Source organism: Amblyomma mixtum, chromosome 7 (assembly GCF_055824585.1).
Source record: "Amblyomma mixtum isolate Tamu chromosome 7, ASM5582458v1, whole genome shotgun sequence".
Classification (NCBI taxonomy): Eukaryota; Metazoa; Arthropoda; class Arachnida; order Ixodida; family Ixodidae; genus Amblyomma; species Amblyomma mixtum.
This window is the reverse complement of record NC_143018.1, coordinates 85979959-86051737: the sequence shown is the minus strand read 5'-3', so window position 1 is coordinate 86051737 and position 71779 is coordinate 85979959. Positions and strand designations below refer to the sequence as shown.

Sequence of the window (71779 nt, the reverse complement as noted above, 5' to 3'; positions counted from 1 at the left end):
ACTTGTTATGTGTGAACTTCCATTTTGTCACACATGACCCTCGTACCTGGCCCATGTATATTGTCACGTTGTAGTGACGCAGTCCAGCGGTCAGGAAGACACCAAACAGTCTTGGAAACGAAGCTCTTTATTTGGGCTGACTTGCGCCCGCAAAAGAACTGAATCACTCGGCGGCAGCGTAAGCAACAAACGTGCTCGTCGGTCGTCGAACTACGAATGCCCGCTGCTCGCGGCATCGTTCAATTTAAAGCCGGCAAGGAAACTTCGAGATAACAGGTAGAGATCATCTAGAGTAATCTGGAAACACGTAGATGCAGCTGTTCATGGCTGTGAACAATCGAGATTAGACCGGTCGCTTCTCGCGTCACGAACAAAAATGATAACACCCCTTTTCTGCGGCCTTGCGCGAATGAACGGACGCAACAATGATACGTGGCAATATGCATGGTCTGTAGTATCTACAAATCAATAAAAAAATCACAGCCCTGTAACTTCAGAACTTCGCAATACATTAATTCTGCCTCACTTTATTAATCCCTGCCATTTTCCCCATGTCGAAGAATGCTAAGTAGAGAAGACGCCAAAACAACTCTTGTATTATTTTGTACATAAAAAAGGTATCATACTTCGCATTCCGCATTTTTTCCCCAGTCCCCTTGGATTCGTCTTGTGGGTTTGATCTTTTGTGCATTTTCTACCGATTTTTATACGCCTTACGGCACCGATCGCTCAAAACGCTTTTGGAACATGGAAGGCCTTAGAATAAGAGAACGCTTCTGAAGTTTTCAAGCCGTGTGCAGCAGTGAATAATTCTACAGTATTTATGACAAAAGCGTATGCATTGTCCTTTCGTTTTCTTCAGGCAGTCATAGATACCGTGAAAGATTCTCTGATCCTATCGCCGACTTTGGGCATCTTGATTGACGTAAGTACACGCAGTCAAACTGAATGCATGATGGTTCTCAGCAGCCCCAGCTTTGACTCGCACAGCACTCGCTTCGGAAGGTTTGTTTACGTGGGGCCACAGGCCTTCAGGTAGTTACCGCCTGTATGGCTGACCGTTAGCGCCCGTGGTATTGAAGCTGTTTCGTCCTAGTGTCGGCACAGAAGTACAAGAAAAGCAACTGCGTCCAAGCGCGGAGTCGAATCGGGGAACACGCTTGTCCAACATCTTTGGACAAAATTTTTTCAATATTGAAATACTGTAAGGCATTGTTGTGAAAATATCGAAGGTACTGGTCCGCTGCTCCGATGTGTATCAAAAATCTTTTAGAGTGTTCCCATTACTCGGATCGAGCAGCTAAGACGGCCATAGAAAAAACCAAGGGCGAACTCTTTTGGCGATGGCAAGAACATTAATAGCAAAAAAATGCAAGCCTTACGAGGGGAGATTTGCGGATATATTCACTTTTGTAGTGAAATCTTACAATATATGAAAAATTGCGTCCATAAAATGGTTCCCGTTCGAAAATAATTTTGTGCAGAATTGTTGCGTATGCCCTTTTATCCCTTTTATTCCCCTCTCAGATCCGGATCATGAGAGAGGAATAACTAGAAGAATAAGAATGGGGTGGAGCGCATATTGCAGGTTCTCTCAGATCATGAATGGTAGCTTACCAATATCCCTGAAGAGAAAAGTATACAACAGCTGTATCCTGCCGGTACTCACCTATGGAGCCACCGCGGTGGCTCAGCGGTTATGGTGCTCGGCTGTTGACCCAAAAGACGCGGGTTCGATCCCGGCCGCGGCGGCTAGAATTTCTTTGGAGGAGAAATTCTAGAGGCCCGTGTACTGTGCGATGTCAGTGCACGTTAAAGAACCCCAGGGGGTCGAAATTTCCGGAGCCCTCCACTACGGCGTCTCTCATAGCCTCAGACGCTTTGGGACGTTAAACCCCATAAACCATAAACCAAACCAGAAACGTGGAGGCTAACAAAAAGGATTCAGCTTAAGTTAAGAACAACGCAGCGAGCTATGGAAAGGAAAATGATAGGTGTAACGTTAAGAGATCGGGAGAGTGCGGAGTGGGTGAGGGAACAAACGCGAGTTAATGACATTGTAGTCGAAATCAAGAGGAAGAAATGGGCTTAGGCAGGGCATGTAATGCGAAGGCAAGATAACCGCTGGTCCTTAAGGGTAACGGAGTGGATTCCAAGAGAAAGCAAACGTAGCAGGGGACGGCAGAAAGTTAGGTGGGCGGATGATATTAAGAAGTTTGCGGGGATACAGTGGCGGCAACTGACAAAGGACAGGGTTAATTGGAGAGACATGGGAGAGGCCTTTGCCCTGCAGTGGGTGTAGTCAGGCTGATGATGATGATGATGATGATGATGAGCATAAGAGGTGAGAGAACGTGCGCCGGCTTTTGCTCCGCAGTTGCTAGATTTGAGGTCCCGCAGTCTTGCTTAACACCAACACCGGGATGTTTTCGGTGCACCCAGGCTGAAAAATGTCCCACTACTCAAATCCAGTGGTGCTTTTTGGCGGGCTGGTTGGTGCATGAAGTAACGAGAAGAAAACAGGGCCAAAGACAGCGACGGGGCACAAATACACAGGCGCTGGACCGTGGCCTAAAGAGGGCTAGTTAGGCCGGGACAGCAAGGCGACGTCCGGTGGAAGGTACCGTTTTTGCCAAAAGTGACCGGGAACAGGTGATTCGTTTCCTAGCCGCGTAGCGAAGCAGTTATGGCAGCCCTTAAACTCTGAATCTGTGTAAAGTAAGGTGAGCCCTTGTCCTCACGTTTCGACACCTTTCGGTCTTTAGGATTGCCGCAACGGCTCCGTTAAACGGTAGGATTGGAAAAACTTGTTGCTCGATTACTTTTGGCAAAGGGGGTAGGGCCCGACAAGTGGCAGCGACAGTTAGGGTAATACACAAAGAGGGGCCTCGAAGTAAAAAATGGAACGACCGGCCCAATGTAGAAGAACTGTTCTTCAATAGGGCTTTTTGGTGCGAAAGCAACACTACGCTAGGTGTGAGCGTTTTCGCGGAGCCCCGGAGAGCCCCAACTGCGCATGCGCGAGGAGCGAGTGACGTCAGAGCAGCGCGGAGCCGCCGCCGACTCCTCCTCTCCGCGGGGTGGCTCAGAGGTGCCGTCGCCGCTTCGCCAGCAGTGCATTCTCCACGAGGAGTGACGTCACGTCACTCTGGGGACTCCGCCGACTCCTCCGCTAAGCGGATGAGTCAGAGGTGCCGCCGCTGCTGCGATTGCCGCGCCGTTGCTTCCGCAATTCTACTCGGGATGGCCATTGGTCAAACCACAGCCAATTTTCGGCGGCCAAGTTGGTGCATGAAGTCATGAGACGCAAACAAAGCAAAGCATTTCTAAGCCCCTCTCTGTGCGTTACCACAAATGAGGCTGCCACTTTTTGCGCCCGTCTTTACACTTTCTCGATCAGCCACTCGTACCTTGCACCGGACGTCGTCTTGCTGTTCAGACCTATCCTGCCCTCTTTCGGCCAAGGTTCAGAGAGCCAGTGTAGCCGTGTCCCTTCCCTGTATTTAGGCGCTGTTTCCTACCCGTGACCACCATTGTCCAGGATACAGTTCGAGGAGCTCCGGGAGTTGAGCATTTTTATGCCTTTCGAGAGGTAGCAAAGAACTATATTTCGTTTGTTTTACTCTTTCTCGCACTGAATCATACCTGAATCACTGATTACTGACCGAACAGTGGGCGTCATGAACGACATGAACTGGACGATGGCACTGTTCTTTACTTATACATATACCCGGAGTGTTAGGATGACTCGTGTAACCGCTGCGATGAAATATGAAGTTGCATAAGGCTATAATAATACTAATATTGGTAATATTAATATCTGTCCAGAGGTACTGTTCTTTATCATGTAATCACATTCTTTCTTTTCACAATCCACTGAATCCTTCTTGTAAAGGATAATTCTACTGAGTGTACTCCTTCTCGTGGACACACAGGCGTGCACAACGTTATAATATGAACTACCAGTCTCAATATTAACGCAATATTTAGGAAAACCTTGTGCTGCATTTTAATGCACCCCACATGTTAACCACACGGTCCGGTCTGTCACCAAATTTTACGTCATAGAGTTTTGAGCCTCGTAATTGCGAAGTGCCGATATTGTATGAAATTATGCCCCGCCGAAAGGCTTCTTCTCTGAAGACTCTTTACAGCTCGTCTTCAACAACGCCCAAAGTGTGGAGAACACTTGAAGGCAACATTTGAGAGCATGGTTTCACTCTGCAGCTGGCACACTATCACAGCTTCTATACTCCATCTCAACCGTTCCTTGCAGTACTACAAAAGCTTCGATCAGCGCAGAGGCGACACTGCGATGCTGCGGAACGTCGTGTCGGCACAAAATGAGCATATGGGCGTATAAGTTAGCGTGCTTTATAGTGCGCACTCGCCAAACGCTATTTCAGTTCGAGTCTTAACGCACTGACGCATTACGTACGCTAATTCCAGATTTTGGCGGGTGCCACTCTTGCGTGCGCTAAAAAAGCGTGCCCAATACGGCGGCGAGCTTCGAAGCAGGACCCACCGCTTACGAGTGATTTCATCGTTGTTACTGGGCTTTTCTCAGCACGTTCACTTTGGTTAAAAATGGAGCATCGGGCTTTCGCGTTGTCTCATCTCACCTCCAGCAAAATGCAGAAGCTAAAAATTTGCTTTATTTTTTATTTCGAGATATGATTCTGCTGGTCCTGGCCCTAAAGAAGGACGGCAGTTTGCTGACGAAAATAGTTGCAATTCACAAAACCAGATGGCGCCACTAGGCTATACTAGGCTGAACCCAGATGGAATCACTAGGCCTGGTCAAATGCCTTGTAAAACAGGCACGCGAACAACTCGCCGAACTCTTCACCGGCAACATATCGGGCGACGCTATACCCGGCGAGTGGTCTCCAAAGGCGCATGTGTCTTGTGCCAAAGAGCGTAGGTGACCAAGGCCTTCTACAAGCCGATAAGGGTAACCATTGTGCTGCACCGCTTCTTCGCCATACATTGTGAAGAGATGAATGGTCGGTTGGACCCATCCAAATGGACATCTCAAGGAATTACAGCCTGGATTCTGAAACGGCCGACGGCTCAAGGAAACCCTCTTCACCTTGACCCAGTGCATTGAGACTTCACGCCGCGTGCCACATGGACCCTCGGATGTTTCCTAGACGTGGACAAGGCCTATGATAACGACCTGCATGAGCCGCTGCTACATCGTATGAGGTCGGCCGACAATGCCACAGGAGTGGACAGACTTTCTGGGTCGCCTGTACGCCGGCAACACCATGGCGGCCAGCCTCAACGGTAACAGCTCAGAACCAGTCGCTGTTCAACGAGAACAAAAGCAAGGATGTCCTCTGCCTCCAATCCGGTACATTCTGTACACCTCGGAAATAGAGTAGCTGCTCATAGCCTGGGGATAGGCTTCAAGGACAGCTTCTCATGGGCAGGCTTTCCGGAATCATGGACGCTCCAAGGGCTTACATTTGCGTATCACATTCTGCTGGTGAACGACAGCCAGACACCACTACAAATGATATTAACGCCATGCCTCTGATTACACTGGGGCTGACCTTCAACCCCGGCAAATCTGCTGTGTTGCGGTTCTCGGTCTCGTCAGACCTGTGGTGCTGCTGCCCAGGGAAGACTCCGTACCTCGAGCCACAGAATACAGATACCTTGAAGTGCTCCTGACCACGGAAGGTGCCCTACACGCGGCTTACAAAAAACACCTGAATATGGCATCGGCCTGTGCATGCAACATCGTTCGACAATAACGCTTTTGGGGCTGCAACCATTATTAGCTTCTGCGCAAACTGTGGAAGCCAGTTGATGTGCCGGGGCCGACTTTCGTAACCGTCACCCTGTGCCTCTCCGCCCCACAAGAGAGTGACACGAACGTAGGCAGCGCGAGGAGGGCCGGCTAGCGCATGGCTGCCGCGATCTAGTTGCTGTCGAGGCGATTTAGGGAGACATGGTGTCGTCGATATTTGAAGCCTGCGAAGCCCACAGCAGAATCACATATGAAGCGCGCCTCCGCTCCTTGGACGACACCAGGTGACCTCGAAGGCTGCTCCGGTATGCATATATGACTGTCATTCGGATTCAGTGGTGCGCCCTTGCGCAATCCCTGCCAAGAAAGTTTCGCTTCTCGAAGCACCTCGGAGATGTTCCCGCTGAACACAAGAATGCTATACGAATTCAAGTCCATCAGAGAACGCCGAATGGTGTACGGCTGCGCAAAAAATGTTGACCCTGACGCTGTACCAAGCACGCAAGGGGCAATCTCTTTTAAGTCTCTATACCAGAACAACGTCGGCAGCAGGCTGCTGTTCGAGGCACTGGCGGGAGCGCTCCGCACACTGGTATACTAGATTGTATACAAGAGCCGCTTCGACCCCGCTCCCGAGGTTCAGGCGGCAATGTGCTGATCCTGTTGAAGCGAGGAGGAAACAGCGCCCACTTTCTGCTGCGGTGCGAGCAACTGTCGCCTCAACCGAGAGAGGGCACCACGCGGATGTTGATACTGGGATTTTCCGCCTGCAGAAGACGATCAACGCAACGGCACCATCTCCGCTAAGAAAGCACCGCTCCGTACTTGGTAGATACTCGTCCGACACTAACAGCAGCTTACCTCCCCCTTTTCTCAAATTTCCCGCTTTTTTTACGCCTTTGTTTTCTTAAGTTCTCCCGGCTCGGGCGCAGTCCAGCACCCCTCCGAAGCAAAGAGAATAGCCGCGTATCGTCATCATCATCTTTATCGTTGCGCCGCTTTGCATACCTGACCAACAGCGCAACCTGGCGCAAAATTCTTGTGTTTACCGTAGTTAACTGTGCATACGCAATTGTTAAGAAGCGTAATATAACTTCCGTGTCCGTTCTCTAGACAGCATTTATTTATACTTTGTTCTAACTGTACCTGAATACGACACAAGCAGACGACAAGCAGATGACGAGGCACTGAAGAACGCCTTAAGAATGCGTCTTAGGAGATCTCAAGCTTTATAGTGGTGCAAGGAGCTTGTGAGATGGCGTATAGGCCCTGTATGACGCAAGTTCTGGCGGCCGCATTTTTAAATCCTGCTTAGATGCATGTCGACGCTACTTTTGATTGTAAATGCACATCAAACGACCCATACTTTCGGAAAAAGTCTCTAAAAAGTTAAATAAGATTTCCATATTCTATCCAAAAGGCCTTATCCAGCGTTTTCTGATCACCTGATATTTGCAGGACTTTTCACAAAGATTAGGGAGTCACGGCGCTCCGTGTCCCCTCTATCTGATGCAAAGTGATTCGTTTTATCACTGGGTGTTAGCCGTCATTTTTGTTCTCACCTCTAGGCTACCGCAACTGTTGATTCATTCCTAAAGACATGTTAGGCAATTCGGCACCATTGCAAATTCTTGCGGCTGAGGCGGTGGTTGGGGGGGGGGAGTAGAATGCAATGTCAAGATATTCCGGGAGGATGAAAGCAAAAGCAGCTGAACACACACCGAAAGAGCAGACTCAGAGAAAATATGGCGCCAACTAGAGCGTCCCCTGTCAGCTATTCAACGCTCGTTTGCATTCTCTTTGGTCTTCCACACATCGCCAATGACTTCAACCTGGTTTAGGACCAATACCTTGTGGCTTGGTGAACGAAGTGTGAACGAAGCGGAATTCATTAAAATAGCCCGGAAAATTGATTACCAGAGCCGTACAAGTACGGTGATGATACTATGTCATCTAAAAGCGTTAATATCGTTCGCGCTCACTCTTTCCTGCTCGTTACACAGCTTTTCCTGTGTAATTTTCTGCGCAGGTGGTCGTCATATGGCGCATAGGATTGTACGTGGGCAAGATGGCCGATTAGAGACGCCGCTGTAAAGACACCAGCCCCAGTCCTTCTCCATGCCTTCAATGCTCCACGTGTTTTCAGCCTCTCCTGTGCTTACCAGATGCTCATTGGGCTGCCAGCGCGAATAAATCTCTGAGGCTGAGAAAGGTGCATGAAGGTTATGCGTTTGATCGATATTTAAGTATATAGGTTTGTGCAGTTTGTTGGGCCAGTTCTTGCATGTTATTGGGGAGAGCAACCAGCAGAACAGGACGCGAGCACAAAATAAGGAATTCACACCGACGACGCTGGAGTTCACGGACGGCGCTGGAGTTCACGGACGACGCTGGAGTTCACGAACGACGCTGGAGTTCACGGACGGCGCTGGAGTTCACGGACAACGCTGGAGTTCACGAACGACGCTGGAGTTCACGGACGGCGCTGCAGTTCACGGACGACGCTGGAGTTCACGGACGACGCTGGAGTTCACGGACAGCGCTGGAGTTCACGGACGGCGCTGGAGTTCGCGGACGGTGCTGGAGTTCACGGACGGCGCTGGAGTTCACGGACGACGCTGGAGTTCACGGACGGCGCTGCAGTTCACGGACGACGCTGGAGTTCACGGACGGCGCTGGAGTTCACGGACGACGCTGGAGTTCACGGACGACGCTGGAGTTCACGGACGGCGCTGGAGTTCACGGACGACGCTGGAGTTCACGGACGGCGCTGGAGTTCACGGACGACGCTGGAGTTCACGGACGACGCTGGAGTGCACGGACGACGCTGGAGTTCACGGACAGCGCTGGAGTTCACGGACGGCGCTGGAGTTCACGGACGGCGCTGGAGTTCACGCACGGCGCTGGAGTTCACGCACGGCGCTGGAGTTCAGGGACGACGCTGGAGTTCAGGGACGACGCTGGAGTTCACGGATGACGCTGGAGTTCACAGACGGCGCTGGAGTTCCCACGGACGGCTCCGCAGTTCACACGGACGGCGCTGGAGTTCACACGCACAGCGCTGGAGTTCACACGGAGGGCGCTGGAGTTCAGGGACGACGCTGGAGTTCACGGACGACGCTGGAGTTCAAGGACGACGCTGGCGTTCACCGACCACGCTGGAGTTCACGGACGGCGCTGGAGTTCACGGACGGCGCTGGAGTTCACGGACGACGTTGGAGTTCACGGACGACGCTGGAGTTCACGGACGGCGCTGGAGTTCACGGACGACGCTGGAGTTCATGGACGACGCTGGAGTTTTGGAACGACGCTGGAGTTCAGGGACGCCGCTGGAGTTCACGGACGACGCTGGAGTTCACGGACGGCACTGGAGTTCACGGACGGCTCTGGAGTTCACACGGACGGTGCTGGAGTTCACACGGATGGTGCTGGTGTTCACACGGACGGCGCTGGAGTTCACACGGACGGTGCTGGAGTTCGCACGGACGGCGCTGGAGTTCACGGACGGCGCTGGAGTTTACGGACGGCTCTGGAGTTCACACGGACGGTGCTGGAGTTCACACGGACGGTGCTGGTGTTCACACGGACGGTGCTGGTGCTCACACGGACGGCGCTGGAGTTCACGGACGGCGCTGGAGTTCACGGACGGCGCTGGAGTTCACGGACGGCTCTGGAGTTCACACGGACGGCTCTGGAGTTCACACGGACGGCTCTGAAGTTCACACGGACGGCGCTGGAGTTCACACGGACTGTGCTGGAGTTCACGGACGGCGCTGGAGTTCACAGACGGTGCTGGAGTTCACGGACGGTGCTGGAGTTCACGGACGGCGCTGGAGTTCACGGACGACGCTGGAGTTCACGGACGACGCTGGAGTTCACGGACGACGCTGGAGTTCACGGACGGCGCTGGAGTTCACGGACGACGCTGGAGTGCACGGACGACGCTGGAGTTCACGGACGGCGCTGGAGTTCACGGACGGCGCTGGAGTTCACGGACGGCTCTGGAGTTCACACGGACGGTGCTGGAGTTCACACGGATGGTGCTGGTGTTCACACGGACGGCGCTGGAGTTCACACGGACGGTGCTGGAGTTCGCACGGACGGCGCTGGAGTTCACGGACGGCGCTGGAGTTCACGGACGGCTCTGGAGTTCACACGGACGGTGCTGGAGTTCACACGGACGGTGCTGGTGTTCACACGGACGGTGCTGGTGTTCACACGGACGGCGCTGGAGTTCACGGACGACGCTGGAGTTCACGGACGACGCTGGAGTTCACGAACGGCGCTGGAGTTCACGGACGGCGCTGGAGTTCACGGACGACGCTGGAGTTCACGGACGACGCTGGAGTTCACGGACGGCGCTGGAGTTCACGGACGACACTGGAGTCCACGGACGGCGCTGGAGTTCACGGACGACGCTGGAGTTCACGGACGACGCTGGAGTGCACGGACGACGCTGGAGTTCACGGACAGCGCTGGAGTTCACGGACGGCGCTGGAGTTCACGGACGGCGCTGGAGTTCACCGACGCCGCTGGAGTTCACGGACGGCGCTGGAGTTCACGCACGGCGCTGGAGTTCAGGGACGACGCTGGAGTTCAGGGACGACGCTGGAGTTCACGGATGACGCTGGAGTTCACGGACGGCGCTGGAGTTCACGGACGGCGCTGGAGTTCCCACGGACGGCTCCGGAGTTCACACGGACGACGCTGGAGTTCACGGACGGCGCTGGAGTTCACGGACGACGCTGGAGTGCACGGACGACGCTGGAGTTCACGGACGGCGCTGGAGTTCACGGACGGCGCTGGAGTTCACGGACGGCTCTGGAGTTCACACGGACGGTGCTGGAGTTCACACGGATGGTGCTGGTGTTCACACGGACGGCGCTGGAGTTCACACGGACGGCGCTGGAGTTCACGGACGGCGCTGGAGTTCACGGACGACGTTGGAGTTCACGGACGACGCTGGAGTTCACGGACGGCGCTGGAGTTCACGGACGACGCTGGAGTTCACGGACGACGCTGGAGTTTTGGAACGACGCTGGAGTTCAGGGACGGCGCTGGAGTTCACGGACGACGCTGGAGTTCACGGACGGCACTGGAGTTCACGGACGGCTCTGGAGTTCACACGGACGGTGCTGGAGTTCACACGGATGGTGCTGGTGTTCACACGGACGGCGCTGGAGTTCACACGGACGGTGCTGGAGTTCGCACGGACGGCGCTGGAGTTCACGGACGGCGCTGGAGTTCACGGACGACGCTGGAGTTCACGGACGACGCTGGAGTTCACGGACGACGCTGGAGTTCACGGACGGCGCTGGAGTTCACGGACGACGCTGGAGTGCACGGACGACGCTGGAGTTCACGGACGGCGCTGGAGTTCACGGACGACGCAGGATTTCACGGACGGCGCTGGAGTTCAGGGACGACGCTGGAGTTCACGGACGGCGCTGGAGTTCACGGACGACGCTGGAGTTCACGAACGACGCTGGAGTTCACGGACGGCGCTGCAGTTCACGGACGGCGCTGCAGTTCACGGACGACGCTGGAGTTCACGGACGGCGCTGGAGTTCACGGACGGCGCTGGAGTTCACGGACGGCGCTGGAGTTCACGGACGACGCAGGATTTCACGGACGGCGCTGGAGTTCAGGGACGACGCTGGAGTTCACGGACGGCGCTGGAGTTCACGGACGACGCTGGAGTTCACGAACGACGCTGGAGTTCACGGACGGCGCTGCAGTTCACGGACGGCGCTGCAGTTCACGGACGACGCTGGAGTTCACGGACGACGCTGGAGTTCACGAACGGCGCTGGAGTTCACGGACGGCGCTGGAGTTCACGGACGGCGCTGGAGTTCACGGACGACGCAGGATCTCACGGACGGCGCTGGAGTTCACGGACGACGCTGGAATTCACGGACGGCGCTGGAGTTCACGGACGACGCTGGAGTTCACGAACGACGCTGGAGTTCACGGACGGCGCTGCAGTTCACGGACGGCGCTGCAGTTCACGGACGACGCTGGAGTTCACGGACGACGCTGGAGCTCACGAACGGCGCTGGAGTTCACGGACGGCGCTGGAGTTCACGGACGGCGCTGGAGTTCACGGACGGCGCTGGAGTTCACACGGACGGCGCTGGAGTTCACACGGACGGCGCTGGAGTTCACACGGACGGCGCTGGAGTTCACACGGACGGCGCTGGAGTTCACACGGACGGCGCTGGAGTTCACGGACGGCGCTGGAGTTCACGGACGGCGCTGGAGTTCACGGACGGCGTTGGAGTTCACGGACGACGCTGGAATTCACGGACGACACTGTAGTTCACACGGATGGCGCTGGAGTTCACGGACGGCGCTGGAGTTCACGGACGGCGCTGGAGTTCACGGACGGCGCTGGAGTTCACGGACGGCGCTGGAGTTCACGGACGACGCTGGAGTTCACGGACGACGCTGGAGTTCACGGACGGCGCTGGAGTTCACACAGGCGGCGCTGGAGTTCACACGGACGGCGCTGGAGTTCACGGACGACGCTGGAGTTCACGGACGGCGCTTGAGTTCACGGACGGGGCTGGAGTTCACGGACGGCGCTGGAGTTCACGGACGGCGCTGGAGTTCACACGGACGACAGCATCGTCCGTGAAATGCTCTGTTCTGCGGGTTTCTCTCGCCAGTACTATATAAGTTTGGTTTTGAAACCATTAGCGCACTTTTATCAAACGAGGAAGACGAAAAAAAAACAACCTGAATGTTGGAAGCCAAATAAAAACTGCAACAGGCGGCCATCGCAGTTTCAGCTTGTTTTGGGGTGCCTCGCAGCTATGCGCCTTGCATGCCCACGTGGTTTCGTTTTTGAAGCCACTAGATTTACAAGGGCGGAGCAGCAGAGGACCTCCAAGTGCCTCTCTAAGTGCTTCTCGAACGAAGTTTATGCAAGTGCACAAACCTGCGACAAGGAAAGCAGTTGTGGATAGCTAAAGTTGGACGCGCCTCCATGTTAGCAAATTCACCGCTCGGTGTGTTTGCTGCGTAGACGTAAGAAGACGCTGGGCTTCATAACCAGCCCTACGAGGACGATTATAAGACAATTTAAACATGCCCGCACGCAGCACTCTCTAGGAATCAGTCGTGATGGTGGCTGGGCGGTGACAGCGACGCTGCCGACTCCTCGGCGCTCGGACTATCTTCCCAGACCGGCCGCAACAACCCACGAAAGCATCCCACACTGTGTGCGGTTGAGGTGGTTGAAGGGCAGGCAGCAGTTCTTTGCGAGAACTTCACAGCCGGAATCGGGAACGGCATCTATTGTAACGTTGGTGCAAACGCAAACGAAGCGACGATGGCTTAGAGACCTTAAACGTCCGGCCGGCGGTAGTTTCGATCTCGGCTGCTGTTGGGCGGCAGCGCAGCGCTCGCTATCAGCAATCACGGAGTCCGCGTTTCCGCCAGTTTAGACGTTTTTCTCCTATTTCGTCACTATGAAGTCGCTAGTTTGAATCAGAGTGGCGGGAAAAAGTTTTGCAACATCGAATCTAAATCTCTTAGCAATAAATGCACATTTCGCTGCCGGACGAGCACCAACATAGCCCCAACTATCACCTAACTATCGCGATTTACTAAGAAAAAAATGTATGTTAGCATTGTCCTCAGCGTCCCTTCAGGCGTCCTCCCATTTTTCTACGTGATGTCTTTCGATGTAGGCAACCTTCAAAACGGTTAAAGAGAGTACGTTAGAAAGAACTATTTACCCCTGAGGTTGATGTCACTGTTTGACACTAGTCGGAATTGGCCTTGCTCTGTCCGACTGGAGTTGCTTCCCCGTGATGCCTCCTCCCTAGTTACCGTAACTAACAAGCAAGAGTGCCTGCGTCGCAGCAACACTAGGGCCAAAAATGGCGCGATTGTTGCTGACGCGAGAGAGAGGGGAGGGGGGGGGGGGGGTGATAGCTCTCTTCTCCTAGGGTCTAAGGAACTCCTCGAGTGGGAATAGCTGGGAGCGACGCTCCGCTCGCCGCCAGCGGGGCGAGGCCTTACGGGAACGGTTTCCGCGAGCTCGTCCCGTCCTGGCTCAGAGTTTCTCCATTGCTCTAGAGTGAGCGAACCTTCGCTCACAACCTTTGCTGGCGAGTCAAAGAACTTCGATTCCTTAGAGTGTTTTGTCGCTAGCCAGCGTTATTGGTTCTACAACAATAAATGCCATTTTGTGTCAGCCACTGTCGTCGTTCCTTTGTTCTGACAAGACGTGCTGGGTAGCGCTCGTGATCACGGGATGAGGTCGGCGGTTTGAATTCTGACCCTCGAATGCGCGAGGACAACATATATATCTCCTTATTTTAACCTCTTATCTGATAGCCCAGCATGGGGCCTGCTCTTGGAAGACTGGACGACTGTCCGGTTTAAGGAACCCTCTTTGTCTGGACCTGACAAGTGCTAAGCCGAAGCGTAAATTATTATCGCCAGGAGCTGTGGCATGGTTCTTTAAGTGCGCAGTGGATGCCGCTGCAGCATGTTTCAACTTTTCGGCACTCCCAGCGTATTTTGCTTCAACTTTTGCCGTGAAGCCTCTTCACTACGAGAAACAAGTGGTGAACATCGAAGGAGCACGAAGCCAAGCGCCCGCGGGTTTGCCCAGCCCAAAGTGAGTGAGTACTGAATGCGCGTGAGTAGCAAGAGCTTTCCTCTGCAAATTTTCTTCATTGTTTCTGTTTGGCTCTAGGGACCGTTGCTGAGGGAGCCGGGTAGCCTGGGGCCACAAGTGCCACAACGAGCTTGCTGGTATTGCAGCTCGGCGCCGAGCGCTCCGACATTGGCCGGTACGGTGGGCGCCGACCGCTCAGAATTCCCAAGTAGCACATGTAATTGACCCAGTATTGGAAATGGATGGTTTCACTTTGTCCCTTGTAGGACCGGCCTTTACCGGCTGCTGCGGCAGAATTCCTTTGGAGGAGAAATTCTAGGGGCCCGTGTAACTGTGCGATGTCAGTGCACGTTAAAGAACCCCAGGTGGACGAAATTTCCGGAGCTCTCCACTGCGGCGTCCCTGTTAGCCTGAGTCGCTTTGGGACGTTAAACCCTAATAAATCAAAACCAAACCAATACATTTCCAATATTGAGCCGATTAGGTGTGCTTCTCGGGAAGGTGTTTCATGCAGCAAACGGAATACGATCATCTCACAGAGCTGATCTCTCCTCCAGGCTGTCCATAACCCTTTTCGGAGTTTGTTTTCTTGGCAGTTGCTTTGAGCGTGGTTGTCAGGTATAGGGCTTTTCAGAGCTGCCTGCACCACGTCAGAAAACACACGACAGAGATGAGCGTGGTGTTGAAAATGACGCACACTGCTGCCCACTCATTTCTGTAGACTCGCAAAAACTGAGCCGTCACGTTCAACACAAGAAAGGGCTTTGTTCATTCGAACTTTGTGTTTTCATAGCCGCCCGACACGTTTTGCTTGAGAATTAAGCATTGCGCCACGAAGTCCTTCGCGGACGCCGTTTCCCTCCCGTAACCTACGTTAAAGGCATGCGGAGTGTGTTTCGGAAATCTTGCAGATCCAGTTCAGCCACCAAGACATGCTGTCCTGTGAACACTGTCTGGCTGCCGCCTGCTGCGACGAAGCTGCCTGTATCCTGTTCGGAGCATCCATACGGAGCAGCCGTGGCGAGAGCAGTCTGCGGTCACTGGTCTCGCCACGGCAAGCCAGTGTCTTGGCAGCTTGAGCTGACGGCTCCGCGGAAGCGAGGAAGGCGGCCTGTGGTGCTCCTACTCAACTTTGTGAGTTTAACATAGCGTGAACCGTGCGACTGAAACTATTTAATAAGTTCTGTTGTGTCTCCTGTTGAATTGAAAAAGCAAGTTAAAGCAATATTTTTATCTGAGCAGGAGGCGCATGGGTTAAACTCCTGAGCCAACTCTTGGTGCTATTAATCTGTATTATATTGTACTACCATCGTATTGGAAACGGATGGTTTCAGTCTGGTTCTTTGTAAGACCGGCATTTGCCAACACGTTTCCAATATTGGGCCTGTTGTGCTTCTCGGGAATATTCCATTACTTATGGAATAAGTAATGGAATAAGACAAAAGCAGATAAGACAAACAATGCTCATGCAAAGGTTTAACCCGCTCGGTTTAACCGTCGAGCTGCCTTCGTAGAACAAGCATTGATTTCTGGACGTTAGCTTCTTTGTCATTCTGCAGGGCTGCAAACTTCGGAATGGCAATCTGTGTTGCCCTTAAATTCAGCTCACTTCATACTTGCCAAGAGGGTGATTGCCAATCTTTCCTTTCTAAATGCCCTTCTAAAATCATCATCTCAACATTTTATGTTCTTGCATTTCCAGAAACACTGTAATAGTCTCACCTGCATACTAACCTCTTCAGGTGCGGATATACATGGCAGAACAACTGCGCGCAATCAATTAACGTTCATGTGTGAACATTTACCCGTGCGCCCTTCGACAGACAGAACAAACTAGCAGCTGTCCTGTGCATTCACACCGCCTGTCATAATCTCAAGAAGCGTTTCAAGATAGGTCGTTAACGAACGTCCAGGTCCCGTCTCGCGTAGCAAGCAAAGGAATGACGCCGCGGGCGGGAGATGATAAACAAGGAACACGAAAAAAGGATAAGAAAAGTTAAACATCATTACTAATGCAGTTGGCACACACTTCGTACAGGAGCTACTATATGGCTTCTCTATTTTCAGGGACAATAAAGAACACATAGACATAGACATCGACGAAACAAACCGCAAATTTTTTATCCGACTGTTCAGCTCACGTCGCTTTAAGGTCCTGGCGCATTCAGTCAAAATGCCAAGAATAGTTTGCAAACTTCGCTGCACACGGCGCTAGAAATCCACAATTAAATGACCTTGTTACGGGTGAGAACGTCAGCCTGCATTATTTTTCGAAGGACATGCGGCCCAATTCACCTTTTTTAGGAATGTTATTTACCACGCACGGTAGCTGAAACAATAAAATCGCTTCTGTAGCAGTAGTACACTCCAGAAAAGGCTGCGGATTTATATGTATGTACGCAGCAGTGCTCCAGGTGTCTCATATGGTTGAGCTGCCTATTTCGGGCGCTTAAGAGCGTCCCAGAGCCACGAGAACCATTTCACTAACTTTTGGATCTGCAGTTTTGAGGTATGAAGAGTGCCACTTTTCAATGCGTGCAATGCCTCCAAGAGGGTGATTTGTTTGTTTGTTTCCTTATTTCTTTCTGTTGCGCTATTCGCGCGGTCAAATAGCGTAAAAGCGCTCCACTAGTACGCTATAGTAGGCGCTCTGTAGCACTTATGCCTACATCTAAACCGGTAACCATTGGCCCGCGGACCAGGCGTCATGCGACTTCTCACTTCCGCTCCATGAGCTCCGCGCCTGGCACGCGTGTGAAGAAAGGCCAACACGCGTGTCTAATCCGCGTATGAGCCGCCGCGGTGGCTCAGTGGTTATGGTGCTCGGCTGCTGACCCGAAGGCCGGGATTTCGATGGAGGCGGAATTCTAGAGGCCCGTGTACTGTGCGATGTCAGTGCACGTTAAAGAATCCCAGGTGGTCGAAATTTCCGGAGCCCTCCACTACGGCGTCTCTCATGGCCTGAGTCGCTTTGGGACGTTAAACCCACAAAAAAAAATCCGCTTATGTCCACCTTCTCCGAGCTTCCCTTTTTTAGGTATATTGCCGTGCAAGGTTTGCCAATATCGCAGGTGAGGCGCATTTTTCACGAAGCGGCAGTGGGATGTCACGTGACTGCTGCTCTGCGGGCCAGTGGTCGTCGTCTAAACAGACCTTAAAGACCGTACCACTCCATATAGGTAGTTTACGGCCGCTGCTTGTTTGGAGGCCGGTTCTCTTAACAGTCACTTATCAAATGGTTGTCCACAGCTGTATCTGCTCCCAAACCGGTCATCGCGAACACACACACAAAAAAAACTAGAACAATCCACTTGCTGGGCCCTCCGAGGTATCGTTTGACCTCGGTTTTCTCGCTAGCACCTTCTTCGTTAACACGGAGCAATAGAAAACGACGTAACGCCACTCCGTTTGTCTTCGTCAATCTTTCTGCCCGTCTGCGTAGCGCTCTTCTGTCCGGTTTCGAACTGCGAAGCAACTCGTCCACAAACAAGTTCTGATAAGGCTCCTCCGGAAGTCGCTTTATATCTAAACTCGTTTCTCCTCCCGCGCTGCTAGCTTCAATGACTGCAGAGAGGCGGTTAAAGGGTTGACCTTGTTTATTTCTGTACCGTCTGATGCCAAGGAGAGGGCAAGAGGAGGCGCACGCCCCGCTTGCCCTCGCTCGATTTTGCTGCCTTTTTTCTTTCGTTTACAAACTCGAGGCCAAAAGCGACGTACTTCTATTCGCAGCGTGTGTCGCTGGCTGCGGGGCCGCTGTAAAGCTCGCCGTCTGTAGTCTGCACACCTGCCCAAGCATTCGTAAGGGCGTCTGAAGAAGCAGTCGTGCAGTTGAACTACACCGGGCGAGTAACTGACCTTGCCGCCGCGGAACGGGCAGCAGCATCGAGGCTCCGGCGATGGGGATCCTGAATAGTCCACGATGCGTTCTCGGTCTGCTGGTTCTCTGCGCCTGCGGGGCATTCGGCGAGGATCAGCAGTCCAGGCAGTCCAGGCAGTCCGCCAGTGGCAGTCGTGATCACGTTGAGCAACGTGACACGTCGTTCTGGCCGAACCCGAAACAGGTAGGCAAGGCTCTGTTGGTGTTGAAATATTAAGGCGGAAGCCTTTTATTCCTCATCGTTGTAAGCAGCAGTTGTCGACAGAAATGTCACGCTTTTCAGTTGGTCGAAACGGTCGTGAGGTCACAGTGCACGAATTTCAAACGGGGCCGATTGTACTTTGGCTAGTAACCATGCAACCAATTGAAGGGATCGTATGAATTTCAAACGGGGCCGATTGTACTTTGGCTAGTAAACATGCAACTAATTGAAGGGATCGTATAGTGATGCTCCCAGTGAGTGGGAATTAGTTCAGTTAATTTACTAATTAGCCTAATTGACCTTTCTAGACAGACCAGATAAATAAACAAAACCGAGAAGGAAGTTTGTCGAGTTGGGGAATCGAACCAGGGTCCCCGGAGTGCGAGACGAGCACGCTACCACTACGCCATGCCAGCACGATGGTTTAGAATGAACAAAGGCGCATTTAATGAATACGGTGTCTTCGTTCACTCCCATCTTCCTCCCTTCCCTAACGGCGAGGTTCAGGTGTCCACCGAGGTATGCGAGACAGATACATTTCCTCTCCTCCAAAACAAATTTACCGACAAGCAAGGCGTAGAGCCGAACGGGCGATGGCGTTCTGTGGACTCCCTGGCAGTGTTGCAAGACGCTGTCGCATTCCACTCTTACAGGCGAAGCTTAACATCTTAACCACACATCAGTCACACAAGCAGCAACACCGCGCTTAAGGCTTTAGCCTCACTGCACTTTAGGTCAACAAAGTGCCCCCTTGAATTTTTTACCTGAAATTATTCGACGCTTCAAGGTCATTAACCCTGTTGTGCTTGCGGATATCAACCCTTCAGTTCTCATGTTTCAACTGTGGACATAAAAGTTGCTGATGCAATGTATAATACACTGGAGAAGGCGTTCCTGTCCAAATCTGGACGTAGCTTTAGTGAGTGCGTTTCTCTGTTGCGTGTCGTTTTCTGCTGTTCTTCTACTGCGACCCTACGCAACCCTACACAACCCTACACCTCTACTCCAACCCTAACACCCGTTCAATACTTACTGCACCCACCAACTTCAACGAGCCAACTCAGTACTGCCACACCCACAACCGACTTAGCTCTATCTGCATGACTAGATATTGATGACGGATTGGTGAGCGATCGCGCTTAAACCGACTTGACGCATGGTCGCAAGCGGGACGCACGATTGCCCTACACAACACTTCCGAATTCAAATAAAAATTCCAAATTCAAAATTCCGAATTCAAATCTCGCGGGCTTCGTTTACATTAAACTGACCTTAAAGAAATCAGACAGGACAGTTCTCAACGTGCTCTCTAACTTAGGAGCGAAAGATTTGTTGTGCGGTAACGTTGTAAATATGGGTAGTTTAGCTTTGTGCAGTAGCGAATTAAAAATATGCAGATGATGACGATGAAAACTTTTTTAATTGAACCTAAAATTGGTGGTCCGGCACCTTATTCCAAAAGTCCATTGAATCTAGGTGTGACTGTTGCCCTTTCGGCCAGCTCCTGCCGAACTTACGGCTGGCTCTAAGCAGGACGGCATTTCCTCCCACCGCAGAATCGGCGTCGCTTCTATCCTTTCTGTTTCCGTGTTGTCTTCGCAGACCTATACCATGCGGTACAAGTCCGGCACTAAGCCACAGCACACGCATTGCGGCTCATAGTGTTCTGGGTAGACTGCGTGATGTCTTTTCGGGCTTGAATACGTATTTTTCTTCAACCTTCTCAGTGTTACTTCTTGTTCCTCTTCTAGTTCTTCATCCGGTAGCGCGAATAATATGTAGAAATGGTGAAGATTGTGAAGTGCTTGTTATCCGGCCTGGGTGTGACACAAAGGCAAATGCAGCACCAACAGCTGCTTATTGGCTGGAAACCGTAGAAGAGGAAGGTAAGACAGCTATGCGATGAAAGTTCAGTGCCCTCTACGCTTACAGGGAGCAGGCCGGACCGGCCGAGGTGATAACCGGAACGAGATGTCGAGAGAAATACGACTCTCGGACAGGACGGAATGTAGTACATAGAAGCGGCGCTCGGAGAGGCAGTGCTACGATACGCAACAAACAACTGCCTACCACCGTGCGCTACTAGAATCTTCGTAAAACATGTTCGTTTTTGTTGCCTTTTGCGTTTCGCCTCCATCGGACGCGGCCACCGCGATGGAGGCGAAATACAAAAGGCACCCGTGTGCTGTGCGATGTCAGTGCACATTAAAGATACATCCCCAGGCGGTAGAAATTATTCCAGAGACCTCCACTACGGCACCTTTCTTCTTTCACTCCCTCCTTTATTCCTTCCCTTAGGGCGCATTTCGGGTCAGTTTCTGCGTCATTTCCTTCCCTAGAAAACCAATTTCTTGGCATTATTTAGCTGAAACATCCTGTGCAGGCAAAGCAGGGCGAAGCGGACATGCAGCCATTCAGTAGCTGTAATAGTATACTTATAGAGGCGGGTCCGTGTTACAACCCGGCCAGATCAGTTAGTTACTCTGCTCAAGAACTCTCAAGTATGAGTAGGAGAGTAAAAAAAAAACGAAGTTTATACAGGCGCAGAAATTTAGTTTCGTCAGGTTCGGGCTATGAGTTTCTGAAGACACGAGGGACCTCCTGGAGCTCGCGACATGGCCTAGGGGACGCAATGTTTAATAATGAAGCAGCTTGAGAGGCGCAGCTAAACAGCGAGCTCTTTTTGAGAAACAAAAAGAAACCTGCGGAGCTTTATCTTTGATTTTAGGATCACCAAGGCTTTAGGATATTCGCTGCAGACAAGCTCTAACAGTGATTAAAAAAAATGGCAGGTGCAATAAGAGTTTGATATGGCGTTTTTGCCCCAGCAGTAGGCTTTTAATATTCGTGTTTTCGAATACGCTTTTATTATTCCGCATTTCATTCCTAAATGCTCCGATGGCGACGGCTACGGCACGAGTACTGATTCCTTTCGCACCCGCTGGAGGTGCTAACGCAGCGCGCCTTCTAAAGGTACTTTAGTGCATCCTGTGCATCCTCCCTCTCTGCTCCCCGTCTCGCGATCCTTCGCTCCGCCCACACAGCCCTTCTATCACAATGCCCACGTCCAAATGCCCACTTCCAAAGTTCAGACAGTGACGAGCCTCTCGCACTCCATCGCTCGCTTTGACGTTGGCGGCTTTGGCCCGAGCGCTAGTTTCTGTCCCTCCCGCTAGAAGCGATATTGTACTTCACATGCCCCTCTTCTTTACTTATCTCCCTCTTGCCTTTCCCTCTCCCACTTCTTCGCTCCACCCACACAACCCTCTAGCCGGAATGTCCACGCAGAATGTTCAGAAAACGCGGCCCAAGTTGCGTCCGTCGTCCTTGTCTCTCTCTCTCTCCGGCCAGCGCGGACGTGTCGACGTGGAAGTATCCCTCCCCTACCAGCGTGCTAAGGAGCACCTGTTACGTGGTTGCCATGGGAAACAACCGGAGGGTAGTTAACCTAGAAGGAGAAGAAGGGTTACCCTAGAAGAAGGAGGGTATGGCGAGATTTGGTTTTGGTTTTATGGGGTTTAACGTCCCGAAGCTACTCAGGCTTAGGAAGAAGTTTTGGCGAGAATGTAGAAAGGCGTACCACGGTAAATATCCGAAACATGACTGCCGTGGAAGGAGAACGAAGGGCGTCAATCTGCGGCCGCTGCTGCGAAACGCGCCGCCCGAGGGCAGGACCATCGGCGCTGCGCTGTGCTTCTAGACCGGCGGACTGTAGACTGTAGAGCAGATCGAGATGAAAGAAATAAGCGCCCTACACATGTGAGATCACTGTGATATAGTCTACCACAACTTATTGTAAAGTACAAATACCTTTAAAGCTGTCTCTGAATCTGAACGTTACAAAATACGGCTCCATCATTCGATCCGCGAACCTGGGCTCGGTAGCCGAACGCTGTAACCACTGAGGCCCCGCGGCAAGTCACTACAGCAAAGTTGTAGGCTAACAAGATAATAGTATCCAAAATTGGTAAATTGGTTTTCAAGGAAAGGAAATGGCGCAGTATCTCTCACACATATTTCGACGGACACCTGAACCGCGCCGTAAGTGAAGGAACGAAGGTGGGAGTGAAAGAATAAAGAGAGAAAGAGGTGCCGTAGTGGAGGTCACCGGGATAATTTCGACCACCTGGGGGCCTTTAACGTGTACTGACATCGCACAGCACACGGGCGCATTTTGCGTTTCGCCTCCATCGAAACGCTGCCCCCGCGGTCGGGTTCAAACCCGGGTACTCCGGCTCGGTAGACGAGCGCCTTGGCGGGTATCTCCTCAGCCGATATTTTACTTGATGTCTTAGACTTCGGGTGTAATATGCAAATACTTTGGAGAACAAAATTAACTCCTTGAGTTATTACAATTCTGGTAAAGAGAGAAGAGTTCCCGAGCTGTTTACTAAATAGTGGGTAAAAACTTCTTTATACAATTCAGTCTTATTGAAATGACGAGGCAAATGTTACGAACACTTGTGATTCAAGCTAATTATGTTTACAGAAAAAGAACGTTTTCTATCAAGCTCACTTTTCAATTAAAGCACGCCGTCATATCTGCCAGGTGTCGCAGCATGGGGCGCAGTGTGAGCTCGGGAGAGGCCCCGCGGTCTTGAAACCACGAGCTGAAATCCGATTGCGATGCAAGCACCGAGAAACTCAAGAGAGACCAATACGACTTCGTCTTCGTCGGTGCGAAGCTTTGTTTCAAGGATGGGGAAATATGTATTCTATAGTGATAAGGCAGGCAACCATCTTTGCAATCACTTTTCCTCTTCTCTTGAGTTTGATTTGACATGTTTTAACCAAGAAAATGTAGAACACAGTACACATACGAGCCTGTAAAAGCAAAACAAGCATCTTGGTAGCAGCACAACCCGAAATATACACCAGATCATGATCATTAAACTATAGTTAGGAGTTCCAATTAAAAGAAAAGGGGACACAAACTTGAACGAAAATACAGCACATGAAACAGACAGTTTAAGAAAATATATCATGCAAGCTATTGAGTCTTATCGGCACATAAAATATTACTCTTAAGGTCTTTTACTACCTCTTGTGCAGTACTTTAATAGGGGGTTTAACTGGCAGTAGGCGGATTTCGAAGATTCAACAGGACACGACACTGAATGTATTACTGACTTCCTTCATCAAGTAAGAAACTCAAACACTTCTAACTGCCGCTCAAAGTTCAACACGCCCATGGCCTACTTGCTGAACTGGCAGCGGATTCTTTGCTACACCTGTTCTCCGAATCCGTCCATCGCGTTCTGCGGAAGGAGTTGCAGAATATTGTGAAGGCGCCAACCTGGGCGAGAAAGCTAAAATTCTACTCTCTTTCTTCCAGAGAAACGACATCGGCGGTCCGTGCCGGAACGGCAACGACTGCCGACCAGAGCTGTGTTGCCTGCTGAGTCGGCACCACAGACGAACCTGCCAGCCACGGGCCGAGATGGGTGAACAGTGCACCGAATTCCAGGTCAAGGGCGGAGCCTATCCGGACCACTGTCCTTGCCTCGAAGGTATACGCAGCACTCTCTATCCACTTTTCATACGCTTTCGATCATTATAGCTGTGATCGAGGAGAGTGTGGTGAGGGGCTAGTTAATACGACATGATGAAAACAAATAACAACTGCGCAAAAAGGACGAGACAAGAGAAGAACTGCGCTTGTCCCGTAGGGATCTTCTTCTCTCTTTTCCCATCCTTCTTGCAGAGTTATTCTTTTTAAGGCTAAGGCCTTTAATGCCTGATCGTTGTTGACAGAAGGTTGTCAGCAGAAGGTTGCCAGCAGAGGTGTCACGCTTTTCTAGTCAGACCAGGAAAAAAATCTTTGTACACGATGGGATTCTAACCACCATCCTTCCGTTCCGCAGCCGATCGTGCTAATGGCTACGCTACTTCCTGCCAACGCACATGTAGTTCTAATTGTCGAGGACGCTGGAGAGTATTTGGAGAAAGGCATCGAATCAGACGGATGCCTCCCAAACGCCCTCCAGCGTGTCTCCAGCATTCACAAACAATTGTGTGCTTAATTAACATCTTAACCCTACATCGGTGACACAAGCAGCAACATCGCGCTAAAGGCTTTCGCCTCACCGCACTTTAGGTCAACGAAGTGCCCCCCCCCCCCCCCCCTGAATTTTTTCTTATAGCCGAGGTATGTCTTGCGTGGCACACAAGTTTTTTACCGTAGCGATGACTTATTAGCCTATAGCTCGTCGTCTTTACATTTCATCCGTTGTTTCCGCGCTTCCAGCACTTCCACTTCCGCAATGGCAGTCGTTGAGCCGTTTTGAGTCATGAGATTGAAGTAGGGGTGTGCGAATAGTACTTTTGCAAACAGAATCGAATAAGAACAGTGTATCTAAAAAATGAATTGAATACGAATCGAATATAAGGGAGTAATTACTCTGGCATCCACCCAAGCGCAGCCATACGGCTACAAAGGAAAGCTATACAGCTTTCTCAGAAACCATAAGCTTGCCGTCCCGGTTAGCTCAGTTGGTAGAGCGACTGCTCCGGTGAAGCGGTGGTCCCGGCTTCGAACCCCGGACCAGGACGAATTTTTCTTTAACTGCGAAGTTTCTGAGAAAGCTGTATAGCTTTCCTTTGTAGCCGTATGGCTGCGCTTGGGTGGATGCCAGAGTAATTACTCCCTTATTACAAATTTACTCCACCTTGGGGGATTCCCCTAAACATTTGACCAACGAATCGATAATTGCTGCGAAACCAACACTACGCGAATCGCCGAGCCATTTCGCGGAGCTGACGCAAAGCCCTACTGCGCATGCGCTGTCGCGCGCTCTCCATCTCCTCTCTCTCTCTCTCTCCCCTCGTTGCTTTCGCAGTCCTGCAGGTTTAACCAGATCTAAACCACTGCCAATATTTAGTACGATTCACCGTTACGGGTGCTAATCTTTGTACGAAACGCAATTCATTGCTAGCAACGAATATCTAGAGGCTGCAGCGCTGTCGAAGTTACAGCTGCAGCTAAGGTAAGGCGCAACAGTGATGTCCGGTATGAGGCACGCAGTGCGAAGTCATTATAATAACTGTGTGATCGTCATTTAATGGACCGCGCAAAATTACTTTTGGCTGCTGACGACAACAGTGGCGAACCAAAGCCACATCTCAGTTTATGAGAGGGACGATAGTTGTGCCTTCATTATCAGGCACGGAGGTCGGGTTTGCTAAACCTATCTGAATCCTGACTTGTTGCCCAGTCTTCCGGACCATACAGGGTCTGTTCTGAAAGTAGTAGGACTGGTTTTTCCCTGGGTGAACGGGCGGACGAGAGGCGGTCTGCGCGTGCAGGATCGTTGAAGAGGGATATAGGGATACACTCTTTTCTATTCCCGAGAATAAAATCGACGCTCAAGGGGACACATCACGGATCGGTAGCCGTGATTGAGAGAGCTAAACAGCATTCCGGTCCAGGCGTTCCTGGAGGCGTACGAAGACTGGAAAACTCATTGGCAGCAGCGTGCAGGTGCGGAAGGGTGCTACCTTGAAAAATTGTAATCGTTTGTACTATTCTCATGAAAAAAATTTTTAAAAATGAGTCCTACTACTTTCAGAACAGACCCTGTATTTTCTAGCATTATGAACGCTGCCACACGACTGGACCACTTCGGGTCGCTCAACGCCCAGTCTAATAGCTTCAGTATGCTAAGTGACATCCGAGTGAGTTCTGTTTTTCACACAGCGGTGGTAGAAAAGCACGGCGTGCCTAAGTATGATTTTGGGTCAGTTATTCGAAAAGTGTTCTAGAACTTCTTATTCCCTTCATTCCAAATATTTTAAAATATTCACAAATTCACTTTTTTAAGTTAATCGAATAGGAACATATTCGATTCAGTATTCGTAAATTCCGAATATTCGCACACCCATAGAGCTCAACTATGTGTCCAATGGCAACTTTTGTAGTTGCACACAAAGTTGAGAAAGCGGCAGAAAAGGCCGAAGACGTCGCTAAGGCATAGGAAGAGCCGACAACCGCTGTTGAGCGTCAAGCAGCAAAAGCAGCGTTTAGCACTAAGCGGGCAGGCCATCGTAAAAAGGAGAAGCGACTGAACGCGTCGGCACATAAAGCACAAAGAGCGTTGAAGGAATCCGAGTACGCTATTCAGCTAAAAAAAGAAAAGGGGAAGGCAGCCGGAGAAGCCGTGCGCGTTGCCTAGCTCGAATTACAGAAGCGGCCGAAGAATGGGCCAGGTTGAAAATCCAAATACCCTGACGTGTACCGGTGTGCGGCTACCATCGTCTATTAGCCGTTTTATAGATGCGCTACACATTTGGTACAGTTCCTTTCTTGCTGGCGCCTGCTTCTGATAACGAGGTTATCTACAAATCTTTTGGTGATATTTAACTGGATAGCTTGGCTGTTTGTGTCTCCGCTGGCATTTGCAAGTCAAAGGCGTATTCATCTCCCCACAAATATCGAGCTAAACTTTTAATATTTTTCTTCTCCACACGGTTCACAATCGTGACGTTGATGACGGCGTCGAGTGCTTTAGGGGCTTCATGACTGCCGTCTTGGAGTGGCCGGCGGCAGTCGTCTGGCGTAAGAGACCTGTGGCCGTAAACTTCCTTGACGTCAAGGCTGCTAGTTTTTTTTTTTTTTACGGCACGACCCGGAAATACCTGTCATCCATTTTCTGACAATTTCTACCATATATTATATGCTTTTCCATGAAAAGTGTATTGTTTTGCCATTAAAGTGCGGCCGTCGGTACATATTACAGGTTTGTCCTCCTCAGTTTGTCCTGAGAGTCCCATTCAGGCGTCCGTCAGAAAGACGACGATGCGGCCTTCTCATCGTAATATGTTAATATGTGGCAATTAGAACACGTAGCGCGGTAGGCTGTGGCGGTGGTGGACATGGTCTGAGGCCTCCCGAAACGAATGTCTTCTGTTTGCGTCGGCACTGGTTCAAATGCCGCTAAGGGAGACTTTCTTTGTTGAAAAATAGGGAAGGTATTTTTAATCGCCCGAACAGCGCAGAGGCGAAAGCCCAAAGGAAGACCGCACAGTAAAAGCGCTTCCTAACTAAGTGAATCACTACCAACTCAGCCAAATCCGAGCCTCAATGTTTGTTTGTTTGTTTTTTTGCAACTATTTGTAGAGAAAAATTGTAGATACGTCAGAACTTTTCGGCGTCAGGTTGGAGTTTAGCTTTGGCATCAGCTTCGCCGTGGGTTCTAGGGGATATTCGCCTGATTTTGCCGAGGATGGTAGGTAGAAGTATTGCATGCTCAAAAGTTGTGTCACACCTGTACCATGTTCAAACAAGTTCTGCTCACATTCCAGAGTGCTGTTGCATTAAATAGCACTCGGACCTTTTCTGTGTTTGGTCTTCGTGCGCGGTTTGGGGTAATTTTCAAGAAAGTATTCTGGGCTTCCCAAGAAACGACGCTGAGAAGTGACCATTACTCCCTTCTCCAAGGCACGTAATTCTCGTAAAGACTTCGTTTTACTTCATGCAGGGAACCGGGCATCATTGAATTAGGCCTTCCGCCTTCTTCTTAAGAAACTTCGCGACACGGAACTGGCGTAGACGTAGTGGCGGTACTTTTCTAAGCGTACACATGAGTGGTGAAAGAAGTCTGGTAGGACACGAACGTGCCGACTGGTCGAGTTTAGTTGGTTTTCTGTCTCAAGTATTACGGCGGAGTGATTGCCGGCAGAATAACGAAGTACAATCCCTCCAGTAGCTAACAAATAGCTTTGCAAAAATTATAGCATTGCACTCAAGTCTGCTAAGAGCGGAAATGCGAAAGCCTTTCCCTTTCCTCTCTTTCTCCTCTTCCTTTTACACTTCCCTTAACTTCACGGGACTCGAACCCACGACCTTTTTGCTACAACAATTATCATCATTACTATCTTCACCACTAACACCATCATCATTGCGATCACCAATATCACTATCTCTAACTATCACCATCACTATCGTCCTCATCCCTATCACCAACTATCACTATCGCTAACAGAATTGGTGAACGAAGACCCCAGTGACATCACAGAGGACCAACTTCCGGCAGCAACAAAGCCATGTAATCATCGTCACCATCATCAGCCTGACTATGCCTACTCCAGTGCAAAGGCCTCTTCCATGTCTCTCCAATTAACCCTGTCCTTCGCCAGTTCCGACCACCGTATTCCCGCAAATTTCTTTATCTCATCCACACGCCTAACTTTCTGCCGCTCTCTGCTACGCTTGCCTTCTCTTGGAATCCACTCCGTTACCCTTAACAGCCAGCGGTTATCTTGTCTTCACATTACATGCCCTGCCCAAGCCCACTTCTTCCTCTTGATTTCAACTAGGACGTCATTAACCCGCGTTTGTTCCCTCACCCACTCCGCCCGCTTCAGATCTCCTAACGTTACACCTATCATTTTTCTGTCCATAGCTCGCTGCGTTGTCCTTAACTTAAGCTGAACCCTTTTCGTTAGCCTCCACGTTTCTGCCCCATAGGTGAGTACCGGTAGGATACAGCTGTGGTATACTTTTCTCTTGGGGGATATTGGTAAACTGCCATTCATGATCTCCGAGAACCTGCCATATGCGCCCCACCCCATTCTTATTCTTCTAGTTATTTCCCTCTCATGATCCGTATCAGCGGTCACTACCTGCCCTAAGTAGACATATTCTCTTACTACTTCCAGCACCTAACTCTCATTGACACAAACCGTTCCTCGCAGGCATCTGTTCCCCGACCCTGGCTGGGCGCTACAACATAGGTGACAATGCAACATGCGTGCCATCCCAGGAGGAGAACCAGGAGCCGCACCGGCAGCGGGATGGACACCAGTTATCTAGGCCTGTGCAGCGAAGGCGGCTTCGGTCCTTCTAACGGCGAACAAAGAGCCCAGTGGAGATGGCTGCCACCACTCCGCATTCCATTACACCTTCCAGCGCCTACTATACGCACCGAGGCATCTCCTTTATTACTATAACCTCATAAAAGCCACAACGACACAAGGGAGGCTCCAGCTGCTGTACTCCAGCCAGGAAACCTGGAGTCGAGAGTTGGACTCAAAGGACGTGCTTCCTGCAGTCCGTCTGGAAGCAAGTAACCATACGACGCCTCCAAATAAAAGTCTAAAAGAAAATGTCTGGTTTCAACCCGACTGCTTTTCAGTTTTTCGTCTACTAATTGACTGAGGAACAGGCACGCCGAGTTACGTGCTTTGTGCGGGAAAAAAAATTAAAGCTATTTTTTCAGCTTCCGGCGAAAAAAAGGTAGCAGCGCTGTTTTTTTCGTTAGCATGCCCATGAAAGGACAGGTTTTGTACCTATCAGCGGAACCGGTTGCTTCTTTTCGCGTAAAGAATAAACAGGAGATGGCGACACAATTCACCACAAAACACATCTACAACATACAATATACGATACAGCGAAAATGCTTCACACGTAGGTGATGCTAATATGAAATGAAAAACAAAATGTCTGCACAGACACGCATACGCGATGAATCGATTCTTCGGAAGTTCGTCTTTTTGTGAAAAGCATTCAACACACAAGACGCAGAACGGAGAACTCTGGTATGTAAGTTGCATTTAAACAATTTTTATAACAAGGCGTCTTCATTAAAACGTGTAGGTTTCTTCTATTTTCGTTCGGCCTTACAAACAAGCTGTCGCCATAGCGCAATATTTTCCGGAGCATTCAGAGCAATTTTGTTTAAGAATAACACGAACACTTAATAACCCAAGACAAGTATCTAGCGTAATGACAAAAAGTATACACCGTTTCAGTCAAGCGTGCTGACACTCATAGCCATCTCCTTCTTCGGTGCAGTAGTTACGCTCCCTCTTATGTATACCATAGACGGAATAAATATTATTACGCATCTCATCTCTTACCTCACACTGGCAGATGAAAAAACCTCTGAGTACGACGTCATAAATATTTCCTAAAATATTTCGGCACATATCGCGTTGTGTTTCTCTCACCGGCATTATTTCGAGCTCAACAGAATAATTCACGAAACGAATATTATTGCCATCGCTTTGTGTACTGGCACTGCGCCGACGCGGAAGAGCCACGTATATTGTACAAGATTAATGTCGCCGATCACAACGTAACGATGACTTCCAACCCACACACCATCTTATTAACAGGCCATTTTGCCAATAGTCAGGCCACAACAGATCTTCAATCCGCTGCGCCTTCTATAGACGCGTCTGTCAGCTAAACCACATTGGAGCGAATACGCTGCGGAACCGATTTGACCCGCTTAGGCCCTTCCTATAACGTATACGACGAGTATTGCGCAAATGGTAATTTTTATTTCGGCCGGAAAAGTAACGCCATATTCTCGCAGTGCAAGCCAAAACACTTTTTCCCGACATATTTCAGGATGCAAAGTCCTACTATCAGCCCCCCTGCCTCGCTAAAGATATATTAGTGTAAAGGGTAAAATTCCGTTCGTTCTTCATATTTCAACGAGCGTATTGGTGCGTAAGAAGATGAAAAATAATTTGAAATTTTCCTCGCGATGTAGTTGATATGCCTAATTAAGTGCGCAAGCTTAACGTCCTTAGACATTCCAAATGTGTTTAAAGATATGCACTGTGAAGAGAAGTTTATTTGGACCTTGGAGCATACAAGGGACAGCCGTCCCTCTATAAAAAAAAGAAACACATTAAGGCGGCCGATGTCGCCTGATGCAATACGCATTACGAGAATTTCATTTGGACTCTCGATCAGAAAGGGACATCCGTCCCTCTACAAAAACAAAGATCATCATCATCATCATCAGCCTGACTACACCCACTGCAGGGCAAAGGACTCTCCCATGTCTCTCCAATTAGCCCTGTCCTTTGCTAGTTGCCGCCACTGTATCCCCGCAAACTTCTTAATCTTATCCGCCCACCTAACTTTCTGCCGTCCCCTGCTACGTTTTCTTTCTCTTGGGATCCACTCCGTTACCCTTAAGGACCAGCAGTTATCTTGCCTTCGCATTACATTCCCTGCCCAAGCCCACTTCTTCCCCTTGATTTCAACTAGGATGTCATTAACCCGCGTTTGTTCTCTCACCCACTCTGCCCTCTTCCGATCTCTTAACGTTACACCTATCGTTTTCCTTTCCATAGCTCGCTGCGTTGTTCTTAACTTAAGCTGAACCCTCTTTGTTAGCCTCCACGTTTCTGCCCCAAAGATACATTGCGGCAACTGATGTCGCCCTATGCACACACACTCACAGGGAACGTAAGTGTCCAAAAATAAAAAGTGTCCAAGAAAGGTCTAGTGGGTCCATACGCGGAGGAAGCACGCCGGGTTGAAACCCGCGCACAAAAACCCGCGCACGAACAACGCGCACGAACAACGCGCATGAACAACGCGCACGAAAGATCGCGCACGACCAACGCGCGCGAACAACGCGCCACACACGCGCGCCACACTTAATATGGCAGGGGCGGCACCGTTACATGGCCCCTGCCTACGACGATGAAGCGGGTAGACCAGCGCCGAAGGAACTGGTGCTCCTCCAGCGACACGAGGTCCACGGGCGAACATGCGCGAACGCACCCGCCGCAACATGGGGTACATGGCCCTCTGCGGCCGTCCTTGTAGAGCCGCTGCACCTCTCTGGCGCCACGGTACGAACGCCCCGACACAAAGAAGCACACGCACAAAAGGGTCGCGGAACCTTGAATTGGGGCCAAGGGTCGCCCCGAACATTCGCGACATAAGGACCCAAAATGTCCTAGCTACCGAACACTCAAAGATCGCGTGTAGCAAGGTCTCTACAAGTCCGCACTGTGAAGATCGGGAGGAGGGGGCCACGCCCCAAGCCGCCAGGCGATCTGCCGTAGGCAGGGCCCGCCAGCCCCGCAGCCAGCCGAAGTCTCGCACGTCTGCGGCAAGAGATGAAGACGTCAGGTCCCGCCATCGCACCCCTCTGCTTATCGCCAATTTCTCCTGTGGGGCTTTGATGGCCAGGAGTTCGCATATCCGAGAGGCGGGGGTTGAAAATAACTCTACCTCTGGCAGTGCTGCGGTGAGGGACCTGAGCGTCTGGTAGGCTCTCTGGTAAAACCGAGGCTGCTGCAAGGCTGTCGGGCCAACACTCTGCTCAGAGAAAAAAAAAAAAAGAAGCGCGACGTGCCGAGTAGGTAAGCCAGTAGCCCCCTACCCGGGTAGCCGGCCTGGTTAGCCAGGTCATTGGTGGCCCGCAGAGCGAGCACATTGAATATCGTGGGCAAGTGGGGAAGGCTGAATCCCCCGTGAATGCGCATAACAAAGCTAAGAACCTTTGTACTGTGTTTCAAATTCACAAAGCCGCGGGCACGCGGCTTTATCATTTGCTTGTGGCGTGGGATCGACCAGACTTATCTCGAATGATCGCAGCCATACTCAACTGCTTCCACTTTGCTCCGGATTGTTGTAGTGGCTTTGGCGTCTTATTTCGATGGTTCCTTGGAGCTTTAAATTGAGCGCGGCAAAAAGGGGCAGGCATTCTGTTGGCAGTTCTTTGTGGGCGTGAGTCAGCCCCCCAAAAAATTCTTTTGGAAGCCTTTACCGCTGTCTGACTGCCAGACTGCCGTTATCACTACGTGACATTATTAAGGTCATCATTGTCGAGAGAAGGCTGTCAGCAGAGGTGTCATGCTTTTGACGGGTGTCCACCGAGATATGTGAGACATTTACTGCGTAATTTCCTCTCCTCAAATACAACTTCATTTTCTCCATTACGGCCCCTCCGCTCTTTCTTCTTACACTCCCACTTCCTCCCTTCCTCTTCAAACGGATGACGGGGGGGGGGGGGGGGATCCACCCAGACATCTGAGACAGGTACTGCGTAATTTCCTTTCCTCAAATAAAGTTTCCACTTTCGTCATTACGGCCCCTCTTTCTTCTTACACTCCCACTTCCCTTCCTGTAAGTGCGGTTCGGGTGTCCACCGAGATGTCCACCGAGGGTGTACACCGAGATGAATTACTGCGCCATTTCCTTTCCTCAAAAAAGCGTTGCGTTCAAAGGGCAGGGCATCGCGCCAAACGGGTGGTGGTGTTCCGTGGACTCCCTGGTGGTGCTGGTGGTGAAAAGAATTTATTTAGTAATTTACAGAGAGCTGCTCGGGGAGAGGCCCCTAATGGGTCTCACCCCTTACAATACTAGGCGGAGTCCCTCATTCCAGGATCCCGTTGGTCGAGACCGCTACACAAGTCCGCCGAACCAGGGCCTGTTGGGCCGATAGTTCACGGCAGCTGAGCAGGGCCGCCTCCCAGTCCTCTCGGGTAGGGGAAGGGGTGATTGGGGGGAGAGAAGGATTTTTTCTGCATGCAAAAACCATGTGGCAGGTGTCGGCCACCTCCTCACAGAATGAGCAGCGGCCGTCAAAAGAAGGATTAAAGTGATTGAGAACCGCCGGGCAGAGCAGGGTGTTTGTAAAGAGACTGAGGAGAATTCGTTCGCCAGCTTTACCCAGTCCTTTCATAGGAACTGGGTATCGCCGGTGTTCGGCACGATAGTGCTCAGTAATTTCTTTAAAAGAAAGGAGAGGGTTGTGATCTGGGTTAATCTCCTCCCAAGGGACGCCTGGTGCCCGGTGAGTGAGTGCGCGGGCTGCCTTATGGGCGGCTTCGTTACCTGGCATGCCTTGGTGGCCGGGGACCCATATGATTGAGCGATGAGTTGGATCGCCGTCGCGAGTACTGCGGTGTAAAATTTGGTGAGCGAGTGGAGTGATCCAACCGAACTTAAAGTTACGACAGGCTCCGCGAGAGTCTGTGAGGATGAATTTAGAGTCGGGATGGGAGGCTGCGAGGGTGATCGCCGCCTCCTCCGCATGCGTTGAGTTGGGCACTCGGAACGAGAGGCCGTCCACCTGTTTTCCCTCGTGTATGACTGCAGCCGTGTACCATTCCCCCCTGGAGCGGTAGGGGCCTGCAATATCGACGTAGAGGACGTGTTTCTTTGCGCCATAGTGGCGGTGCACGGCATTCGCCCGCGCCTGGCGCCGGCCATTATGGTCCTCCTTGTTCTTCTTAGTCGGAAGGGGTCGAACGTGGAGGTAGCTTCTCCACAGTTCTGGCACTCGAACCCGTTCCATGGTATGATGATCATGTCTGATATGTAACCGGTCCAAGCAGCACTACAACACTGTCGCGTTCCACTCCTAAAGACGAAGCTTAAGCGTCATTAATTAGTAGTTAATCTGTATTTAGTCATTAATCAGTAATTAGTCATTAATTAGTAATTTGTCATGAGTTAGTAATTAGCACTTAATTATATGTGACATCATCCAGTAGTGACGTCACCAGTGCCATAGAGGAAGTCGAAGTGGTGCAGAAAACGCTTTCACCTCTACGCACTTCAGACAGTCAAAGTGCCCCTGAGTTTTTTTTATTGCGAAAAAAATACTGCGCTAGGTTTTGAGCCTTCAGCGTCATCCCGGCGGACCCACTACGGGAAACATAGGAGAGATGGAGGAATGCCTGCAAGCAGCGGCGAGCATAGTTGACTACTATGCCACGTACTGCGGCCTCCAGTGCTCCCCGTCCAAGTCTGAATTTGTGCATATTCGATCTTCCGAAATGCAAAATCTCCGTTCAGCTTTCTCTCGCAAGCGGCCCCATCCGTGAAGCGAAGGAGCTACGAATACTCGGTCTCTTCATTAATCAACATCGTAAGGCAGACACAACTCTTGCCAAACTCCGCAAAGTCGGCGACCAGGTGGGCCGAATGGTTCGCCGCGTTTCCAACAAGCGAGGAGGGTTGCGAAGTAAGGATGCGATGCGGCTCGCGCATGCCTTCGTAACTAGTCGAGTACTGTACTCGACTCCTTACCTCCGTTTACGGGAACATGACGAAGATCACTTGGAGATTGTACTCCGCAAAATTTTCAAGAGAGCCCTCGACCTCCCGATATCCACTTCCAACGCGCGACTCCTCGCGTTGGGGGTGGTGAACACCTATCGAGAACTCCGCGAGGCACATCTCATTAACCAATACACGCGTCTCGCCCAGACCATGTGCGGTCGCCGCCTCTTGTACCGGTTACATATCAAACATGATCACCATACCATGGAACGGGTTTGAGCACCAGAACTGTGGAGAAGAGCCCTCTACCTTCGACCCCTTCCGACTAAGAAGAACAAGGAGGACCATAATGGCCGGCGCCAGGCGCGGGCGAATGCCCTGCACCGCCAATATGGCTCAAAGAAACACGTCTTCTACGTCGACATTGCCGGGCCCTACCGCTCCAGGGGGGAATGGTACACGGCTGCAGTCATACACGAGGGAAAACAGGTGGACGGCCTCTCGTTCAGAGCGCCCAACTCAACGCATGCGGAGGAGGTGGCGATCGCCCTCGCAGCCTCCCAACCCGACTCTAAATTCATCCTCACAGACTCTCGCGGAGCCTGTCGTAACTTTGAGTTCGGTTGGATCACTCCACTCGCTCACCAAATTTTACACCGCAGTACTCGCGACGGCGATCCAACTCATCGCTCAATCATATGGGTCCCCGGCCACCAAGGCATGCCAGGTAACGAAGCCTCCCATGAGGCAGCCCGCGCACTCACTCACCGGGCACCAGGCGTCCCTTGGGAGGAGCTTAACCCAGATCACAACCCTCTCCTTTCTTTTAAAGAAATTACTGAGCACTATCGTGCCGAACACCGGCGATACCCAGTTCCTATGAAAGGACTGGGTAAAGCTGGCATACGAATTCTCCTCAGGCTCTTTACAAACACCCTGCTCTGCCCGGCGGTTCTCAAGCACTTTAATCCTTCTTTTGACGGCCGCTGCTCATTCTGTGGGGAGGTGGCCGACACCTTCCACATGGTTTGGGCATGCAGAAAAAATCCTTCTCTCCCCCAATCACCCCTTCCCCTACCCGAGAGGACTGATGGTGGTGGTGGTGAAAAACATTTATAATGCAATAAATATTTACAGAGAGGTGATTGGGGTAGGCCCTATTGGCCCTTTCCCCTAACAATACTAGGTGGAGCCCCTATTCCGGGGCCCCATTGGCAAGCAACGCCGCCCGCGTCCGGTGAACCAAGGCCTTTTGGGTCTTTAGGTCCTGACAGCCGAGCAGGGCCGCCTCCCAGTCCTCTCTGGTGGGGTTGGGGTTGGGGGGGTTAGATGGGTTTGATTGACACGCCCAAACCATGTGAAAGGTGTCAGCCACCTCCCCACAGAACTGGCACGTGCCATCAAAGGATGCGTTGAAATGTTTAAGTACCGCCGGGCACAGTACAGTGTTAGTAAGAATTTTGATGAGGAGGCGCTCGTCAGCGCGATCCAGTCCCTTACAAGGGGCCGGGTAGCGCCGGTGCTCCTCCTTGTAGTAATCGGTGATGTGTTTGAATGTAAGGGCCAGATTGTCTGATTGGGAGTAGGCGCCCAAGGACAGGGAGATATCCCGGGGAGAGAGTGCGCGGGCGGCCTGATCGGCCTGTTCGTTTCCCTGGAGGCCCTGGTGACCGGGGGCCCAAATCAGGTTGCGTGGAGTTGTATCTTCGCATCGGCAGCTATATTCCAATATGCACCAGGCAAGCAGGGGAGCCCAGCCCAACTCATAGTTCCGACAGACCCCTCGCGAGTCGGTGATGATGTGTTTCGACTTGGGAGTAGTGAGAGCAAGAGCAATGGCAATCTCCTCCGCGTGTGTTGCGCTGTAGGCTTTGAAAGTGAGCCCGTTGACTGTGTTTGTGTTGTGTACGACTGCGGCCGTGTACCACACCCCGTGGTGTGGGCCGGCAACGTCCACGTTGTTGGTTACCATAGTATCGCGCCAACGCTTCCGCGCGCGCCTGGCGACGACCGCTATGGTCTTCTCTGGACATGTTGCGGGGAAGGGGTCGGACCCGGAGGGCGCGTCTCCAGGGTTCTGGCACTCTCTCCCTTTCCTCAATATGGTAGTCATGTTTGATGTGTAGCCGGTCCAAGAGGCGGCGACCGGACGTGGTCTGTGCAAGACGCGTGTATTGGTTGACTAAGTGGGCTTCTCGAAGCTCCCGGAATGTGTTTACCACACCCAAGGCCAGAAGTCGCTGGTTGGACGTGGTGACCGGGAGGTCGAGAGCCCGCTTGATGACTTTCCGGTGGATGACCTCCAGTTTGTCATCATCATGTTTGCGCAGGTGCAAGTAGGGGGTTGAGTAGAGGATTCTACTCGTTACGAAAGCATGGGCAAGCCGCAGTGCATCCTTGCTTCGTAATCCGCCCCGCTTGTTGGAGACCCGGCGGACCATGCGGCCCACCTGGTCTCCCACCGTGCGAAGTTTGGCTAGGGTGGTGTCGACTGTGCGTTGGTGGTGTATGAAGAGACCAAGGACGCGGATCTCCTTGGACTCCCGGATCGGTCCCGAGGGGAGACTGATGCAAAGCGGAGTTATGTCCCGATGGGGAGGGACGTATGTGCACAAATTCTGATTTAGATGGGGCGCACTGGAGTCCGCAGTAGGCCGCGTAGTCGTCGACTAGGGTCGCCGCTGCTTGCAGGCAGGATTCCATGTGGCCCAGGTTACCTTGCGTGGCCCAGATTGTAATGTCATCCGCATAAAGAGCGTGATGTATCCCGGGCAAAGCGGACAATTTGGAGGGAAGATGAAGCATTGCCAAATTGAAGAGGAGGGGAGACAGGACCGCGCCTTGAGGTGTTCCCCTCGAGCCGATGGTGTATGGCCCGTGTTCCGCATCTTGTATGCGTATGTAGGCTTAACGGTCTGTAAGAAATTGTTTTATGTAGTTGAATGTTTTGTGGCCACAGTTGGTGTTACTGCGGTGGTCCAGGATTACTTCGTGTTTGACGTTGTCGAATGCGCCTTTAAGATCCAAGGCCAGGACCACCTTGTCGTTGTGGGGACATTCGACAGGATCTAAGATGTCGTGGTGAAGCTGCAGAAGTATATCCTGTGGAGACTTGTGAGGGCGGAAACCGAACATGGTGTCCGCGAAAGTGTGCTGTGTTTCGAGAAAATCGGAGAGTCTGTCGCGCACCATCGTCTCCCTCAGCTTGCCGACACAAGACGTGAGGGAGATGGGGCGAAGGTTCTCCACATCAATATGTTTGCCGGCCTTCGGAATAAAGGTCACGAGAGCCGATTTCCAATCGAGAGGGAGAGGAGTCTCTCCGTCCCAAATGCTATTGATGTATTTGAGGAGCGCGGCGTAGGCTGCGTCGGGAAGGTTGGCCAAGAGCTTGACCGTAACCTTGTCGCGCCCGGGTGCAGTGCTCCGCTTCATTTTGCTTAAGGCTGCCCGGAAGTCGTGGAGTTGGAAAGGCTTGTCCAGCTCCGTGTTCTCTTCGCCTGCATACGAGTACGTCGCCTGCCGGGGGACCTTAGTGGTGCACAGGTAGCGATCCCTGAGCGTGTGCTCTAGTTGTTTTGTCGTTCCTGTAAAGTTGTGCAAGGCCCTATGTAATTGGCGTTGGGTTTCCGTGCGTGTTTGTATTGGATCGATGAGAGCGCGGAACAGGCGCCACGTGTTGCGGCCAGACATCTGGCGAGCAGCCACGTTGCACCGGTCCACCCAGTTAGTGTCGGCTAGCTGAGTAGCATATTCCGCTGCCTGTTGTGTGAGTTCGAGGATGCGGTTCTTTAGGCGTCTGTTATGTTTCTGTTTCTTCCATCGCTTCGTGAGGCTGCGACGGGCCTCCCAAAGGTGGAGAACATGGTTGTCCACGTCTGTTTGTGTTTCTGTGAGCTGTATCTGCTGTTCGTGTTGTGTGAGTGTAGACGTGAGCGATCTGGACCTGGCGTCGTATCCCGACTGGAGGGGGTCTACAATAGGTAGAGAGGTGCGGAAAGTCGTCCAATCAGGGATACGAGCTTGTTTTAGTGGGCGTTTCAGGGGACTCATGTAAATGGTTGTGTTGATTATACAGTGATCACTACCTAGAGTGTCCTCTGTATTCAGCCAGTCGGCATGTCGTATGTTGCGTGTAAATGTGAGGTCCGGGCAAGTATCTCGTTGAATGGAATTGCCGACACTTGTTGGGTTGGCGGGGTCAGTGTGCAGGGTGAGTCCAAGTATGGAAAGAAGTTCCGCAAGCTTCCTCCCACGCCTGTCCTCCCGGGGGTATCCCCATAGCCTGCTCGGGGCGTTGAAATCGCCGACGATTAGGAGGGGATCCCTACCCGCCACCTGCATAGCTTGAGTGAAAATTTCATTGAACGTGACGTTCGTAAGTTTCGGTGGGCAGTAAATATTTAGAATGTGTACAGGTGGGTCAGACCGCTTTAGGGGCAGCACTGAAATCATCGTGTATGGGAAAGACGGTGTTGTGGGAAGTGTGACCTCCTGCGCAGTGTATCGCTTGTGAACAAGTATACATGTCTGCGGGTTGTGTTGAAATGTAGTGTAGTTTGTTAGTTTGGCACCGGCGCCGGGTTCCTGAAGGGCAACCACGGCGACGAGGAACTCAAGGGTCTCAAGATAGAGGCGGAGATGAGTCCGCTTCTTGTGGTCCTTGAGACCTCGGCAGTTCCACTGCGTTAGTGTAAGCGGCTGAGTTGTTCTTGCTCGCGACTTAGGGTTGGGGGCCATGGTCGGAGGCGGAGGGTGGGGTCACGTTGTTAAGACTCCCCAGTCCGCTAGTGCCCGGCGCAGACGTGCAGGAGTCTTCCGAAAAGTCAAACTCATCGGGAATAGCTCTATTGAATTTTGAGGGGCGGTTAGCGTCCCTGATGGGTCCTACGCGTTTAAGGACGCGCGGATTGTCTTTTATCCATTTTTGGATAATATGCGTTACGGCTTGTGTCACCTGTGCGATGACACTCTCCACCTGACGCGCGATGGTATCATGGATAATTTTGGGAAGGTCAGCCAATTGTGTTTCATTTGCGGTCACCCGCGTCTCCAGGGCCGCGGCGCGACTCTCCACAGGAGGAGGGATCTCCCTGTCTGTTATGTTTTCTGCCTCGTCGCTCGACGCGGGCGGAGTATGGAATTGGGATTTGAGCGAGTTAAGCTCGCTGGCTAGTTTTTCGTTTTGAGCTCGCAAGAGGGCGAGCTCGCGCTTGAGTTCCTGCGTCTCGGCGGTGCTGGTGGGGGAGGATGGAGGAGGGGAAGGAGAGGAGGCGACCCTCGCCCAGCTGCCTACCTTGGGTTGGTTGCAGGCGGCGCTGCCAGATGAAGCGCTGAGAGCTGGGAACTCCGCTGCTCCGGGTGGTGGCGTTACTGTTGCTGTCATGGAGGAAGAAAAAGAGAGAGGCCGTTCTGCGGGCATACCGCTACACTCGAACACATACTATGGAGATGCCCCAGTGCCCCAGGATATGGCAGAATCAATAATGCAGAGGAATGGGAGACCATACTCAGAAGTGCCGACCTTAGCATACAACGATACGCTACCCGCCTGGCAGCAGAAGCTGCGCGACTATACCGTTGCTAGTCTTCCAGCTGCGACGCTGCCCCTCCCCAGACGCCTGCGTGCGGACCCGGAGGGGCACGGGTCTTCTTCTGGCGGAAATAAAGTTTCTTCACTCACTTTCCACACAACACCATGGGAGAAAAATGTGGAGGAAATCACGTGGTTTTTTTCGCGATCGGGAGGCCACCTAGTCCGGGCAGCTTAGCAACGGCGTCGTAGTTGCTGCTTGCAAGCCGGGCGGTAGCAGACGACCGCGGCGTAGCAGTTGCGGTGCGGCGTACTTTTCTCAACTGCTCGAGTTTGTTTTTGATCGTGCTCACAAGCTTACGTTGGCGCCGTTCACTCATATCTCAGGCGGAATTCGCTGCAAAACTCTCGTTGTTGCGTGCATTGATTTCAACGTGCTCGACCACGCTCGCACGGGCATTTCGTCAACTGCGTCACTGCTCGGAGCCGTCGGGAGACCGCCGCTGCTTACTGAGGAGCACTCGCGCTGTTCGTTTACCAGTGATTCAATACGCCGTGCGCTAGAGAGGTCGTCGGCGTATTGCGCGGACGTTTCGCGTCCTGTGCGTGCAGTGTGCGTGTGCCATTCGCGCTCCCGTTTCCATCGGCAGTACAAACTCGTTGCTATTAGGCGTGCTCTTGCAACGCTCTAGTGATCGTCACTGGTGTTAGTGTAGCTATTTTCGGTTTTCGCGATTGCGCTTGTGTGAGCAGCGGGGGCCATGACATCGGTGGAGGGCGATATTTTAAAGGAAGCCGCTGAGCTCGCTTTGCATGCTTGCACGCCCCTCTTATACGCCGCCGGTAAAAAAAAAAGAGACCCTGCGCTTAAACAATACCTTAGAGATTTTTTTTCTTTAATAAAGGCGAAGGGTTAGTTTTGTTCACTGCAATATCTACATAAAGATACGAATGCACACAGGATGCCGAGAACTTCATTTGTAAAAAACATTTCATCATCATCATCAGCCTGACTACACCCACTGCAGGGCAAAGGCCTCTCCCATGTCTCTCCAATTAACCCTGTCCTTTGTCAGTTGCCGCCACTGTATCCCCGCAAACTTCTTAATCTCATCCGCCCACCTAACTTTCTACCGCCCCCTGCTACGTTTGCTTTCTCTTGGAATCCACTCCGTTACCCTTAAGGACCAGCGGTTATCTTGCCTTCGCATTACATGCCCTGCCCAAGCCCATTTCTTCTTCTTGATTTCAACTAAGTTGTCATTAACCCGCGTTTGTTCCCTCACCCATTCCGCCCTTTTCCGATCTCTTAACGTTACACCTATCAATTTCCTTTCCATAGCTCGCTGCGTTGTTCTTAACTTAAGCTGAACCCTCTTTGTTAGCCTCCACGTTTCTGCCCCATAGGTCTTGAAGAATTACAGACCAATCAGCTTATTGTCCGTTGCCTACAAGGTATTTACTAAGGTAATCGCTAATAGAGTCAGGACAACCTTGGACTTTAGTCAACCAAATGATCAGGCAGGCTTTCGTAAAGGATACTCGACAATAGACCACATTCACACTATCAATCAGGTGATAGAGAAATGCGCAGAATATAACCAACCCCTATATATAGCCTTCATTGATTACGAGAAAAAACATTTATTTTCTCACAAAAAACAACTCGCACGAAAAAACCATGGCTATTTACAATATCTTCACATCATATACAACAACACAAAAGCTTCTGCTCTATAACAAAGTCATCAACTGCAAACAAATGACATTTGTCAAAACTTCAACCCCATACGCAAACCTGCGCTCGGCTGCAGGTCCTTTAAAAAAAAAGCACTTTTTATTTTCGCGATACCTTCATTTGAGGAGAATGCAAAGGATTAAAAAGTAAACTGACGTAAAAAGGTCTGTTAATATTGGGGTGAACTGTGCCTAGAATTAAAAGGAGTGCCATACGCCGTGCGACGGTGAAGAATAAATGGGCACTCTTATTTTCGTTTCCACATTTCGTTTCCACATTTATTTTCATTTCCATTATTTTCGTTTCCAATAAATAAATAAAACATGTGCCCCCCTCGAACAAAATTTCTGGCTACACCACTGCTCGTGTGGAATTCGCGCGGCTAGGGGCCCGCGTTTCACGCGTGTGCTTAGTTGTCCTTCGCCCACCACAGTAATTGAAAACGACGGTCACTTCCCGTGCTTACAAGAGTTGAGGAACAGGGAGGAGACTTTCGATGCCAGACGAATGCCCTTCCCGGGCATCGGTGGCCGTCGTGTGATTTCGCGCGACGAGGTGCCCACGTTTCTCGCGTGTCCTTCACCTCACCCGGTGAAGGCTAATTTCGAGCGCTGAGCTAAACAAGCAAGTATACTAGTTTCATCGAATTCAGCCTTCAACTTCAGAGTCCCAGCGACGGGCGTTGCCAAAGGGGGGGCCACCGCAGATAACCACCGCAAGATGGGCCACCGCAGTAATTGAAAGCGAAGGTCACTTCCCGCGCTTGCAAGAGCTGAGATAAGTATTTTTCTCGGCTGCTACTAATTGTGACCAGGGCCGAGCAGTTGGAGACGGCGCGGAGACGACGCAGTACGAAGCAGTAACTGAAAGTAGCCGCCTGTCTCACACGGGTATTTCCGCTTTATTAACTTTTCCGCTGACGAACACCGGCATAGGGCGCCCTAAACCGGCCGGTAAGCAGCCAAGCGCCACCAGCGCGGGGATCTGTGCCCCTGCGGTAGCACGCTCCTTCGTTGGCTTTGAAACGCGCGCGCAGTAGTCGAGGGTGGGACTTATGCGATGACGTCAGCCCAGCCAAGATGGCGCCGAGCTGGTTTCCGGCTTCACAAAATGTCACGTGACGGCCTCTTCTCTCTTTTTCCTTCCTCCATGGTTGCTGTCTTGCCAGGGGGAGGCATCACGCCACGCCGTGGCGTCTTCTGGTTGTTTCGCTGCCGCCCTCCCCGTGTAGCGCCGGCATTGGCTCCCTTGGGTGGCGTCCTGGGCCCTGGCTGCGGCAACTTGATGAATTTCGCGGTGCATTCGCGGGAGCTGGTGAGGTGCGGGCCCCCGCAGATTAAACAGATAGGATTGCAGACGTGGGCGGCCATCCCCTCAGTACCAAGCCCCACGTTTTGGCCACAAAGGCCGCATCTTTCCTTGACCGGGGTGGGACAGTTGTCCACCCGGTGCCACAGTGTGCCGCAACGGTAGCACGCTGGCACTGTTTTTTTGTACTCCTTGACGGGAGTCAGTTCTGCGTTATAGTGGACGTAACGCGGAACAGTGCGTCCCTCGAAAGTCAGCACAGCTACGTTTGATTGTCCCAGCTTGCGCACATGAACTAGTTCACCACCGCGCCACTGCACATTATGTTTTAGTGACTCACTGGTTTCTAAGTTGTGAACAGATATCACACCGCGACACACATCACCGGTGAGCTTGAGGTGGCCGTGAAATGCGAGCGATCCTCTGCTGGTGTTGAGTTGAATGTCCGTGAGGAGCTTTTTAACCACTTCTGGGTTCTGCGTGCCACAGACGATGATGTTCTGTTCCCAATTTGGTGAAATGGTGATGGTGTTCATGTGCTGCCTACCGATGAGTTGCGAAATGGCAGCGCCGAGCTCACCTTGCTGGAAGGCCGTCTTGAGGGAGACCGTACTGCGTAGCCGCAGCACGACCACGTAGTCGTCAGGGTTCATCCTGACCGTTGGCTTGGGAGTCCACTTCGAGACTGGTGAAGAAGTCTTCTGGGGAGGTGTAGAAGACGGAGCGCGAGCGTCTCCCGTTGTTGAATTGTTGAGAGGAGTCTTGGGTGTTGCCGCAATCACAACTTGACATGAGATGACCAGGCCGATGCCAGATTGTTGCGACTGTGACGGCCAGTGTCCGACTACGGTAAAAGAACCCGCACGCATTTCCGAGATAGCAGCGTTCGTATTGCTGGTAAAAAAGATCGTTTTAGGCATGACCTATCAGGAACCAGACGTGGGAACCCGACGTGGCAACCCGACGTGGAAACTTGGCTCTAAAGTCGCCACTAAAACTCCGCGCATATCCGCTGTCGCAACCCAGTGCATCTTTGCGAAAAGCAAACAGCGCGTTTTTAAAGATTTTCTTTTCACTAAAAGAAAAAAACCTAGTGCGACCGTTATCTCCTGAGTTGTTTATCAGATGGATCATAGGAATCATGATTTCGTTTACTGCGGAGATTGACTAGCTGAGTAATACCATAGTCCTTCAATGCTTTTTTCTGGTCACGAAACTCCCGCCTCAGTTTCATATAGGGTCGGCGCTGGCCGCTAGAGGCGCCGCTGGGCACTGGAGGGCACCGAGCAGCGGCGCAGCCGCCTGCCCGCCCCAGCCGGCTTTGCATCACGCGAGGTATTTTCACCCGATTACTCGAAAATTTCAGCGACAGTCGGTTTAGCTTTCCTTCCAATCTAGTCTAACGAGAATATGACGAACTTTAATCAGGGAGGAAATGGGAAATGGGAAGGAAATGATGACGTAGCGACATACAGATACTTCTCTGAAGCAGACGATTTGTGTAGAACTGCGCAGCTTCTTGTTTATTCTCAAAATGGCCCTGTTACATTTTTGAACGTGATGCAGCACACTAACGCCCTGTAGACGCGATAAAATGCTAACGATATTGCCAGAAGAAAGCGATACGCGCTACAAAGACAGTTGCTTGTCTCCTGCCTTCGCATCGCTGTTTTCGATCTCAAATCTTGAAGCGCGTAACCGCTAGCTTGCAGTTGGCGAAATACGAGCAGAAACATGACCGCAGTCCCCATTCAACACCTCCCAACTCTGGTCTGACAGCTCAAGCGTGAGTCCGCTTTCAAGAAGCGTATACATAGCCGGTGCTTTTGAATTTATAAGGCAGCTTTCTTGTGGGAACTGGGGCCACGCGATGCCCGTCCGGGCTCGAAAGTAAGCATATGATGGCTTGCGCAACGGGCTTCTTATTTTGCCCCTTTTTGTCGCAGTTTTAAGAGTAGCAAGCATGACCGTGATGGCTTGATCAACGAAAGACTCCGTGCTCACGGCTGCATATATGTGACACATAAGGAACGCGCGCTAAGTTTCATCGTGTGATTTTTGCTTTAATTCAGCTTCCGCATATGAAAGGGCTCTGTCATTTTTGGCTGTCGTGTATCTAAATCACTAAATCAGCATTCGTGGTCGTTGCAAACATGCGAGGCAATGATTTTCAGCGCATTTGTTTCTTAATTCACGACAATTTTTTTTAACTTAATTCTTCTTGAACCGATTACAGCTGACACTGTTGTCAGCTTGTCATTAGGAGCCTTGTCATTAGGAGAAACATGAGAACTGCAGCCTTAAAAATATATGCTCCTGTCACTAAATTCGGGACCCCCGCGGTATCCCCTCTGTTTTTCTGGCGCCGGTCGTCGGAATGGGTGGACGGCCTCACCGCGTCCTTCAGAGCTTGCGTCTCCTAAATGCCAAGGACGCAGTCACGCGGGGAATGACCGCATGCGGCTTATAAGGCGATGTGAAAGTAATTTTGTGGACGGTGCACGTGAGAGTAAAAGATACGGCGGCAGTGTAAGCGCAGGGCCGGACAGAGCATTTGGGCTAGTCGATGCGTGCAGACGGGAGCGTGCATCAGGCAAGGACGTGATCGGCTAGCGATCGGGACTACGATCAGAACCTACCACGTCAACCCTCGTTACCCCGAGGCCCCATGATAAGCCAACATCAGGCTCTGGTCCTCCAACGTCCTCGCCACTGAATCAGCCCCGCAACGACCTACCCTCCTTCGAATAGGAGCTTGCCATCCCTGCAGATAAGCACTCGTTTCCCCTCTATATTGACCTCTCCTTTTTTCCCCTCCCTACATACCTCACTTTCAATTGTTTTACGTGCTAACGTCTTCAAGTCCTTATTGTAGCTGTCACTAGTTCTGTAGGCATTATTCTGATGTCTTATACTTCGAACCCTTACGTTTAACTCTTCTGTATTTGTTCAGTTGTGCATTCGTTAGTGCCCTATCTTCTTTGACTTGGGTTCATTTTTAAGCTGTTGTAACAGTGCATTGTTTGTAGCAGGCATCTGTTTTACTAACTGCCGTACACCTCATGCATACGGTCAGCGGCTCATCAGTCGTGGACCATATCTCTGACCTGTGTGTCTCAACCAAATTTTTCTTGCATGCTAAGAGGAACTGTTGGCAGTTCTCCCACCCGAAAATTCTATATGACTGGCACAGTAGGCGCATTGGCTTAATTAATTGGCAAATTCGTAGGTGTCAATTTACCACCGGCCAAACCTATTTTTAATGCTCCTCGTAATGCAGTTCAAAAATTGTATTTTATTTGCAATACTCACTCAATCAAAAAGCTATTATTAATTACAAACGTACATATTTTTGCGCCATCGCATCCAATCTGCAAAAAAAATGGAATTATACACAGTAGGCATGAGAAAACTAAATATGAATAACTGATGAAAAGCAATAGCAAGTCAGTGTTAACAGACAGCCGTGTTTATATGTAACAAATCAGTGACATGTAGTATTGCAACAGCACGTGGCAATCCAGGGAAGCGATCGTCTTGTAGTAAACCTCATATATACAAAGCACAATAAAGCAATCGTCAAATCTGCCAGCTGACTCGTGTATGCGAGCAGAGAAAAATAGAATGTCTTGATTGACAATGCAAATATAAAAGATGAAATTAAAAATAAAATAGTGGTACAATTAATATAGAGAATGAGAGTAATGTTCAATGCACTTACATAGAAAAGAAATTCATGCTAACATTAATGCCTTTATCGAGGCCAATATTGTGACAGGAATCCCTGACCATAGCAATAAAAGCAGCCAAACAAGAATGAGGTGCAGGATGATTAGCAAGCAGTCTGCATTTGAACTCATTCCCCAAAACGAAGAGGACAGTTGGTGCTAGCACTTATGAGATGAAAACTTTGAGGCTAACAAATGTTAAGATAAAATTAAGAACATTTCAATTAGCAGATTCGGAACATTTCAGTTAGCAGTGGAAATTAAGATGATAGCGGCAATTACAAGACAAAACAAGGAGTTGCATGAACTGAAGAGCAAACACAATCTGATGTTTTATTTTACAATTCTGCCAGACGCCTTTTAGCAGCTCAAGCAGCAGTGGCCAAAGTACAAAGCGCTTATGCATACATGCGCATGTGTGATACACCTATACATCGAGCTGTGATGAACAATAAACAGATATAACAGCTTGCATCGGCAGCAAGGCATGTGAAAGTTCTACATGGTCTTGTGCGTTTGCCGAAGAACATAGGGGATTACCCTTTTGATGCACACAGCAAAAATGAATATTACGCACACAGCAGTCACAAACAGAGGAATGAAGCTTAAGTCAAGAGGAGCAAATGAACATGTAATAGAGAGAGCAGACAACCCGTGTTTTGCAACAGAGTAGATATGAAGAAACATTTAGCAGAGTGCTGCAGAGAGTCAGGTGAACAGACAGAGCAGCAGGCGGTGAAATTCGCACTCTGATAACGAGCGGCGACGATTTCTGACCGGTCGCGACAGCGCTGAGCTCGCCGAATGATGCCCTTCAGTGCCCCGTGGCGCCGCGCCGCGGCAGGCGCGGGCGGTATATGAACCTCTCCCATAGAGTTACGGAGGAGTTTCGTGACCAGAAAAAGCATTGAAGGACTATGGTAATACATAGCACTGAAGGACTCAGGTACTTTCTGCCAGCTGCTGATTTTTAATCGTATATTACTCTTTTTTTAGCGCACCAGCATCCGAACACATAAGTCCACCCTGTAGGATTCACGGTAATTTCACCCATTCAAGAGAAACTCCGCTTTCTCTAGATACAGCTCCAGGTGCACGCATTGGCTGCCTTCAAGATTCGTGTACCTTCCGCACCTACTATTAACGCCACTACAGTCAAATACAACTCAAGAAAGAAGCGGCTTTTTCCCGTCAAAGGGTCCCCTTCCAGACAATGGCGACGGCTGATTCTCATGAACATACTAGCGTGATAATGAAGGGAGTGACAGATGAAAGTGAGTCCTCTCCCTCCATGGCCGGAGATTGTCTCCTCCCTGTGTTGTCACGCTCGCAAGCCCATGAGAATCAGCCGATGCCATTGGTTGAAAGGTGGTCCTTGGACGGAAAAAAGCCGCTTCATTCTTGAATTGTATTCGACTATAGTGATTTTGCTCAACACCTTGGACGCCTAGCACTGGCAGAGGCTTCCCCGGGAAGCACTGCCAACGGTAACTACTCGTTGCCAAAGGCAAAAGTGGACCGTCGCAGTCCAGTACCGTATATGTATTCCCTGATTAACTAGCAGTCCGTTGAGTCTACTTGTCACTTTTATATGGTAGTTTTTCACTTCAGACTGCCTGTTTCGGGGTTATCAATGGAATTATTTACTTGTACGCAATATGGCATACGACAAAGTACCGGCAGGTTAGCGTAAATTATTCACTAGTCCTTATACTGCACATTTCCGCTGAACCATACTTCCTTTCAAGACAACTTCGTACAAGCATAATGCCAATAATATTACGGGCACAAAAACCAGCAACAAACCAGGAATAAAAAATTATTGCAAGATGTCGCGAACATATATCAAACCTCCCTTTTGACGCCCGTAGGCGGGCCTATCAAATGTTTGTTCACCAACGTGTTCAATTCCTGGCGTCCATGTCTTCATCACGTTTGACCAGTGCAATTCGCGCATTTGGGAACTTAGCAAGATTTTTTTGACCATGCCATGCATTTGACTGAAATCACATTCGAATGCAGGGAGGGTATAGTCCCTTATAACTCTCATCTTTATAACCAAGAGTAACCGTGGTATCTTCTTGCTAACTGCGAAAAAATTCTTATAGACATTACTGAATACTATTCACCGGTCTTGAGGTCACATTACGGACAAACTATGTACTCGGCCCATGGCCGTTTCCACGAGCCAATGCGTTCAACGCCATAAATTTTATCACGTAGTATATCAGTGCTGAATTCTGGCCTAAGTCGCTTAAGTGGAATTTCTTGCCTTCGCACACTTTCACAGCAGGTGACATTATTAAGGAATTAGAGCGTCAATTCCTGTGTTGCTAACTGCAATTCGCTGGTTATGAATATTTTGCCTGTGTTTTCTGTATGCCATATGCTTGTTATGTGTGAACTTCCATTTTGTCACACATGACCCTCGTACCTGGCCCATGTATATTGTCACGTTGTAGTGACGCAGTCCAGCGGTCAGGAAGACACCAACCATTCTTGGAAACGAAGCTCTTTATTTGGGCTGACTTGCGCCCGCAAAAGAACTGAATCACTCGGCGGCAGCGTAAGCAACAAACGTGCTCGTCGGTCGTCGAACTACGAATGCCCGCTGCTCGCGGCATCGTTCAATTTAAAGCCGGCAAGGAAACTTCGAGATAACAGGTCGAGATCATCTAGAGTAATCTGGAAACACGTAGATACAGCAGTTCATGGCTGTGAACAATCGAGATTAGACCGGTCGCTTCTCGCGTCACGAACAAAAATGATAACACCCCTTTTCTGCGGCCTTGCGCGAATGAACGGACGCTACAATGATACGTGGCAATATGCATGGTCTGTAGTATCTACAAATCAATAAAAAAATCACAGCCCTGTAACTTTAGAACTTCGCAATACATTAATTCTGCCTCACTTTATTAATCCCTGCCATTTTCCCCATGTCGAAGAATGATAAGTAGAGAAGACGCCAAAACAACTCTTGTATTATTTTGTACATAAAAAAGGTATCATACTTCGCATTTCGCATTTTTTCCCCAGTCCCCTTGGATTCGTCTTGTGGGTTTGGTTTTTTGTGCATTTTCTACCGATTTGTATACGCCTTAAGGCACCGATCGCTCAAAACGCTTTTGGAACATGGAAGGCTTTAGAATAAGAGAACGCTTCTGAAGTTTTCAAGCCGTGTGCATCAGTGAATAATTCTACAGTATTTATGACAAAAGCGTATGCATTGTCCTTTCGTTTTCTTCAGGCAGTCATAGATACCGTGAAAGATTCTCTGATCCTATCGCCGACTTTGGGCATCTTGATTGACGTAAGTACACGCAGTCAAACTGAATGCATGATGGTTCTCAGCAGCCCCAGCTTTGACTCGCACAGCACTCGCTTCGGAAGGTTTGTTTACGTGGGGCCACAGGCCTTCAGGTAGTTACCGCCTGTATGGCTGACCGTTAGCGCCAGTGGTACTGAAGCTGTTTCGTCCTAGTGTCGGCACAGAAGTACAAGAAAAGCAACTGCGTCCAAGCGCGGAGTCGAATCGGGGAACACGCTTGTCCAACATCTTTGGACAAAATTTTTTCAATATTGAAATATTGTAAGGCATTGTTGTGAAAATATCGAAGGTACTGGTCCGCTGCTCTGATGTGTATCAAAAATCTTTTAGAGTGTTCCCATTACTCGGATCGAGCAGTTAAGACGGCCATAGAAAAAACCAAGGGCGAACTCTTGGCGATGGCAAGAACATTAATAGCAAAAAAATGCAAGCCTTACGAGGGGAGATTTGCGGATATATTGACTTTTGTAGTGAAATCTTACAATATATGAAAAATTGCGTCCATAAAATGGTTCCCGTTCGAAAATAATTTTGTGCAGAATTGTTGCGTATGCCCTTTTATCCCTTTTATTCCCCTCTCAGATCCGGATCATGAGAGGGGAATAACTAGAAGAATAAGAATGGGGTGGAGCGCATATGGCAGGTTCTCTCAGATCATGAATGGTAGCTTACCAATATCCCTGAAGAGAAAAGTATACAACAGCTGTATCCTGCCGGTACTCACCTATGGAGCCGCCGCGGTGGCTCAGCGGTTATGGTGCTCGGCTGTTGACCCAAAAGACGCGGGTTCGATCCCGGCTGCGGCGGCTAAAATTTCTTTGGAGGAGAAATTCTAGAGGCCCGTGTACTGTGCGATGTCAGTGCACGTTAAAGAACCCCAGGGGGTCGAAATTTCCGGAGCCCTCCACTACGGCGTCTCTCATAGCCTCAGACGCTTTGGGACGTTAAACCCTATAAACCATAAACCAAACCAGAAACGTGGAGGGTAACAAAAAGGATTCAGCTTAAGTTAAGAACAACGCAGCGAGCTATGGAAAGGAAAATGATAGGTGTAACGTTAAGAGATCGGGAGAGTGCGGTGTGGGTGAGGGAACAAACGCGAGTTAATGACATTGTAGTCGAAATCAAGAGGAAGAAATGGGCTTAGGCAGGGCATGTAATGCGAAGGCAAGATAACCGCTGGTCCTTAAGGGTAACGGAGTGGATTCCAAGAGAAAGCAAACATAGCAGGGACGGCAGAAAGTTAGGTGGGCGGATGATATTAAGAAGTTTGCGGGGATACAGTGGCGGCAACTGACAAAGGACAGGGTTAATTGGAGAGACATGGGAGAGGCCTTTGCCCTGCAGTGGGTGTAGTCAGGCTGATGATGATGATGATGATGATGAGCATAAGAGGTGAGAGAACGTGCGCCGGCTTTTGCTCCGCAGTTGCTAGATTTGAGGTCCCGCAGTTTTGCTTAACACCAAAACCGGGATGTTTTCGGTGCACCCAGGCTGAAAAATGTGCCACTACTCAAATCCAGTGGTGCTTTTTGGCGGGCTGGTTGGTGCAAGAAGTAACGAGAAGAAAACAGGGCCAAAGACAGCGACGGGGCACAAATACACAGGCGCTGGACCGTGGCCTAAAGAGGGCTAGTTAGGCCGGAACAGCAAGGCGACGTCCGGTGGAAGGTACCGTTGTTGCCAAAAGTGACCGGGAACAGGTGATTCGTTTCCTAGCCGCGTAGCGAAGCAGTTATGGCAGCCCTTACGCTCTGAATCTGTGTAAAGTAAGGTGAGCCCTGGTCCTCACGTTTCGACACCTTTCGGTCTTTAGGATTGCCGCAACGGCTCCGTTAAACGGTCGGGTAGCAAAAACTTGTTGCTCGATTACTTTTGGCAAAGGGGGTAGGGCCCGACAAGTGGCAGCGACAGTTAGGGTAATACACAAAGAGGGGCCTCGAAGTAAAAAATGGAACGACCGGCCCAATGTAGAAGAACTGTTCTTCAATAGGGCTTTTTGGTGCGAAAGCAACACTACGCTAGGTGTGAGCGTTTTCGCGGAGCACCGGAGAGCCCCAACTGCGCATGCGCGAGGAGCGAGTGACGTCAGAGCAGCGCGGAGCCGCCGCCGACTCCTCCTCTCCGCGGGGTGGCTCAGAGGTGCCGTCGCCGCTTCGCCAGCAGTGCATTCTCCACGAGGAGTGACGTCACGTCATTCTGGGGACTCCGCCGACTCCTCCGCTAAGCGGATGAGTCAGAGGTGCCGCCGCTGCTGCGATTGCCGCGCCGTTGCTTCCGCAATTCTACTCGGGATGGCCATTGGTCAAACCACAGCCAATTTTCGGCGGCCAAGTTGGTGCATGAAGTCATGAGACGCAAACAAAGCAAAGCATTTCTAAGCCCCTCTCTGTGCGTTACCACAAATGAGGCTGCCACTTTTTGCGCCCGTCTTTGCACTTTCTCGATCAGCCACTCGTATCTTGCACCTGACTTCGTCTTGCTGTTCAGACCTATCCTGCCCTCTTTCGGCCAAGGTTCAGAGAGCCAGTGTAGTCGTGTCACTTCCCTGTCTTTAGGCACTGTTTCCTACCCGTGACCACCATCGTCCATTATACAGTTCGAGGAGCTCCGGGAGTTGAGCATTTTGATGCGTTTCGAGAGGTAGCAAAGAACTATATTTCGTTTTTTCTACTCTCTTTCTCGCACTAAATCATACTTGAGTCACTGATTACTGACCGAACAGTGGGCGTCATGAACCACATAAACTGGACGGTGGCACTGTTCTTTACTTATACATATACCAGGAGTGTTAGGATGACTCGAGTAACCGCTGCGATGAAATATAAACTTGCATAAGGCTATAATATTACTAATATTGGTAATATTAATATCTGTCCAGAGGTAGTTTTTTATCATTTAATAATTCTCTCTTTTCACAATCCACTGAATCCTTCTTGTAAAGGAGAATTGTACTGACCGTATTCCTTCTCGTGGACACACAGGCGTGCACAACGTTATACTATGAACCACCAGTCTAAATATTAACGCAATATTTAGGAAAGCCTTGCGCTGCATTTTAATGCACCCCACATGTTAACCACATGGCCCGGTATGTGACCAAATTTTACTCCATAGAGTTTTGAGCCTCGTAATTGCGACGTGCCGATATTATATAAAATTATGCCTCGCCGAAAAGCTTCTTCTACGAAGACTCCTTGCAGTTCGTCTTCAACGATGCTCAAAGTGTGGAGCACACTTGAAGGCAACATTTGAGAGCGTGGTTTCACTCTGCAGCTGGCGCACGGTCACAGTTTCTATACTCCATCTCAGCGGCTCCTTGAAGTACTACCAAAGCTGCGATCAGTGCAGAGGCTACATTCTGACGCAGCGGAACGTAGTGTCGGTACAAAATGACCATATGGGCATACAAGATAGCGTGCTTTAAAGTGCGCACTCGCCAAACGCTATTTCAAATCGAGCCTTAACGTACTAACGCATTACGTACGCTAATTCCAGATTTTGGCGGGTGCGACTCTTGCGTGCGCTAAAAAAGCGTGCCCAATACGGCGGCGAGCTTCGAAGCAGGACCCACCGCTTACGAGTGATTTCATCGTTGTTACTGGGCTTTTCTCAGCACGTTCACTTTGGTTAAAAATGGAGCATCGGGCTTTCGCGTTGCCTCATCTCACCTCCAGCAAAATGCAGAAGCTAAAAATTTGCTTTATTTTTTATTTCGAGATATGATTCTGCTGGTCCTGGCCCTAAAGAAGGACGGCAGTTTGCTGACGAAAATAGTTGCAATTCACAAAACCAGATGGCGCCACTAGGCTAAACTAGGCTGAACCCAGAGGGAATCACTAGGCCTGGTCAAATGCCTTGTAAAACAGGCACGCGAACAACTCGCCGAACTCTTCACCGGCAACATATCGGGCGACGCTATACCCGGCGAGTGGTCTCCAAAGGCGCATGTGTCTTGTGCCAAAGAGCGTAGGTGACCAAGGCCTTCTACAAGCCGATAAGGGTAACCATTGTGCTGCACCGCTTCTTCGCCATACATTGTGAAGAGATGAATGGTCGGTTGGACCCATCCAAATGGACATCTCACGGAATTACAGCCTGGATTCTGAAACGGCCGACGGCTCAAGGAAACCCTCTTCACCTTGACCCAGTGCATTGAGACTTCACGCCGCGTGCCACATGGACCCTCGGATGTTTCCTAGACGTGGACAAGGCCTATGATAACGACCTGCATGAGCCGCTGCTACATCGTATGAGGTCGGCCGACAATGCCACAGGAGTGGACAGACTTTCTGGGTCGCCTGTACGCCGGCAACACCATGGCGGCCAGCCTCAACGGTAACAGCTCAGAACCAGTCGCTGTTCAACGAGAACAAAAGCAAAGATGTCCTCTGCCTCCAATCCTTACATTCTGTACTCCTCGGAAATGAAACAGCTGCTCATAGCCTGGGGATAGGTTTCAAGGACAGCTTCTCATGGGCAGGCTTTCCGGAATCATGGACGCTCCAAGGGCTTACATTTGCGTATCACATTCTGCTGGTGAACGACAGCCAGACACAACTGTGCACAGCCCCTGATTACACTGGGGCTGACCTTCAACCCCGGCAAATCTGCTGTGTTGCGGTTCTCGGTCTCGTCAGACCTGTGGTGCTGCTGCCCAGGGAAGACTCCGTACCTCGAGCCACAGAATACAGATACCTTGAAGTGCTCCTGACGACGGAAGGTGCCCTACACGCGGCTTACAAAAAACACCTGAATATGGCATCGGCCTGTGCATGGAACATCGTTCGACAATAACGCTTTTGGGGCTGCAACCATTATGAGCTTCTGCGCAAACTGTGGAAGCCAGTTAATGTGCCGGGGCCGACTTTCGTAAACCCTGTGCCACAAGAGAGTGACTCGACACAAGAGAGTGACTCGAACGTAGGCAGCACGAGGAGGGCCGGCTAGCGCATGGCTGCCGCGATCTAGTTGCTGTTTGAGGCGATTTAGGGAGACATGGTGTCGTCGATGTTTGAAGCCTGCGAAGCCCACAGCAGGATCACATATGAAGCGCGCCTCCGCTCCTTGGACGACACCAGGTGACCTCGAAGGCTGGTCCGGTATGCATATATGACTGTCATTCGGATTCAGTGGTGCGCCCTTGCGCAATCCCTGCCAAGAAAGTATGGCTTCTCGACGCACCTCGGAGATGTTCCCGCTGAACACAAGAATGCTATACGAATTCAAGTCCATCAGAGAACGCCGAATGGTGTACGGCTGCGCAAAAAATGTTGACCCTGACGCTGTACCAAGCACGCAAGGGGCGATCTCTTTTAAGTCTCTATACCAGAACAGCGTCGGCAGCAGGCTGCTGTTCGAGGCACTGGCGGGAGCGCTCCGCACACTGGTATACTAGATGGTATACAAGAGCCGCTTCGACCCCGCTCCCGAGGTATAGGCGGCAATGTGCTGATCCTGTTGAAGCGAGGAGGAAACAGCGCCCACTTTCTTCTGCGGTGCGAACAACTGTCGACTCAACCGAGAGAGGGCACCACACGGATGTTGACACTGGGATTTCCGCCTGCAGAAGACGATCAACGCAACGGCACCATCTCCGCTAGGGAAGCACCGCTCCGTACTTGGTAGATACTCGTCCGACACTAACAGCAGCTTACCTCCCCCTTTTCTCAAATTTCCCTCTTTTTTTACGCCTTTGTTTTCTTAAGTTCTCCCGGCTCGGGCGCAGTCCAGCACCCCTCCGAAGCAAAGAGAATAGCCGCGTATCGTCATCATCATCTTTATCGTTGCGCCGCTTTGCATACCTGACCAACAGCGCAACCTGGCGCATAATTCTTGTGTTTACCGTAGTTAACTGTGCATACGCAATTCTTAAGAGGCGTAATATAACTTCCGTGTCCGTTCTCTATACAGCATTTATTTATACTTTGTTCTAACCGTACCTGAATACGACACAAGCAGACGACAAGCAGATGACGAGGCACTGAAGAACGCCTTAAGAATGCGTCTTAGGAGTCTCAAGCTTTATAGTGGTGCAAGGAGCTTGTGAGATGGCGTATAGGCCCTGTATGACGCAAGTTCTGGCGGCCGCATTTTTAAATCCTGCTTAGATGCATGTCGACGCTACTTTTGGTTGTAAATGCACATCAAACGACCCATACTTTCGAAAAAGTCACTAAAAAGTTAATTAAAATTTCCATATTCTATCCAAAAGGCCTTATCCAGCGTTTTCTGATCACCTGATATTTGCAGGACTTTTCACAAAGATTAGGGAGTCACGGCGCTCCGTGTCCCCTCTGCATCTGACGCAAAGTGATTCGTTTTATCACTGGGTGTTAGCCGTCATTTTTGTTCTCACCTCTAGGCTACCGCAACTGTTGATTCATTCCTAAAGACATATGTTAGGCAATTCGGCACCATTGCAAATTCTTGCGGCTGAGGCGGTGGTTGGGGGGGGGAGTAGAATGCAATGTCAAGATATTCCGGGAGGATGAAAGCAAAAGCAGCTGAACACACACCGAAAGAGCAGACTCAGAGAAAATATGGCGCCAACTAGAGCGTCCCCTGTCAGCTATTCAACGCTCGCTTGCATTCTCTTTGGTCTTCCACACATCGCCAATGACTTCAACCTGGTTTAGGACCAATACCTCGTGGCTTGGTGGACGAAGTGTGAACGAAGCGGAATTCATTAAAATAGCCCGGAAAATTGATTACCAGAACCGTACAAATACGGTGATGATACGATGTCATCTAAAAGCGTTAATATCGTTCGCGCTCACTGTTTCCTGCTCGTTACACAGCTTTTCCTGTGTAATTTTCTGCGCAGGTGGTCGTCATATGGCGCATAGGATTGTACGTGGGCAAGATGGCCGACTAGAGACGCCGCTGTAAGGACACCAGCCGCAGTCAGTCTCCATGCCTCCAATGCTCCACGTGTTTTCAGCCTCTGCTGTGCTTACCAGATGCTCATTCGGCTGCCCGCGTGAATAAATCTCTGAGGCTGAGAAACGTGCATGAAAGTTATGCGTTTGATCGATATTTAAGTATATAGGTTTGTGCAGTTTGTTGGGCCAGTTCTTGCATGTTATTGGGGAGAGGGACCAGCAGAACAGGACGCGTGCACAAAATAAGGAATTCACACCGACGACGCTGGAGTTCACGGACGGCGCTGGAGTTCATGGACGACGCTGGAGTTCACGGACTGCGCTGGAGTTCACCGACGACTCTGGAGTTAACCGACGACTCTGGAGTTCACGAACGACTCTGGAGTTCAGGGACGGCGCTGGAGTTCACGGACGGCGCTGGAGTTCACGGACGGCGCTGGAGTTCACGGACGGCGCCGGAGTTCACGGACGGCGCCGGAGTTCACGGTCGGCGCTGGAGTTCACGGATGACGCTGGAGTTCACGGACGGCGCTGGAGTTCACGGACGACGCTGGAGTTCACGGACGACGCTGGAGTTCACGGACGGCGCTGGAGTTCACGGACGGCGCTGGAGTTCACGGACGACGCTGGAGTTCACGGACGACGCTGGAGTTCACGGACGACGCTGGAGTACACGGACGACGCTGGAGTTCACGGACGGCGCTGGAGCTCACAGACGACACTGGAGTTCACGGACGACGCTGGAGTTCACGGACGACGCTGGAGTTCACGGACGACGCTGGAGTTCACGGACGATGCTGGAGTTCACGGACGACGCTGGAGTTCACGCACGACGCTGGAGTTCACCGACAAGGCTGGAGTTCACGGACGACGCTGGAGTTCACCGACGACGCTGGAGTTCACGGACGACGCTGGAGTTCACGGACGACGCTGGAGTTCACGGACGACGCTGGAGTTCACGGACGACGCTGGAGTTCACCGACGGCGCTGGAGTTCACGGACGACGCTGGAGTTCACGGACGGCGCTGGAGTTCACGGACGGCGCTGGAGTTCACGGACGGCGCTGGAGTTCACAGACGACACTGGGGTTCACGGACGACGCTGGAGTTCACGGACGACGCTGGAGTTCACACGGACGACAGCATCGTCCGTGAACTGCTCTGTTATGCTGGTTTATCTCCCCAGTACTATATAAGTTGGGTTTTGAAATCACAAGTGCACTTTTGTCACTCGAGGAAGACGAAAAAAAAAACAACCTGAATGTTGGAAGCCAAATAAAACGTGTAACAGGCGGTCATCGCAGTTTCAGCTTGTTTTGGGGTGCCTCGCGGCTATGCGCCTTGCATGCCCACGTGGTTTCGTTTTTGACGCCACTCTGTTTACAAGGGCGGAGCAGCAGAGGACCTCCAAGTGCCTTTCAAAGTGCTTCTCGAACGAAGTTCATGCAACTGCACGCACCTATGACAAGGAAACAGTTGTGGATAGCTAAAGTTGGACGCGCCTCCATGCTAGCACATTCACCGCTCGGCGTGTTCGCTGCGTAGACGTAACAAGACACTGGGTTCATAACCAGCCCTACGAGGACGATTATAAGAGAATTTAAACATGCCCGCACGTTACGCATCAGTCGTGGTGGTGGCTGGGTGGTGACAACGACGCTGCTGACTCCTCGGCGCTCGGACTATCTTGTAAGACTGGCCGCAACAGCCCGCAAAAGCATCCCACACTGTCTGCGGTTGAGGTAGTTGAGGAAGGGCAGGCAGCAGTTCTTTGCGAGAACTTCACAGCCAGAATCGGGAACAGGTTCTGCGTAAACGATGGTGGAAACGTAAACGAAGCGACGACGGCTTAGAGGCCCTGAACGTCCGGCCGGCGGTAGTTTTGATTTTGGCTATTGTTAGACGACAGCGCAGCGCTGGTGGCCAGCAATCACGGAGTCCACGTTTCCGCCAGTTTAGACATTTTTCTCCTATTTCGTCACTATAAAGTCTCTAGTTTGAATCAGAGTGGCGGGGAAAAGTTTTGCAACTTCGAATCGAAATCCTTTAGCAATAAATGTACCTTTCGTTGACGGACAAGCCCCAACAAAGCCCCAATATCACCGAACTATCGCGTTTTACTAAAAAAAAATATGATAGCATTGTCCACAGTGTCCTTTCAAGCGTCCTCCCTTTTTTTTCGTGATGTCTTTCGATGTAGTCAACCTTCAAAATGGTTAGAGAGAGTCCATTAAAAAGAGCTATTTAGCCGTGAGGTTGATATCACTGTTTGACACTAGTGGGGATTCGCCTTGCTCTGTCCGACTGGAGTTGCTTTCCCGTGATGCCTCTTCCCTAGTTACCGTAACTAACAAGCAAGAGTGCCTGCGTCGCAGCGACACTAGCGCCAAAAACGACGCGATTGTTGCGGACGCGAGAGAGGGGGGGGGGATAGCTCTCTTCTCCTTCGGTCTCAGGAACTTCTCTAGTGCGAATAGTTAGGAGCGACGTTCCGCTCGCCGCCAGCGGGGCGAGGCCTCGCGGTAACGGTTTCCACAAGCTCGTCCCGTCCTGTCTCAGAGTTCCTCCCCTGCTCTAGAGTGAGCGAACCTTCGCTCACAACCTTTGCTGGTGAGTCAAAGGACTTCGATTCCTTAGAATGTTTTGTCGCTAGCCTGCGTTATTGGTGCTACAGCAATAAACGCCATTTTGTGTCAGCCACTGTCTCGTTCCTTTCTTCTTACAGGGCAATGTTCACCGTGTGCTCGTATACATTCGCCATAACGGGGTGGAGTTGGCGGTTTGAATTCTTATCCTCGAATGCACGAGGAAAACCTATATATCTCTCTATTTTAACCCCTAACCTGACTGCCAAACATGGGGCCTGCTATTGGAAGACTGCACGACTGTCAGGTTCAAGGAACGCTCTTTGTCTGGACCTGACAAGTGCTAAGCTGAAGCGTAAATTATTATCGCCAGGATCTGTGCCATGGTTTTTCAAGTGCGCGGTGGATGCCGCTGCAGCATGTTTGAACTTTTCGGCACTCCCAGCATATTTTGCTTCAACTTTTGCCGTGAAGCCTCTTCACTACGAGAAACATGTGGCGAGCATCGAAGGAGCACGAGGCCAAGCGCCCGCGGGTTTGCCGAGCCCGAAGCGAGTGAGTACTTAGTGAGTGCGCGTGGGTAGTACAAGTTTTCCTCCCAAATTTTCTTCGTTGTCTCTGTTTGGCTCTAGGGACCGTTGCTGCTGGAGCCGGGTAGCCTGGTGCCACGCGTGCCACAAAAAGCTTCCTGGTATTGCAGCTCGGCACCGGGCGCTTCGACATCTGCCGCCAGGGTGAGCGCCGACCACTCAGAATTCCCAAGCAGCACAGGAATTTGACCACATATTGGAAATGGGTGGTTTCACGAGCGGCCTTTGCCAATATATTTCCAATATTGGGCCAATTAGCTGTGCTTCTCGGGAAGCTGCTTCATGCAGCAAGCGGGATACGACCATCTTACAGAGCTGATCTGTTCTCTCGGCTGCCCATAACCCTTTTCGGAGTCTTTGTTTTGTTAGCAATTGTTTTCAGCATGGCAGCGAGAAGTAAGGCTTTTCAGCGCTGCCTGCACCACGTCAGAAGACACACGACAGGTATGAGCGTGGTGTTGAAAATGACGCACACTGTTGCCCACTCATTTTTGTAGACTCGCAAAAACTGAGCCGTCACGTTCAACACAATAAAGGGCTTTGTTCATTCGAACTTTGTGTTTTCATAGCCACCCGACACGTTTTGCTTGAGAATTAAGCATTGCGCCACGAAGTCCTTTGCGGACGCCGTTTCCCTCCCGTAACCTACGTTAAAGGCATGCGGAGTGTGTTTCGGAAATCTTGCAGATCCAGTTGAGCCACCAAGACATGCTGTCCTGTGAACACTGTCTGGCTGCCGCCTGCTGCGACGAAGCTGCCTGTATCCTGTTCGGAGCATCCATTTATTATAACTTCATCACAGATTTATCAATATGCAGATGACACCCTCCTCATCTCATCTAATACAGATTTTTCTTGCGCACTCCGTCAACTTCAACAGGACGCTACTAATCTATATGATTGGTTTCAATGTAACCTGATTGATATAAACCCCCAAAAAACTCATCTAGTGTGCTTTATAAATGCACACAAGCCAATCCCGAAAAACGCTGCGGTTTTTTTGCACAGCTCCAGTTGCACTGCATGTTCTTGCTACCCCATTACATGTGTTCCGTCCGTGAAATACCTTGGCATTTACTTTGACAGTGATTTATCCTGGAACACGCACATGGCACACCTCAGTAAGAAGCTTAGAGGCGTCGCATGCTTGCTCTATGCTCTAAGGGCCTACCTGCCATTTGCCATAAGACGTTTAATTGCACAGTCTTTGGGGTATTCTCTGCTGAGATATGGCATGTGCTGTTTCTTCAACTGTTCTGCAACATGGAAAAATAGGATAAACCGTATTCTCAAGAATATGGCTAAGAGTGTCATCTATTCAATACCCCATAAACAGCAAAGTGTATTCCTTTCTTCAGGTCTGCCTTCCTTTGACATTGTGTTCAAACAAGTCACTGTACTCAGATATTTCTGGAACTCTGAATTTCGGTTCCACAACGTTAAACCAATCCCATTAAGAAAAGTTTCTCGATATATTGTCCCTGCAGTGCGAACTCATTTTGGTATGTCTATGAGGTCATATTATATCCCATGTATATTCAATGAGATGCCTGATAATGTTTTCAACTTGAACACTCGCAGACAGTTACGTGATGCTATTGCCGAGCTTGAACAGCTCTAGTGCATATGTTTTAATGTAGTACACAAAACAATGAATTGATTTGGTAACACAGGTTGTTGCTGCTGCCGGACGGCGCCCTACAAGCCCAATTGAGGCTTTGGCGCGTCCGCGTCTTGTATTGTTTCTTTGGTGTGAATAAAGTATTTATTATTTATTATTATTATTATACGGAGCAGCCGTGGCGAGAGCAGTCTGCGGTCACTGGTCTCGCCACGGCAAGCCAGTGTCTTGGCAGCTTGAGCTGACGGCTCCGCGGAAGCGAGGAAGGCGGCCTGTGGTGCTCGTACTCAACTTTGTGAGTTTAACATAGCGTGAACCGTGCGACTGAAACTATTTAATAAGTTCAGTTGTGTCTCCTGTTGAATTGAAAAAGCAAGTTAAAGCAATATTTTTATCTGAGCAGGAGGTGCATGGGTTAAACTCCTGAGCCAACTCTTGGTGCTATTAATCTGTATTATATTGTACTACCATCGTATTGGAAACGGATGGTTTCAGTCTGGTTCTTTGTAAGACCGGCATTTGCCAACACGTTTCCAATATTGGGCCTGTTGTGCTTCTCGGGAATATTCCATTACTTATGGAATAAGTAATGGAATAAGACAAAAGCAGATAAGACAAACAATGCTCATGCAAAGGTTTAACCCGCTCGGTTTAACCGTCGAGCTGCCTTCGTAGAACAAGCATTGATTTCTGGACGTTAGCTTCTTTGTCATTCTGCAGGGCTGCAAACTTCGGAATGGCAATCTGTGTTGCCCTTAAATTCAGCTCACTTCATACTTGCCAAGAGGGTGATTGCCAATCTTTCCTTTCTAAATGCCCTTCTAAAATCATCATCTCAACATTTTATGTTCTTGCATTTCCAGAAACACTGTAATAGTCTCACCTGCATACTAACCTCTTCAGGTGCGGATATACATGGCAGAACAACTGCGCGCAATCAATTAACGTTCATGTGTGAACATTTACCCGTGCGCCCTTCGACAGACAGAACAAACTAGCAGCTGTCCTGTGCATTCACACCGCCTGTCACAATCTCAAGAAGCGTTTCAAGATAGGTCGTTAACGAACGTCCAGGTCCCGTCTCGCGTAGCAAGCAAAGGAATGACGCCGCGGGCGGGAGATGATAAACAAGGAACACGAAAAAAGGATAAGAAAAGTTAAACATCATTACTAATGCAGTTGGCACACACTTCGTACAGGAGCTACTATATGGCTTCTCTATTTTCAGGGACAATAAAGAACACATAGACATAGACATCGACGAAACAAACCGCAAATTTTTTATCCGACTGTTCAGCTCACGTCGCTTTAAGGTCCTGGCGCATTCAGTCAAAATGCCAAGAATAGTTTGCAAACTTCGCTGCACACGGCGCTAGAAATCCACAATTAAATGACCTTGTTACGGGTGAGAACGTCAGCCTGCATTATTTTTCGAAGGACATGCGGCCCAATTCACCTTTTTTAGGAATGTTATTTACCACGCACGGTAGCTGAAACAATAAAATCGCTTCTGTAGCAGTAGTACACTCCAGAAAAGGCTGCGGATTTATATGTATGTACGCAGCAGTGCTCAAGGTGTCTCATATGGTTGAGCTGCCTTTTTCGGGCGCTTAAGAGCGTCCCAGAGCCACGAGAACCATTTCACTAACTTTTGGATCTGCAGTTTTGAGGTATGAAGAGTGCCACTTTTCAATGCGTGCAATGCCTCCAAGAGGGTGATTTGTTTGTTTGTTTCCTTATTTCTTTCTGTTGCGCTATTCGCGCGGTCAAATAGCGTAAAAGCGCTCCACTAGTACGCTATAGTAGGCGCTCTGTAGCACTTATGCCTACATCTAAACCGGTAACCATTGGCCCGCGGACCAGGCGTCATGCGACTTCTCACTTCCGCTCCATGAGCTCCGCGCCTGGCACGCGTGTGAAGAAAGGCCAACACGCGTGTCTAATCCGCGTATGAGCCGCCGCGGTGGCTCAGTGGTTATGGTGCTCGGCTGCTGACCCGAAGGCCGGGATTTCGATGGAGGCGGAATTCTAGAGGCCCGTGTACTGTGCGATGTCAGTGCACGTTAAAGAATCCCAGGTGGTCGAAATTTCCGGAGCCCTCCACTACGGCGTCTCTCATGGCCTGAGTCGCTTTGGGACGTTAAACCCACAAAAAAAAATCCGCTTATGTCCACCTTCTCCGAGCTTCCCTTTTTTAGGTATATTGCCGTGCAAGGTTTGCCAATATCGCAGGTGAGGCGCATTTTTCACGAAGCGGCAGTGGGATGTCACGTGACTGCTGCTCTGCGGGCCAGTGGTCGTCGTCTAAACAGACCTTAAAGACCGTACCACTCCATATAGGTAGTTTACGGCCGCTGCTTGTTTGGAGGCCGGTTCTCTTAACAGTCACTTATCAAATGGTTGTCCACAGCTGTATCTGCTCCCAAACCGGTCATCGCGAACACACACACAAAAAAAACTAGAACAATCCACTTGCTGGGCCCTCCGAGGTATCGTTTGACCTCGGTTTTCTCGCTAGCACCTTCTTCGTTAACACGGAGCACTAGAAAACGACGTAACGCCACTCCGTTTGTCTTCGTCAATCTTTCTGCCCGTGTGCGTAGCGCTCTTCTGTCCGGTTTCGAACTGCGAAGCAACTCGTCCACAAACAAGTTCTGATAAGGCTCCTCCGGAAGTCGCTTTATATCTAAACTCGTTTCTCCTCCCGCGCTGCTAGCTTCAATGACTGCAGAGAGGCGGTTAAAGGGTTGACCTTGTTTATTTCTGTACCGTCTGATGCCAAGGAGAGGGCAAGAGGAGGCGCACGCCCCGCTTGCCCTCGCTCGATTTTGCTGCCTTTTTTCTTTCGTTTACAAACTCGAGGCCAAAAGCGACGTACTTCTATTCGCAGCGTGTGTCGCTGGCTGCGGGGCCGCTGTAAAGCTCGCCGTCTGTAGTCTGCACACCTGCCCAAGCATTCGTAAGGGCGTCTGAAGAAGCAGTCGTGCAGTTGAACTACACCGGGCGAGTAACTGACCTTGCCGCCGCGGAACGGGCAGCAGCATCGAGGCTTCGGCGATGGGGATCCTGAATAGTCCACGATGCGTTCTCGGTCTGCTGGTTCTCTGCGCCTGCGGGGCATTCGGCGAGGATCAGCAGTCCAGGCAGTCCAGGCAGTCCGCCAGTGCCAGTCGTGATCACGTTGAGCAACGTGACACGTCGTTCTGGCCGAACCCGAAACAGGTAGGCAAGGCTCTGTTGGTGTTGAAATATTAAGGCGGAAGCCTTTAATGCCTCATCGTTGTAAGCAGCAGTTGTCGACAGAAATGTCACGCTTTTCAGTTGGTCGAAACGGTCGTGAGGTCACAGTGCATGAATTTCAAACGGGGCCGATTGTACTTTGGCTAGTAACCATGCAACCAATTGAAGGGATCGTATGAATTTCAAACGGGGCCGATTGTACTTTGGCTAGTAACCATGCAACCAATTGAAGGGATCGTATAGTGATGCTCCGAGTGAGTGGGACTTAGTTCAGTTGATTTACTAATTAGCCTAATTGACCTTTCTAGACAGACCAGATAAATAAACAAAACCGAGAAGGAAGTTTGTCGAGTTGGGGAATCGAACCAGGGTCCCCGGAGTGCGAGACGAGCACGCTACCACTACGCCATGCCAGCACGATGGTTTAGAATGAACAAAGGCGCATTTAATGAATACGGTGTCTTCGTTCACTCCCATCTTCCTCCCTTCCCTTACGGCGAGGTTCAGGTGTCCACCGAGGTATGCGAGACAGATACATTTCCTCTCCTCAAAAACAAATTTACCGACAAGCAAGGCGTAGAGCCGAACGGGCGATGGCGTTCTGTGGACTCCCTGGCAGTGTTGCAAGACGCTGTCGCGTTCCACTCTTACAGGCGAAGCTTAAAATCTTAACCACACATCAGTCACACAAGCAGCAACACCGCGCTTAAGGCTTTAGCCTCACTGCACTTTAGGTCAACAAAGTGCCCCTTGAATTTTTTACCTGAAATTATTCGACGCTTCAAGGTCATTAACCCTGTTGTGCTTGCGGATATCAACCCTTCAGTTCTCATGTTTCAGCTGTAGACATAAAAGTTGCTGATGCAATGTATACACTGGAGAAGGCGTTCCTGTCCAAATCTGGACGTAGCTTTAGTGAGTGCGTTTCTCTGTTGCGTGTCGTTTTCTGCTGTTCTTCTACTGCGACCCTACGCAACCCTACACAACCCTACACCTCTACTCCAACCCTAACACCCGTTCAATACTTACTGCACCCACCAACTTCAACGAGCCAACTCAGTACTGCCACACCCACAACCGACTTAGCTCTATCTGCATGACTAGATATTGATGACGGATTGGTGAGCGATCGCGCTTAAACCGACTTGACGCATGGTCGCAAGCGGGTCGCACGATTGCCCTACACAACACTTCCGAATTCAAATCTCGCGGGCTTCGTTTACATTAAACTGGACTTAAAGAAATCACAAAGGACAGTTCTCAACGTGCTCTCTAACTTAGGAGCGAAAGATTTGTTGTGCGGTAACGTTGTAAATATGGGTAGTTTAGCTTTGTGCAGTAGCGAATTAAAAATATGCAGATGATGACGATGAAAACTTTTTTAATTGAACCTAAAATTGGTGGTCCGGCACCTTATTCCAAAAGTCCATTGAATCTAGGTGTGACTGTTGCCCTTTCGGCCAGCTCCTGCCGAACTTACGGCTGGCTCTAAGCAGGACGGCATTTCCTCCCACCGCACAATCGGCGTCGCTTCTATCCTTTCTGTTTCCGTGTTGTCTTCGCAGACCTATACCATGCGGTACAAGTCCGGCACTAAGCCACAGCACACGCATTGCGGCTCATAGTGTTCTGGGTAGACTGCGTGATGTCTTTTCGGGCTTGAATACGTATTTTTCTTCAACCTTCTCAGTGTTACTTCTTGTTCCTCTTCTAGTTCTTCATCCGGTAGCGCGAATAATATGTAGAAATGGTGAAGATTGTGAAGTGCTTGTTATCCGGCCTGGGTGTGACACAAAGGCAAATGCAGCACCAACAGCTGCTTATTGGCTGGAAACCGTAGAAGAGGAAGGTAAGACAGCTATGCGATGAAAGTTCAGTGCCCTCTGCGCTTACAGGGAGCAGGCCGGACCGGCCGAGGTGATAACCGGAACGAGATGTCGAGAGAAATACGACTCTCGGACAGGACGGAATGTAGAACATAGAAGCGGCGCTCGGAGCGGCAGTGCTACGATACGCAACAAACAACTGCCTACCACCGTGCGCTACTAGAATCTTCGTAAAACATGTTCGTTTTTGTTGCCTTTTGCGTTTCGCCTCCATCGGACGCGGCCACCGCGATGGAGGCGAGATACAAAAGGCACCCGTGTGCTGTGCGATGTCAGTGCACATTACAGATACATCCCCAGGCGGTAGAAATTATTCCAGAGACCTCCACTACGGCACCTTTCTTCTTTCACTCCCTCCTTTATTCCTTCCCTTAGGGCGCATTTCGGGTCAGTTTCTGCGTCATTTCCTTCCCTAGAAAACCAATTTCTTGGCATTATTTAGCTGAAGCATCCTGTGCAGGCAAAGCAGGGCGAAGCGGACATGCAGCCATTCAGTAGCTATAATAGTATACTTATAGAGGCGGGTCCGTGTTACAACCCGGCCAGATCAGTTAGTTACTCTGCTCAAGAACTCTCAAGTATGAGTAGGAGAGTAAAAAAAAAACGAAGTTTATACAGGCGCAGAAATTTAGTTGCGTCAGGTTCGGGCTATGAGTTTCTGAAGACACGAGGGACCTCCTGGAGCTCGCGACATGGCCTAGGGGACGCAATGTTTAATAATGAAGCAGCTTGAGAGGCGCAGCTAAACAGCGAGCTCTTTTTGAGAAACAAAAAGAAACCTGCGGAGCTTTATCTTTGATTTTAGGATCACCAAGGCTTTAGGATATTCGCTGCAGACAAGCTCTAACAGTGATTAAAAAAAATGGCAGGTGCAATAAGAGTTTGATATGGCGTTTTTGCCCCAGCAGTAGGCTTTTAATATTCGTGTTTTCGAATACGCTTTTATTATTCCGCATTTCATTCCTAAATGCTCCGATGGCGACGGCTACGGCACGAGTACTGATTCCTTTCGCACCCGCTGGAGGTGCTAACGCAGCGCGCCTTCTAAAGGTACTTTAGTGCATCCTGTGCATCCTCCCTCTCTGCTCCCCGTCTCGCGATCCTTCGCTCCGCCCACACAGCCCTTCTATCACAATGCCCACGTCCAAATGCCCACGTCCAAAGTTCAGGCAGTGACGAGCCTCTCGCACTCCATCGCTCGCTTTGACGTTGGCGGCTTTGGCCCGAGCGCTAGTTTCTGTCCCTCCCGCTAGAAGCGATATTGTACTTCACATGCCCCTCTTCTTTACTTATCTCCCACTTGCCTTTCCCTCTCCCACTTCTTCGCTCCACCCACACAACCCTCTAGCCGGAATGTCCACGCAGAATGTTCAGAAAACGCGGCCCAAGTTGCGTCCGTCGTCCTTGTCTCTCTCTCTCTCCGGCCAGCGCGGACGTGTCGACGTGGAAGTATCCCTCCCCTACCAGCGTGCTAAGGAGCACCTGTTACGTGGTTGCCATGGGAACCAACCGGAGGGTAGTTAACCTAGAAGGAGAAGAAGGGTTACCCTAGAAGAAGGAGGGTATGGCGAGATTTGGTTTTGGTTTTATGGGGTTTAACGTCCCGAAGCTACTCAGGCTTAGGAAGAAGTTTTGGCGAGAATGTAGAAAGGCGTACCACGGTAACTATCCGGAACATGACTGCCGTGGAAGGAGAACGAAGGGCGTCAATCTGCGGCCGCTGCTGCGAAACGCGCCGCCCGAGGGCAGGACCATCGGCGCTGCGCTGTGCTTCTAGACCGGCGGACTGTAGAGCAGATCGAGATGAAAGAAATAAGCGCCCTACACATGTGAGATCACTGTGATATTGTCTACCACAACTTATTGTAAAGTACAAATACCTTTAAAGCTGTCTCTGAATCTGAACGTTACAAAATACGGCTCCATCATTCGATCCGCGATTCTGGGCTCGGTAGCCGAACGCTGTAACCACTGAGGCCCCGCGGCAAGTCACTACAGCAAAGTTGTAGGCTAACAAGATAATAGTATCCAAAATTGGTAAATTGGTTTTCAAGGAAAGGAAATGGCGCAGTATCTCTCACACATATTTCGACGGACACCTGAACCGCGCCGTAAGTGAAGGAACGAAGGTGGGAGTGAAAGAAGAAAGAGAGAAAGAGGTGCCGTAGTGGAGGTCACCGGGATAATTTCGACCACCTGGGGGCCTTTAACGTGTACTGACATCGCACAGCACACGGGCGCATTTTGCGTTTCGCCTCCATCGAAACGCTGCCCCCGCGGTCGGGTTCAAACCCGGGTACTCCGGCTCGGTAGACGAGCGCCTTGGCGGGTATCTCCTCAGCCGATATTTTACTTGATGTCTTAGACTTCGGGTGTAATATGCAAATACTTTGGAGAACAAAATTAACTCCTTGAGTTATTACAATTCTGGTAAAGAGAGAAGAGTTCCCGAGCTGTTTACTAAATAGTGGGTAAAAACTTCTTTATACAATTCGGTCTTGTTGAAATGACGAGGCAAATGTTACGAACACTTGTGATTCAAGCTAATTATGCTTACAGAAAAAGAACGTTTTCTATCGAGCTCACTTTTCAATTAAAGCACGCCGTCATATCTGCCAGGTGTCGCAGCATGGGGCGCAGTGTGAGCTCGGGAGAGGGCCCGCGGTCTTGAAACCACGAGCTGAAATCCGATTGCGATGCAAGCACCGAGAAACTCAAGAGAGACCAATACGACTTCGTCTTCGTCGGTGCGAAGCTTTGTTTCAAGGATGGGGAAATATGTATTCTATAGTGATAAGGCAGGCAACCATCTTTGCAATCACTTTTCCTCTTCTCTTGAGTTTGATTTGACATGTTTTAACCAAGAAAATGTAGAACACAGTACACATACGAGCCTGTAAAAGCAAAACAAGCATCTTGGTAGCAGCACAACCCGAAATATACACCAGATCATGATCATTAAACTATGGTTAGGAGTTCCAATTAAAAGAAAAGGGGACACAAACTTGAACGAAAATACAGCACATGAAACAGACAGTTTAAGAAAATATATCATGCAAGCTATTGAGTCTTATCGGCACATAAAATATTACTCTTAAGGTCTTTTACTACCTCTTGTGCAGTACTTTAATAGGGGGTTTAACTGGCAGTAGGCGGATTTCGAAGATTCAACAGGACACGACACTGAATGTATTACTGACTTCCTCCATCAAGTAAGAAACTCAAACACTTCTAACTGCCGCTCAAAGTTCAACACGCCCATGGCCTACTTGCTGAACTGTCAGCGGATTCTTTGCTACACCTGTTCTCCGAATCCGTCCATCGCGTTCTGCGGAAGGAGTTGCAGAATATTGTGAAGGCGCCAACCTGGGCGAGAAAGCTAAAATTCTACTCTCTTTCTTCCAGAGAAACGACATCGGCGGTCCGTGCCGGAACGGCAACGACTGCCGACCAGAGCTGTGTTGCCTGCTGAGTCGGCACCACAGACGAACCTGCCAGCCACGGGCCGAGATGGGTGAACAGTGCACCGAATTCCAGGTCAAGGGCGGAGCCTATCCGGACCACTGTCCTTGCCTCGAAGGTATACGCAGCACTCTCTATCCACTTTTCATACGCTTTCGATCATTATAGCTGTGATCGAGGAGAGTGTGGTGAGGGGCTAGTTAATACGACATGATGAAAACAAATAACAACTGCGCAAAAAGGACGAGACAAGAGAAGAACTGCGCTTGTCCCGTAGGGTTCTTCTTCTCTCTTTTCCCATCCTTCTTGCAGAGTTATTCTTTTTAAGGCTAAGGCCTTTAATGCCTGATCGTTGTTGACAGAAGGTTGTCAGCAGAAGGTTGCCAGCAGAGGTGTCACGCTTTTCTAGTCAGACCAGGAAAAAAATCTTTGTACACGATGGGATTCTAACCACCATCCTTCCGTTCCGCAGCCGATCGTGCTAATGGCTACGCTACTTCCTGCCAACGCACATGTAGTTCTCATTGTCGAGGACGCTGGAGAGTATTTGGAGAAAGGCATCGAATCAGACGGATGCCTCCCAAACGCCCTCCAGCGTGTCTCCAGCATTCACAAACAATTGTGTGCTTAATTAACATCTTAA

The 71779-nt window shown here is 50.4% G+C and overlaps 2 protein-coding genes across 2 annotated transcripts in view; both read left to right on the top strand.

The window, feature by feature from the left end:
- Positions 1 to 18051: 18051 nt before the first annotated feature.
- Positions 18052 to 29585, top strand: LOC149336707 (uncharacterized). The gene is made up of 3 exons (XM_089554759.1): positions 18052 to 18451; positions 23805 to 23979; positions 29162 to 29585. The coding sequence occupies exons 1-3, from the start codon at positions 18287 to 18289 to the stop codon at positions 29311 to 29313; spliced, it is 492 nt and encodes a 163-aa protein (XP_089410885.1). The 5' UTR covers positions 18052 to 18286; the 3' UTR covers positions 29314 to 29585.
- Positions 29586 to 65354: 35769 nt separating this feature from the next.
- Positions 65355 to 71779, top strand: part of LOC149336706 (uncharacterized) — an 11392-nt gene continuing 4967 nt past the window's right edge. Inside the window, exons 1-2 of the mRNA XM_089554758.1 lie at positions 65355 to 65770; positions 71080 to 71254. Of these exons, the coding sequence (XP_089410884.1) occupies positions 65606 to 65770; positions 71080 to 71254 (340 nt within the window). The 5' untranslated portion in view covers positions 65355 to 65605. The remainder of the gene's footprint in view (positions 65771 to 71079; positions 71255 to 71779) is intronic.

Excerpts from the sequence above, each read along its gene's own strand:
- LOC149336707 (XM_089554759.1), top strand. The coding sequence starts at position 18,287 with ATGGGGATCCTGAATAGTCCACGATGCGTTCTCGGTCTGCTGGTTCTC. Across the intron at positions 18,452-23,804 it reads TCTGGCCGAACCCGAAACAG|AGAAACGACATCGGCGGTCC; the intron begins GTAGGCAAGGCT and ends TCTTTCTTCCAG. Across the intron at positions 23,980-29,161 it reads CCACTGTCCTTGCCTCGAAG|GCATCTGTTCCCCGACCCTG; the intron begins GTATACGCAGCA and ends CGTTCCTCGCAG.